Raw genomic sequence first — 72,089 nt, forward strand, 5'->3', positions numbered from 1 at the left:
CTTATCCTTGGATCGTGAATGCAGAGTTTTGCCAGAATTTCGAGGAGGAAACTGGGCGGATTGAGCCAAGTTTGGACCCCATGAACTCTCTCGTGAAAGATGAAACTGCCATGAATCTGCTCCGACTGGAATCCCGCATCGACGGTGTTGTGGACTACTTGGCTCGACTGAAGGTCACCACATCACGGATCGACACGGCACTTTGGCCAAGGGCCACGCTCCAGAATGATCTCGAGTCTCTGATGACTCGACTTAACGTGATCCCTGGTCAAGTGCAGGAGTGGAAGAAATCTTCTGCTCGGTGTGGTGCTGATGTGGCTCTGTCTTTGGTTCATGTCCACTGCAAGGAGGTGCGACAAGATAAGCTGGCAGCAATCAAGGTCGCCAACACCCAGAGGCATGACTTCCGATCTTTTATGGAGACTTTTATTGCTACAGCCACTCAGATCGCCGACATCGTCGACCTGGACGAGTTCGTCGAGCCTGCTAGTCCTCCTCCTACGGAGTGAACAAACTTTTATGTCCCACCTTAAATTTGCCTCGGAATGCTGAGTGGTTTTTGTAACCGTTAAACTCTTTCGAGCTGAATGCCCGAGCACTTCGATCTGCGGTCTGGAACCTTTAGGATTTATCTGAACTTGGTTTATCGTTGAATATCTTCATGAATTCTCCGTCGAGTGGAACTCGTTCTTCACTCGAGACAACTTTTGTATTTGTGGCGCAACTCCGAAGGAGAAGGTAGCAGTCGACCTACACCTTGTCGTCCTTGCCGGTCAGGATGGAGCGCACGTTGCATTTGTGGCGAAGCTCCAAAGGAGAAGGTGGCAGTCGACCTGCACCTCGTCGTCCTTGCGGATTGGGATGTGTTTCGTACTTAGGCGAGTACTAGACTGCAGCTAAGCCTCCTAGTGGGAGGGTCGCTCTCCACTTGGTAGGATTTTTCAAACTTAGGCGAGTACTAGACTGCAGCTAAGCCCCCGAGTGGGAGGGCCGCTCTCCACTCGGTAGGATTTTTCAAACTTAGGCGAGTACTGGACTGCGGCTAAGCCCCTGAGTGGGAGGGTCGCTCTCCACTTGGTAGGATTTTTCAAACTTAGGCGAGTACTGGACTGCAGCTAAGCCCCCGAGTGGGAGGGTCGCTCTCCACTCGGTAGGATTTTTCAAACTTAGGCGAGTATTGGACTGCGGCTAAGCCCCTGAGTGGGACGGTCGCTCTCCACTCGGTAGGATTTTTCAAGCTTAGGCGAGTACTGGGCTGCAGCTAAGCCCCTGAGTGGGAGGGTCGCTCTCCACTCGGTAGGATTTTTCATACTTAGGCGAGTACTGGACTGCAGCTAAGCCCCCGAGTGGGAGGCTGGCTCACCACTCGGTAGGATTTTCAAATACTTAGGCGAGTACTGGTTCGCAGCTAAGCCCCCCGAGTGCGAGGCTGGCTCACCACTCGGTAGGATTTTCAAACACTTAGGCGAGTACTGGACTGCAGCTAAGCCCCCGAGTGGGAGGCTGGCTCACCACTCGGTAGGATTTTCAAACACTTAGGCGAGTACTAGACTGCAGCTAAGCCTCCGAGTGGGAGGCTGGCTCACCACTCGGTATGATTTTCAAACACTTAGGCGAGTACTGGACTGCAGCTAAGCCGAGGCTGGCTCACCACTCGGTAGGATTTTCAAACACTTATGCGAAACGGGTTCGCAGCTAAGCCCCCGAGTGGGAGGCTGGCTCACCACTCGGTAGGATTTTCAAACACTTAAGCGAAATGGGTTCACAGCTAAGCCCCCGAGTGGGAGGCTGGCTCACCACTCGGTAGGATTTTCAAACACTTAGGAGAAACGGGTTCGCAGCTAAGCCTCCGAGTGAGAGGCTGGCTCACCACTCGGTAGGAAATTATTTTTACAAACTTAGGCGAAACGGATTCGCAGCTAAGCCACCCACTGGGGGATTTCTCACGCAAACAAAAACAATAACAATCACTGGGAAAATTATAACGCTCTTGTCTTTGATAAGTAAACTACAGAAGTTTTTCTTATTACATCTCATCTGAGTGAGAATTCAAGTATAAAAGGGGCGGAGCAGCTCCGCATTCCAGGCTCGTGGCTCATCAATCTGGCGATCGACATTATAGAGGTGGTACGCTCCATTGTGGAGGACTCTGGTTACTATGAAGGGACCTTCCCAAGTAGGAGCGAGTTTGTGTGGTTTCTGTTGATCCACTCGGAGGACCAAGTCTCCTTCTTGGAAGGCTCGACTCTTCACATTTCTGGCATGGAATCGACGCAAGTCTTGCTGATAGATGGTCGATCGGATCATGGCCATTTCTCTTTCTTCTTCCAGGAGGTCAACTGCATCCTGCCGGGCTTGTTCTGCTTCATCTTCAGAGTAGAGCTCGACTCGGGGTGCGTTGTGAAGCAGGTCACTCGGCAAAACTGCTTCGGCTCCATAGACTAGAAAGAATGGAGTTCTTCCAGTCGATCGGTTCGGGGTTGTCCTCAATCCCCAAAGAACTGATGGAAGCTCGTCGACCCATGCACCTGCTGCGTGCTTGAGATTGCGCATCAGTCGGGGTTTCAGTCCTTTGAAAATTAAGCCGTTTGCTCTTTCCGCTTGTCCATTCGACTGGGGGTGAGCGACTGAAGCGTAGTCGACTCGTGTGCCCTGAGAGGCGCAAAAGGCTCTGAATTTGTCAGAATCGAAGTTTGACCCATTGTCAGTGATGATGTTGTGCGGAACTCCATATCTGAATATCAACTCTCTGATGAAACTGATAGCAGTTCAAGCATCAAGATTCTTGATAGGCTTAGCTTCAATCCATTTTGTGAACTTGTCGACTACTACTAGCACATGAGTGAAGCCGCTCCTGCCCGTTCTTAGTGGTCCAACCATGTCCAGTCCCCAAACAGCGAAGGGCCGGACGAGTGGAATGGTTTTCAGGGCTGACGCGGGTTTGTGCGACATATTGGAGTAAAACTAACATCCTTCACATTTGTCGACTATCTCTTTCGCCATTTCATTCGCCCTTGGCCAGTAGAATCCCGCTCGGTATGCTTGAGCCACAATGGTCCGAGAAGACGCATGATGACCACAGGTCCCCGAGTGGATATCATCAAGGATTATCTGACCTTCTTCTGGTGTTATACACTTCTGACTGACTCTAGTCGCGCTTTCTCTATGCAATTGTCCCTTTATGACTGTAAAGGCCTTGGATCGACGGATGATCTATCGAGCCTCTTCTTCGTCCTCTGGGAGTTCTTTCCTTAGGATGTACGCGATGTACGGTACCGTCCAGTCGGGAGTGATGACCAAAACTTCCATGATCAGGTCGACCACAGCTGGAACTTCAACTTCAATCGGATCCGTGGCACTTTTTGGCTACGGGGCTTCTTCAGTGAAGGGATCCTCCTAAACTGATGGTGTGTGGATGTGTTTCAAAAACACATTGCTGGGAATGGCTTCTCTTTTGGAACCTATTTTCGCCAAATCATCAGCTGCTTGATTTTTCAGTCGGGGTATGTGATGAAGTTCTAACCCCTCGAATTTCTTCTCCAGCTTTCTCACTGCAATGCAATAACCAGTCATGGCCGGACTTCTGACATCCCACTCCTCCATCACTTGATTAACCACCAAATCTGAGTTGCCATAGACCATGAGGCGATGGACGCCGAGTGAAATGGCCATGTGCAACCCATATAAAAGTGCTTCATATTCTACTTCGTTACTGGAGGAATCAAAGTGGATTTGAAGAACATATCTGAGCTTATCTCCTCGGGGGGAGACCAATACTACCCCGGCATCAGAACCATTCAGCATTTTGGAACCGTCGAAGAACATGGTCCAATGCTTCGAGTGAACCTGAGTCGGCAGTTGTTGTTCAATCCACTCGGTGACGAAATCTGCTATTGCTTGGGACTTGATAGCTTTCTTTGCCTCAAACTTGATATCTAGAGGAAGGAGTTCAATCGCCCATTTTTCCACTCGACCAGTTGCATCTCTGTTGTGCAGGATCTCTGACAATGGAGCGTCGCTGACGACTGTAATGGAATGATCAGAGAAGTAGTGGGCAACGTTCTTTGTGGTCATATAAATACCATATACAAGCTTCTGATAATGAAGATATCTATGCTTCGACGGGGTCAAAACTTCAGAAACATAATATACTGGGTGCTGAACTTTGAAGGCTTTTCCTTCTTCTTCCCTCTCGACCGTAAGTACCGTACTGACGACTTGTCCTGTGGCTGCGATGTAAAGCAGCAAAGGCTCTTTGCTGATTGGGGAAGCAGGCACCGGCTGGGTGGAGAGCAGAGCTTTGAGCTCTGCAAACGCTGCATCAGCTTCAGGAGTCCACTAGAACTTGTCTGACTTCTTCATCAATCGGTAAAGAGGCAATGCCTTTTCACCGAGACGAGAGATGAATCGACTTAAAGCGGCCAAGCAACCAGTAAGCTTCTGGACGTCGTGCACTCGCACAGGACGTTTCATCCGGAGTATAGTACCGACTTCTTCTAGATTAGCGTTGATTCCCCGTTCGGAAACGAGAAAACCGAGTAACTTTCCGCCAGGAACTCCGAATGTGCACTTTGATGGATTAAGCTTGATATCATACCTCCTGAGGTTGGCAAAGGTTTCAGCAAGGTCAGTCAGCAGGTCGGAACCCTTCCATGACTTGACCACAATATCATCCATGTATGCTTCCACATTCCGACTGATTTGAGTGAGCAAACACTTCTGAATCATCCTCATGAATGTGGCTCCGGCATTCTTGAGGCCGAATGGCATGGTAACATAACAGAAGTACCCGAATGGAGTAATGAAAGCTGTTTTGATCTCGTCAGGTCCATACAGACGGATCTGATGGTACCCGGAATAGGCATCTAAAAAAGACAGTCCCTCACATCCCGCAGTCGAATCGACTATCTGGTCGATGCGGGGCAGAGGAAAATGATCTTTCGGGCAGGCCCGATTGATATGTTTAAAGTCAATGCACATGCGAAGTGACTTGTCCTTCTTGGGGACCATGACAACGTTGGCGAGCCACTCGGAGTGGTAAATCTCTCGGATGAACTCTGCTGCTAAGAGTCGAGCCACCTCCTCACCAATAGCCTTTCTCTTCTAGATGGCAGACCGTCGGAGATGTTCTTTGACGGGTTTCACTTTTGAGTCGACTCGTAGGCGATGCTCAGCCAGCCCCCTGGGAACACCCGGCATGTCAGAAGGCTTCCATGCGAAGATGTCCCAGTTCTCACGGAGGAACTGGATGAGCACTTCTTCCTATTTGGAGTCGAGTGTTGTTGAGATATGAGTCGGAGCAGCACTGGGATCGGTCGGGTGAATGTGAACCGGCTTCGTTTTACTAGACGACTGAAAAGCTGATTCTGTAGCGGGCTTCTTGGCTCGCAACAAATCACTCGGGCTTGCAGTCTTCTGGTACTCCTACAGCTCCACCACTGCCATCTGAGCATCGGCGATCTTTGAGCCTTTCTGAAAACACTCTTCTGCTTTCTTCCGATTGCCCGTAATAGTGATCACACCTTTGGGACCAGGCATCTTCAATTTGAGATACACATAACTTGGTCGAGCCATGAAGCATGCGTAAGCTGGCCTGCCCAAAATAGCGTGATAAGCACTCTGGAAATCCACAACTTCGAATGTCAACTTTTCTTTGCGGTAATTCTTGGAATCACCGAAAACCACATCAAGAGCTATTTGGCCGAGTGACTCAGCCTTCTTCCCAGGAATGACTCCATGGAAACTCATGTTGCTGGTACTGAGTGTGGACATCGGAATGCCCATCCCTTTCAACGTCTCAGCATACAGTATGTTCAAACCACTGCCACCATCCATCAAGACTTTGGTCAGTCGAGTGCCTTCAACAACTGGGTCGACCACCAAAGCTTGCCTCCCAGGGGTGGCAATGTGCGTTGGGTGATCGGACTGGTCAAATGTGATGGCAGTCTGAGACCACTTCAGATAACTGGGTGTCGCCGGAGCAACCATATTCACCTCACGGTTGATAACTTTCAGTCGACTTTTTCTTTCAACATCAGCAAAAATCATCAAGGTGGAATTGACCTGGGGGTATCCATCATCACTGTCTTCCTTGTCCTCAACTTTGTCCGACTCCTTTTCCTTATCTTTGGGTTGTTTGCCCTGGAACTGCTGGATCAAGAGCCGACACTGTCGAGTGGTATGTTTCGGGTAAATGAGCTTACCCTCTTCATCTTTCTTGGTGTGGATGTGACATGGCAAATCCAACACATCATTTCCGTCTTGGTCTTTAACTTTCTTGGGGTCCCAAGGCCCTTTGGGTTTCCCCTTAAACTTTCCTTGAGTTACAGCCAAGGCTTCCCCAGGAGCAGCTGGCTCGGCTTTCCGCTTCTGTTTCTGATTGGAATTTCCTCCTCCGGTTTCTTGGGCGACTGACTTGTGCTTGCCACTCCGGAGTCGATCCTCATCTTCACCATTAGCGTACTTGGTGGCAATCTCCATCATCCGATTCAGAGACATGTCTCCGGTTCGACCGAATTTCAGATTCAGTTCTCTGTACTTGATGCCTTCCTTGAAGGCACAGACTGCTTGGTGATCAGGCACATTCTCTACCGTGTGATGTAACATGATCCATCTCTAGATGTAATCCCTCAAAGTTTCATTCGGCTTCTGCATGCAAGACCGCTGTTCCGTCAGCCCTGCCGGTCGCTTGCATGTTCCTTCAAATGTGGTGACAAACACTCGGGCGAGATCTTCCCAAGTGTAAATGCTGCTGGGTGCTAACTGATTCAGTCACGCTCTGGCCGAGCCCTCCAACATGAGAGGCAGGTGCTTCATGGCCACTTCATCATTGTCACCGCCAATCTGGACAGCCACTCGGTAGTCTTCAAGCCAAGTATCGGGCTTGGACTCACCAGTGTACTTACTGACTCCAGTCGCCAACCTGAAGTTGGGAGGAATCACAGCGGCCCTGATGGCTGTACTAAAGCACTCTGGCCCCGAAACATGTACTCTGCTGCTGGTAGGTGCATCTCTATCGTGACCTTCTCGGTGAGCTATGTTCCTGTCGACCAAACCTTGAACGAGAATGGATCTCGCATAAAAGCCTGGTTCCCTGGGGCCGACTGGAATCCTTCGCCCAACACTATGAGGGCGCCTGTCATCCTGCTGTCGAGGCACTCCACGTCGATCGTCACGATAGAATCGGTGATCATACTGCTCACGGTTTCCGTACTGATCACGCCAGTCCCCATGTCCCTCACGCTTCGGGGGCGATCTTGGGCTATGAGCCAACTGGACTGTGTCTGCAGCAATGGATCTGCTATGAATCCTGTTCCGCGACTGAGAAACAGCGGAATTCTGGTCTCCTGCTGCCCGGAGTAACGCTCTGATCTGCAACAAGCCTCTGCCAGCCTCTGACTGGGAAGGCTGAATCGACTCTGCTATACGGGCTGCAGCTGCTAAATTCTGAATCGGAGTTCGATATACCTGCGGGGGCGGAAAGAGCTGACGTCGACTGGATTCTGGAACCCGTTGTCGCGCACGCTCGTCGAGTGCTCACTGTAGGTTCTCCAGTCGAGTGCGCTCAGCCAAGTTTGCCAGGCGCGCGTCCTCCAAGGCACGAGCCTTGGAGGTTTCTCCAACGATAGGAGTGTGTAGTGCATCCATGTTCCGGCGACGAAGTTCTTCTCTCTGCAGCGACGTGAGAGGCTCGGGGAGATATTCCTCATGGGGACGCGACGGGTCGCCTCCACCTGCACCTCCGTTGGTGTGGGGAATATCGAGAGGACTGCGCGGTCCATCGACCATCAGAACCTCCGCCGCCGGATCACTGCTGTCGCACTCGGATGCGGTCTCTGCGGAGCCAGTCGACAGGTCGAACAGGCCGTAGAGGGATTCGTGACTTGAGGGGTGGCCGACTGGCGTGCCACCGCGTGTCTCACCCACCGCTGAAGTCTCGACCGACCGGAGCGCTTGCGCCGGCGGGAAGCAGGGAGGGAGGACAACACGGGGGCCGAGCGATAATGGGTCAACGGTTGCCGCAAGAGGACGCCGCGAACGCACGCGCGAAAGTGCGTTGCCCCGCGGACAGGGAGTGTGTCGACGTCGAGCGGAGCCTCCTGAAGCCAAGCGGAGTCGTCGGTGATGAACGTGAGCGCGCCGAGAAGGATCTCGCGGCCCTCCACCAAAACTCCGCCAGAAACCATGATGATTTGGATCGGAAAAGATCGCAACTCCTCCAACAAATCGCTAAGACACCGGCCCCACGGTGGGCGCCAACTGTCGTGGTTCTAAGTCTGACAGTAATGTAGGGGGGTAGGTATGGAGAGGCAAGATCTTAGCTATGGAGTAGTTGTAAGCACACGAGGTTTACGAGTTCACGCCCTTCTTGGAGGAAGTAATAGCCCTACGTCTCGGAGCCCGGAGGCGGTCGACTGGATTATGTGTGTATGAATTACAGGGGTGCGAACCCTTTACACTGAGGAGGGGGTGGCTTATATAGAGTTCGCCAGACCCCTCCGGCCCTCAGTTATGCAGGGTTTTAAGTACATTAAGGTCGGGCGTTACTGGTAACGCCCCTAATAAAGTGCTATGATGACCATAAAAGCTACTTAATGACCGACCGTTAGCGTGCGGAGTGACTTTAGGTCTCCTGGCCGTCGAGTGGTTGGATCTTGGTCGAGTGATTGCTTCTTGGTCGGGTGTCTTCGAGTCTGTCGAGTGGAACACCTCCAAGTCGATTGAAAGGTGATTTCTTCTAGAGATGTCCTTGGGTAGGGCAGTTAGGACATGTCCATGACCCTATCCTAGGTACATAGCTTCATCAGCCACCGCCGTCGTCGTGCCCGCCCATCGTCGCCGCCCCCGTCGCCGCGCGCCACCCCGCGCCGTCGCCGTCCGCCTCACTGCGCCGCCCCGACGCCGTCGCCGCCCTACTCCACCACTTCCCCGACCTTGCCGCCTCGACGCCACTGCTGCCCCACGTCGCCCCGACACCATCCCTGCCCCACACGCCACCGCCTCTGCCTCAGGCCGGTCCCGACCCCTCCCCGCGCCCGTCGTCGCCGTCACTCCGGGGAAGCACCACGTCGGCTCTCGCGACCCGTTCATCCCCAAGGCCGTTCGTCCGCCGTCACACTGATTCCGGCCGGCGACCTCGACCCCTCCCCGCGCTGTGAGCCCCTGCCTCCTCCCCTTTCCTTCTCATTGCCGTCCCTGCATGCCATCCGTAAGCGCCGCCGCCAACCATCGTCGCCGTCGCCGACCACCGCGGCCTATTTTTCATTTTTTTTGTTAAGATGTATGTATGTATGTTCACTGTATATATAATGCTCTGTATATGCTGTATAATGCTCTTTATATGTTCATATGTAACATTTAAGAAAAAAAGTGTTGTGTTGGAGAAGAAAAGAGGAATAAGGAAGAAGGAAGAAGAAGGAAAAGAAGGAGTGTGTATATGTCCTTTTTTAGATTTTTTGTTTTTTGCATTTTTATAAAAATGTATATATGTATGTATGTTCTCTGTGTATATATATGTTCATGTATGCAAAAGATAGATTTTTAGAAAAGTTAGGATTTTTTTTCTGTTCATAGATTTTTTTGGTGATATTAATTATTGTAGAATATGCAAATGTTTGTATATTCATATGAAAAATGCATTAGGAAAACCTTTACTTTTTTTCTAAATTTTCTATTTGAATATTTTTTTAAACAAGCAATACTACTTCATGTATTTTGTCAGAAACTTGCTAAGTGATATTAAGAAGGAAGAAGAAGAAAAAGAATGAGAGGAAAAAGGAAAATAAGAAGAGGAAGAAAGGAGAAGAAGAGGAGAGGAAGAAGAGGAGAAATAAATAAGAAGAAGAAAAAGAAGAAAAAGAAGAGGAGAAGATTCTATTTTCTCTTCTTCTCCTTTATTCCTTTCTTCTTCTCTTTTTTTTTCTTCTTTTTTTCTTCAATCTTCTCCTCTATTAATATCTTCTTCTCCTCTTTTTATTTCTTCCTCGTCTTCTTATTTTTTATCGGATATGTCATTGTCGATATACCCCGTGTCCCGATAACATCAACACGAGGGGGGGTTCGACCTACCCCCTCCCCAATAACATTATTTTCCCATGTATGTATGCAAAAGTTACATTTTTAGAAAAGTTTTATATATCTAGCTAGGAAAGGAAGAAGAAGAAAAAGAATGAGAGAAAAAGGAAAATAAGAACAGGAAGAAAGGAGAAGAAGAGGAGAGGAAGAAGAGGAGAAATAAATAAGAAGAAGAAAAAAGAAGAAAAAGAAGAGGAGAAGAAGAAAGGAATAGAGGAGAAGAAGAGAAAATAGAATAGTTTCTTCTATTCTATTTTCTCTTCTTCTCCTCTATTCCTTTCTTCTTCTCCTCTTTTTGTTTCTTCTTTTTTTTTCTTCAATCTTCTCCTCTATTAATATCTTATTCTCCTCTTTTTATTTCTTCTTCGTCTTCTTATTTTTTATCGGATATGTCGTTGCCGATATACCCCATGTCCCGATAACTTCAACACGAGGGGGGGTTCGACCTACCCCCTCCCCGATAACATTATTTTCCTATGTATGTATATCATCGTTGTCGATATAACCCCCTCCCGGATAACTTTGACCGTGATAACTTATACCACGGGAGCACCCCCCGGCCCTCTCGCTCGACCAAAACTCTCGAGGACACCCAAACCCTAGAAAAAACGATGTCGGTTTCCTACCCCCTCCCGCCGCGCCCCTACCCTTGAAGCGTTGCCGAGGCCACCCCAAAGCCGGAATAAGCTAGGTCTACGTTGCCACTAATATATCCACATGCTGTCATGTTTGTGTAATAATTGCCATGTTGTAATATTTGCAGAAACAATGGAGTTCGGACGAGACAAGGAACAAGAACAGGTGTTGGGGGACATAATCTTAGCCGGAGGTGATGTCATGTCGTATCTTAACGACAATGATGGTCTGAAAGCAGAACAGGGTGAAGAAGAAGCAGGCTACGGTGACCGAATAATGGAGGAGGAAAGACATGATTATGATGGCTCCGGTGACCCAATGTTGGTGCAAGAAGGACCCCGTGGTGACGGCTCCGGTGACCGAACACAGTCCGACCAGGTAAATATATTAGTTAAGCCTGTGATGACTAGCTAATTGATGCATTCATTGTTTTGGTATGTACACATATTAATTAACTCTCGTCTAATTCTTCTTTTTTCTAGACCTCCGGATCGAGCACAACTTCGGTAAAGAGACGAGGCCTGAAGAAAAATTTGCGCTCGGATGAAAGGTTTGAGATCACAGCAATCGCGTGCGATGGCATGCCGATTGAACCCATCCAGACAAAGGAAGCATGTGCTACTCAGTGCGGGGTTCTTGTTAGGGACAAGATCCCGATGAGTATCCAGCAATGGTGTAAGCCTAAGAACGAAGAGCCTGAGGTGTCTTATGTCAATGATATGCAGAAAGATGATCTTTGGACTGAGCTGAAGGCAAATTTCACCCTACCGCCAGAGGAGGATCCAGAGAAGCCAGTTAAAGAGTAATTAATCAAGTCTCATGCTCTTAAGTAGATGGCAGACCTATTCAGGAGGTGGAGGAATGAGCTGAAAACGTTTGTCGACAAAGAAGAGACACCAGAATTCATCGGCAGATATGAGAAGATCAGAGATCACTGGCCCGCATTTGTGGCCTACAAGACATCGGAAAAGAGTAAGAAGATGTCGGCAACAAACAAGAAAATGCTGCAAAGAAGAAGCTTCACCATCGCACGGGGTCAGGTGGCTACCTCAAAGCCCGGCCTAAGTGGGCCAAGGCTGAGAATGATCTGCTTGATAAAGGGATCGAACCAGAGACAATGAACTGGCCAGACCATTGCCGGACTTGGTTCTTCAGGGCTGGCGGAATCTTGGACCCTGTATCAGGGAAATGCGTTTGGACGAACGAGCAAATGAGCATACCAGTCAAGAAGCTAAAGCACTATATCGATGCAGCGCAGCAAGGGACGTTCGTTCCAGACAGAGAGAACGACGAGCTCACAATGGCCCTCGGGAATCCTGAGCACCCTGGACGGACACGAGGCATGCCAGGCTCCGTTCCGTGGAAGGCTGGTTTTCTGGATGCAGGCGGTTACAAATGCCAGGAGAGGAGGAAAAAAGTGGAGCATGCCCAAATTCAGACGCTGCACGGAAGGGTTCAAGCGCTAGAGGAACGAGAAGTAGCTCGCAGCAAGCGACCTGCCGAAACTACCCCCGAAGCTACCCCGCCATCTCAGCGGAGAAGCAGCGTGCCTTCCACCGAGTTGCTTCAGCCGAAGCATGTCTTGACGGCTCCTGCTAGATACCCCGTGGATGCTATCACGGTGTCTCAACATTGCCACCTTATGACGCAATGGTAGAACTTCAAAGTCAAGGAGGCTGTCGGCTCTGTTCGACCTACTGAACCTGGTGCAACTTTTCACTGTAGTCCGATTCCAAAAGGATATGCCAGGGTGAGAGTGGACGAAATAACGGAGGGATTTGAGGACCTCCAGCTTGACTACCCTACCGGTGAAGGGGAGACTCGGCTGGGTTCTTGTCTATTGACTCCATGCCTATGGCGGAAGGAGCTCATCAAGCTTCTGAACTGGACGCCTCCGCCTCTGCCTCCTCCTCCGGCGAGTCAGGGCACTCCGCCTCCTCCTCCGGCGAGTGATCAGGGCACTCAGCCTCCTTCTCCGGCGCGTGGCGGCACTCCGCCTCCTTCTCCGCCTGTGCCGGCGCGCCCGAGCAGCCAGCCTCCTCCTTCTCCACCTCGTCAGCAAAGGCGGAAGAGACCCGCCGCCGCTCCGGCTGCTCCGGCGCATCGTAGTCCTTCTCCTCCGCCTCATAAGCAAGGAAAGAAGACAGCCCCAGCCGCTCCGTCTGCTCTGCCGGCGTCTAGCAGTACAGCCAGAGGCGGGAGGCAATACAGATTCGGTCCTTCTCTGAAGACTCCAGAGAAGTTACCACACGAGAGGACCCCGGAGGAGAACGCCAAGATCGCATGAGCCGAAGTGAGGAACTTCTTTGAAGGGGTGAAAGCAAAGAAACATCCACCTCCGGAGGAGAAGGTAGATCCGGTGAAAGCGAAGCGCACTCTGGCTTCCCTGGAAAAACCAGCAAAGTCTCCGCCAAAAGGCAACTATGACCGCATTATTGCAAAGTCATTTGTCGAAGCGGAGCGGTCGGGAAGTACTGTCAGTGATCAAAGGTTAAAAGAACGACGAGCTGGGAAAAAAAATTCCCAGCTCGGCGAACAAGCGAACCAATCGTGCCCCCAGCTCAAGGTGCCTACTAATGATCCGAGGATGGTGCCCGGTTATAGCAATCTTGGAGATTACCTGCCCGACGATGTACATTATGAGTTCTTGGAGGTGGAGGAACACAAATACGAGTACGGGAAGCCTCTCATCAAAGATGAAAGATCTCTAACAACGATGATGCGAAGATTCCATGATTGGTACATGAAAACCTGTAGAGAGTCTGGGGGGAGGAATACTTTGACGCTAAGTGTTAGAGAGGAGCATGACCTCGTTGGAATTGAACTATTGAATGTTCCATTTGAGGAGTTCTTCCAGTTTTTCAATCAAAAGGCCCTCGATAAAGCAACGGTCACTTGCTACTGTCTGTAAGTAGTACTACTTCTGTCATTAAGTCCCTCTCTATATAGGTCAGCTCTTTCATTGCATGTATTTATAATTATCATCACTATATTATGCAGATTGAAGATCGCCGAATTGAAGAAAAGACAAATCGGTGATATTGGGTTCATTAACACAAATCTCATAGATGCAACTGAGGTTAAATATCGTGCCGAAGATACCGAGGCCAACTTGCTACGATCGTTGGTAATAAATGAAAACAAAGATATAATACTCTTTCCTTACAACTTCAAGTGAGTGTTACTGTCTTGTGCATATTCAGTTTCCCTTATTAGTCCAGGTTATAGTAATGTAATTGATGAGTTATGCATGCGTGTGCAGTTTCCACTATATTCTCCTAGAGATTAAGCTTGAGCAGCGACTAGTAACCGTCTTAGACTCAAGACGAAAAGATCCCCAGGACTATGCGGACATGACTCAAATGCTCGAGAAGTAAGTTAAATCGATCATTATCCACCATATCAGCAACTTTGTTCATTTTCTGATATATCAAGTAATTGTTTTCTTTGTCTAGCAGGGTTTGGAGAAAATTCACCAAAAAAGCTCCGGGACTGCCGAAGAAGCTGCAATTTAGACACCCGAAAGTAAGTACTATAGTAACATGTTCCGCGCATCTCCTAGTGATTCAAGCGCTAGTTTCATCAATACCATTTGGCATGCTTGCTTATCAGTTTGATTGACCTCTATTTCTTGTAAAGTGGTTGTGGCAGGAACAAGGGAATGATTTCTGTGGATACTACGTTTGCGAGTCCATCCTCCACACGACTTGTGAACGAGGGTACTCTGACGAACAATATGAAGTGCGTAAGCAATAATATTCTCAATTTTATTTTATTACCATCATTTGTGTTGAGTTTCATTTATTCATATATATATATATATATATATGTGTATATATATATATGTATTGACCCCCTTGTTCAAATTAGATGTTTCGGGTGCGGGATGAACTCCTAGCACCAGATCGTATGCGAGCAATTCAAGAGGAATTGGCGGCATTCTTCCTTGACCACGTGATCGCTGAAGACGGAGAATACTACGTGGACCCTGTGTTCATATATAATTAGGAGATTATATTGTAAGAGATAATTATTGTATATATGTAGCCGGTAGTGTCGGATAGATATACGAGAACTTGTTGTTCGACCAATCTCTCAGAGAAGGAGAGGTGGTCGATATCACTTCTCTCTGTATGCATATGTTCATGACGATCTTCTGTTTCCTTTATTTGCTTACTAGCTAGCGTGTCTAGTCCTCTCTATATATACGTATATATAGCATCGTCCAAGTACGGACATAAGAGAGGACACTTCTCTCTATTAATTAGCTAGCTAACACAATATATGAAACACCTAAATTAAACCCCCAAAACCCCCAACCCCTCTCCCCCTTTCAAAAAAAACAAAAACCCCGGCTCCTGAAATGCTGACGCGTGGATGTCTATTGGTCCCGGTTGGTGCCACCAACCGGGACCAAAGGCCCTCCTGCCTGGGCTCGGCGCACCGGCCACGTGGAGGCCCATCTGTCCCGGTTCGTGTAAGAACCGGGACTAAAGGGTTAGGGCATTAGTAACGACCCTTTAGTCCCGGTTCACAAACAGGGACAAAAGGCCCTTATCAACCGGGACGAATGGGGGTTTTTCTACTAGTGATACCTGCATATATAAGCCAACCATACTACAATGGATCATAGGCAGAATATGAAAGAAAAAAATCGACATGACCTTTGCTAAAAATATGACATAGAGAGTGCCAGAAATTCGGCGAAACTGAAATGAAACAACATTTCGCAAAAACATTAGCTCTCATGCAATACCTACAAATATAAGCCAACCACACACTAGAATGGAACATAGGCAGAATATGAAGATATGAAAGAAAAAATTCGACATGACCTTTGCTAAAAAGGTGACATAACGAGTGTCAAAAATTCGGCGACACGAAAATGAGTGGACATTTCACGAAAACATTGGAATGCATGTCAATACATGCAAATATAAGACAACCACACTACAATGGATCCTAGGCAGAATATGAAAGAAAAAAATCGGCATGACTTTTCCTAAAAACATGACATAACGAGTGTCAGAAATTCGATAAAACAAAAATGAATCGACGTTTCGCGAAAACATTGGCACTCATGTCAATACCTTTAAATATAAGACAACCACACTACAATGGATCCTAGGCAGAATAAAACTAAGACACAATACTCAAATAACACCTAGACACTCTAAGCACAAATAACACTAAGTCACAATACTCACATTTAACCTACGTAAAAAATCGATTAAAGATGTACTTATATTCACCGTAAAACAATTAACACTAAGAAACATTAGCATGTATTTCTAAACTACTTGTATTTACCCTAAACATGGTTGTGAAAATACCAAGATGTGGCGCGGTTGGCGTCCGAAGGCGGTGCGAGGCCTCCGATGCTTGCGGAGAAGGGCGAGATGGCCGCAGGGCTAGCCAACGGGGAGGAGCTTGGTGCCAGCATCATCGATATGCCTCTAGTGTGGAGGACGAGGCCATGCCCACGACGACAAGGAGGGGATCGATTTGGAGGGGTGTGGGCACGCGGGGCGGGGAGGGGGGTGGCTGTAATTGAGGGGAACCCTTTTTAGGTGAAAATTGAACCCGCATACGCGTAGTGGGAAAAAGCAGTAACGGACACTAAGTAACGCCCGCCACCCGGAAGGGCTAAATCGGTGGCGGGCGATTACTAGCCCCCGCCATTGCTAAGAAATGCCTACTTCATCCTCCTCATACATTGAACATACATTTTTAAAAATAATCATTAAATGTTGCCTTCTCTATGATTAGCACACGGCATCCAGAGCCCCGTGCTCAAAATTTACCACTTTTTGAGTTGGTTTGCTATTTTTGCAACATTAATTGATTTTCGTAAAAAAACCTAGAGCTTGCAAACTAAGTCGAAAATGGATGAAACTTTGCATCATGTCTTCATTGGACTGATGTACAATGTGGTAAAAAAAATCAGATCATTATAGCAAAAACATTATGCACCTTGTGTACAAATCGAACACTCTCCCTCAAAGTGCCAGGTTTTCAAACGGAAACCGCCGCCTTACACACACAACTACATTTTTATAAATCATTTGGACTTCAAAAAAATTCCATGGTTAGCACCTCCCTCCCCCCCCCCCCCCCCCCCCCCGCCCCCCCTCAAACCTCTATGCTCGAATTTGGCCTTTTTCTAGTATGTTTGCTATTTTCCAGGCATTAACTGAGTTTTCGGCAACTAAAAAGAGCGGAACGCTCTTTGGTTGGAAAGCGCATGGAAACGAGCTTCGAATGTGATGAAACTTGGCATTGTGTCTTCATTGCGCCCATGTACGGTGTGGTAAAAATTTTAGATCGTTACAGCAAAAACTTGATGCACCTCATGTAAAAATTGAACACTCTACCTCAAAATGCCAGGGTTCGCTATTTTCCACGCATTAATGAGCTCCATTCTCGCAGTATTCTAGGTAGATAGTTTGTGTCGATGTAGGGATGTAGTTATGTAGCTGGTGATGTCGACTCAGAGTAGAACTTGTGATTTTTCTGGGTATATGAATCATGAATGCTTATGTTGCTTATGTTCCATGTGTGTTCTGAACCTGTGTTGCTTGTTACAATCTTGTTCTTCTTTCTTTGTAGATGAAGTGTTATGTGGTGAGATATAAAGGAGTCTATGATTCATGGATGACATGCCATGAACAAGTGTTTGGTTAGTAGAGAGGAGACAGAGGATGATTACTCCAAGTATGCGATCAAAGAGAAGGAATCATGAAGTAGGTAAGAGTGCATGTCAGATCGGGTTAAGTGGGCTGAAGAACTTGATAATCTTCGTCCACTTTGGCCTAACTGTGGCGTGGCTTTTATCATATGATCTTACGTAACATGAATTGGCCACATTGGGGTTAAGTGATTAGCGGTGACTTGTTAATTATAATGCTTGTGTGGACCATACATGATGCTTTTGTGATCTTGGTGGAATGTATGTGATTTTAGCCATAAAGTGGTAGTGCTTGTGATATGTGGACAATGATATAATTTCTATATACTCCCTTTATTTCTAAATATAAGTCTTTTTAGGGATTACAATATGGACTACATATGGAGAAAAATAAGTGAATCTATACTCTAAACTATGTTTATATACATCTATTTGTAGTTCATATTGAAATATCTAAAAAGACTTATATTTAGAAACGGAGGAGTATTTTTGTTGCAGGGCCTACTGAGTAGCCGATATCTATAATGGTGTCATGTGTCGCTTTCTGGTCACTCACCAGATGCTTCGCTGAGTATATAAACAAGAGCCGGGGGCACTGCAGTCGTAGACCAAGTATCAGCTCTTGGCAAACATTGGTACACAGCACTTTGTTAGCGGAGAGCCATACGCAAGAGCTCGACAAAGATGGGAGGTCACGTCGAGCCCTCGTCTGCATTGGACTTTGCTGAGTAGCAGGTTGATGGAGGTCGGCCAATCCAGGTGGCCTTCGGCAATGTGTTTGTCGAGTCCCCGACAGACAAAATTTGGTAACGGAAGAGTATCAGGTGATAACACCTTCTAAATGCTCCCATGATATCATTTGAAAAAGTTTAATTTTAAATGTTTCAAAAGAATCTAAAAATAATTATAGATGTTCACATCACATGAATGTACGGCCCATAAAAATTACAGGTCCAAATTCTAAATACACATTGAGAAACAAAAAAGACAAATCTGGATGTGAATAGTGGCGTTTTAATTTTTGTCTTTTTTGACACTATTGATGCTGGATTTGTCTTTTTTTTCTCCATGTATATTTGAAATTTGGATCTGAAATTTTTAGAGATTGTACATCCATGTGCCATGAACATTCAAATTTTTTTGAAACATTTAAAATTGTATTTTTTTGAAATGGTATCATGGTATCATCTAAGAGGTGGTATCATGTGATATTTTTCCCATTTGGTAACTGGCCTTTTTCTAAAGAGTGTAAGCCGGGTACCCTATGCCAAGAGCTAAACTCGACAAAGTGTTTGCCGAGTATTAATTACCCTTTGCCGAGTTTTCTGACCACTCGGCAAAGACGATAATTCCAATAGCGAATGAAGAGGAGAGTAGAAGCGCCTCATGAAAACACCACATCTCCATGGAGTTGTGTGGCGCCAATGAGGGACGCTATCAAATTTCTAGAAAGGGATTTTACCCAGCGATGGCTCCTTCCACCTCCACTTCGGAAAAAGCCGATCACACCACCGATGCAGCTGCACAAGAAACAACTATCTGGACCACCATGAGGTGTGTGTTGGGGGGGGGGGGGGGGGGGGGGGGGTCTAATGAACGTAACTGGTGCGATGCAGCGAGGCCTTTGTCTGGTGACATCCTTCAATGACAGTGGGGAAGGAGGAGAGAGAAGTGGAGCGCTACGGTTCAGGCTGCTCGCCAGCCGTACCATGGGCTAGCTCGAGATATTTTCACCATGCTATTAACCTAATAATACAGATGAGCTGAGTGTAGCTCAGATGGCTAGGTTCCTTGTGATGGAACCAACCCATCAGAATTCAAGTTATATAGTTGATACTCGTGCTTGTAATTTTCTAGATTTATTTCAGGCTTTTGGATGCTTGTTTAGTGGGAGGAGACGTTTTCGTCGACTAAATGGCGTCTGTGATGACTTCGTCAATCTCAAGATATGATGTCGGCTCAGTATCTCGGAGTTGCTCGTAGGGATAGGATGAATGAATGTATGTGCATGTATATGACATCTGTGATTGTACTGTATTAAAAAAATTATAAACGTACTTTTCCATCGGTAAAAGATATTTTCGGCATGCAGATTGTTTGTGCACAATAAAAAAAGTGATGATTAGAATGCAAAAAATGTGTCGAAAACAAAAATTGTAATTAGCTTGCTAGATTAATTCATCAAACAAATTATTAAAATGCTCTTATATTATGGGATGGATGAAATAAGAAACCAATAAAAAAGGCCGGCATAATCAATCAATCAATCTCGTTGAGTACCGCTAGTCGCCAACGGAACGAAACACAATCATACCGAATAATATTCCGTTCCATTTTAATAGCATAGGATTAAGTGGGAGTATGAATAAGAGGACGGAGAGGGAGCAGGCAAGCCGGATTCCTATACATAGGCCCGATCATCAGTCGATCTCCTACTCCATTCTCCCAGCCGCCGCAGGCCGCACCCATCTGTAAAGAATGAGTGGCGGCGGCGGCGACCTGTTCGGTGCGCTGCCGGACGAGCTCCTGCGCCACGTGCTCTCCTTCCTGCCCTCGCGCGATGCCGTGCATACATCCCTCCTCTCCCGCCGCTGGCGCCACCTCTGGAGATCAGCCCCCGCCATCCACGTCCACGGCGAGGGAGACGCCTTGTGCGTCTTCGTCAACAGCCTCCTAATGGGCCGAGACGCTGCCTCCGCGCCGCCGCTGCCCTCGTTCGAGATCGACGCCAACCTGAAGAAACTCCGCGACTGCAACTACTGCGAGTACAAGCCCGACTACTGCAGGTGCGAGTTAGGAGTTCTTCTACCCCTACTCGGACCGCTGGGAGGTCAACCCCCCAGGTCGACCGGTGGGTCACGCACGCACTCTCGGTGGGCCGCGCCCGCTCCCTCACGGCCCGCTTCCATGAGCAGCAAGACGTGCTCTGGAAGCCGCGGCGCCCCCTCCCCTTCGCCTCGCCGCACCTGACGACGATCCACCTCGACACCGTCCGCCTCGTCGACGGCCAACTCGACTTCTCCTGCTGCCCGGCGCTACTGCGCCTCAATCTCGAGCGTTGCGGCCTCTATGGAGACGCACTCGTATCGCCCTCGCTGGAGCGCCTCACCATCGACGACTGCCGCACCGACATCGACGATGACTGGGAAGCAGGACCAGGCGAGAAAATGCACACGAGCGTGTCGACGCTGAGACTCCGTTTTCTGGAGATATCTAATAACTACGGTAAGAAACAGTTCCTCGAGATGATGCCTTGGTTGACAAAGGAGAGCGTCCGGTATACAAATGAATGGTTATATGATGGTGATTCAGAATCAGATTCGGAGGGATAGAGATGTTTTACGCTCGTTGATGTTGTTGTCGCAACACAACGCACGGTACGCTGCGATTTGAAGTTTATCACGGCCGTTTGCTTCTTAATATTTTTTGAACGCCGATAACTGCCACACGTGTGACATAATGAACATCCGCCCACATAAATCGTTTGATCGTACTAGCCAACATAATACTATATGGGCGCACATTAAAACAGCCCACACGTGTGACAGGAGAACCCCATGGCCCGAATGATTTGTGCGGCAGGAGGGATCGCCAGAACAAATGTTACCCCCACGACCGAGCGGCCTCCAGGTCCCGTCTGTAAAATGAAAAAGCCCAGTAAGAAAACAAAAGAAAAAGGCCAGATTTTGTGGCGTTGACAAAAAGCCCAGTTTTTTGCTGTGCTACGAAAAAATGCAATCAACTTTATAAAGCGAGAAATTGCCATGTGTAAACATAAAACTTAACATAAGTACATATGATTTAGTTGCCATGTTCATATGTATGATGAACAATTGGATCACAAAAAAGTGTGGACAAATTGCCATGGCAGATTCACATCAGGTATTTGCCATGGCATTACAATTGAAAATGCCATGTTTTAATGGTGGATACAATTCTTTTGCCATGGTCCAATCCAAAACAGAATGCATTTGCTATAAGAACATGGCAACGATCATACATGTCTCTCAATATCTATAATTATGATGTAATAATGCGTAGAAGCAATGAGAAAAAGAGTTAAAGATTTTGTCATGGCAAAAAATTGAACAATTTGCCATGGCAAAAAAATAACGTACTTGCCATGAGCTAACTTAAGTGTTGGTCATGGAAACAAATAACAGATTTGCCATGACATAAGAGTTTGAACAATTTGCCATGGGAGAATTGGAAAAAGTTTGCCATGATTGTGAAATAATATAAATGAAGATCATGGGAGAATTTGAAACGGTTTCCCGTTGACAAAAATAATACAAAGAAAATGATCAAAAAATTGCCATGGCAAAATGCATATTCAAATTTGCCGTGTTATTTTTATAAAAAATTCTAACTTTTTGAGTAATTAAATTTCCATGAATGTCAAACAGCACAAAAGAAATTTAAAATGTCATGGCAAATGCATATAAAAAATTGCCGTGGAATTTTTGTCAAAATTTCCATGCTGATATATAATTTTTTTGCCATGATTGTTAACACAAAAAAAGTGATCGAAAATTGCCGTGGCAAAAGTATTTTCAAATTTTCCATGGTATTTTATCAAAACTTGACCTTTTCTGTTATTAAATCGCCATGTATGTGAAACAACACGAAAAATAAAATCAAAATTGCCATGGCAAAATGCATATCATTATTTGCCGTGGTCTTTTTTATCAAATTTTCCATACTAATATAAAAAATTGCCAAGAATGTGAAATAATAATAAAAATGAGTAATAATTGCCATGGCAAAAGCATGATCAAATTTGCCATGGTATTTTACCAAACTTGCCATATTTTGCGTGTAATTAAATTGCCATGCTTCGTAAAAAAGAAAGTGTTGCCATGCTCCAGGGGGGAAAATTGCCATGTAGTATGGCAAATCTATTCCATTTAAATGAAATTTGCAATGCTTCATAAAAAAAAAAGAATCACCATGCTCTAGGGGAAAGAATTGCCATGTAGTAGCATGGCAATTCTATTCCATTTAACTGAAATCTTGGTTTTTGAAAATGAAATTTCCATTGCCCAAGGAAAAAATTGCCAGGTAGTATGGTAAATCTATTCCATTTAACTGAAATTTGCCATGCTTCGTAAAAAAGCGAATTGCCATGCTCTAGGGGGAAGAATTGCCATGTAGCATCCAAAAAATCTATTCCGTTTAACTGAAATTTGCCATGGTTTTTGAAAACAAAACTTCCATTGTCCAAGGAAAAAAAATTGCCATGTAATATGGCAAATCTATTCCAATTAACTAAAATTTGTCATGCTTCATTAAAAAAAGAATTGCCATGCTTTAGGGGAAAGAATTGCGTTTTGGTCATGGTAAACTAGTTCAGATATTGTCATGGGGCTGTATAGTTAATTTGCCATGGAGTACAAATTAAATTTACCATGGGCTGCGAAATTAAAATGTTCATGTCAAGAAAGCTAATTAGCACACTCGAACATAATCAGCTAACTAAAAAGTTAAAATGAAATCAAAAGAGTTTTTCGACTAGTTTACCATGACCAGAACGCACTGGACTAGTTCTGAACTAGTTTGCCATGAACTATGTGTACTAATGCATCATAGTTGGGTTATCTTAGCATCATATTGAATAATTTGCAGTGAGAAAAATATAAAAAATGTATAAGTTTGGTTCCATTCAGCATCACATCACAAAAAAGTGCAGAAAAAAGGAGAAATCATGCATGGGTGAACTTGATGAGCTGCTACTGCTAGTTGCTGATGAAGCGGACACAGCAAAAGAAGGGGCACGAGATTAGCAGCCTCATAGTGCAGAAGGGGAAGGATGAAACCCCGATGAGCGTGCTCGTGCTGACACCGGGCTTGGCTGGCGAGCCTCCGTCTCTCTCCTGCACGCCACCCCTTCTCCCATCACGTTGTTGACCTTCAGCCTGATTCCGGTCAGATTCGCCACATGCACGACCGGCAACCCCCTGCTGCAACCGCCGGCTGCTGAGCTACTCTGCTCCGATATGCCTCAAAAGGGTGGAATGCTCTGCCATCCACGGCGCCGCCACCGCTACCCGCGACATCCCTAACCGAGGGTCATCATCAGTGTTGAGTAACGTGATTGTATTAGAAATATAAATTAGACTAGGAAATACAACAACTATTCTATCAATCCCTCTCTCCCTTCTAACATGGTATCAGTTTTTGGGTTTTAAATCCTAGCCACCACCGCTTATGCACCCGCGCGCTGTCCCTGGGGCGGTCGGCCTCCATGACCGCCGCCGAGGGCCGCTTCGCTTGTACCTAGGGTTCGTCCGGCGGCCGTGTTGGTTGGCTGCCCTAGAAAGTCTTTTTTTCCGATCCTTTGATCCGGGTTTTCTCTCTCGCCGCTCGCTTTGATCGGCGTCTCCTTTTTGCTTTTCCTGTCCATGTGATCCGGTTTGCGTCGCTCATCGCCGCCGTCGACCCCGTGTGCCTCTACTCCAACACCGGCGCGATCGGCCGGCTTCTTGACTGACGCGGCGGTCTCGCGCGTCGTCCGCGCGTCTGCCCATCGATCGCCCCGACCCGGCGGCATCGCGCGGCGTCCTTGCGTCAGCCCGCCGGTCGCCCCGACCCGGCGGCCTCGCATCATGCGGCGGCCCTTCACCGTCGTCGTTCGCGCGACGGCCCGCCAGTCGATCTACGCCGTCCGTCACCGCCCTGCTCCAACCGGGACTCCTGCATCATCCCAACCCGGCGGCCTCGCGCCATGTGACGACCAATCATAACTGCCCTGCCGCCCGCCGCCGCCGGTTCATCTCGGACTCCGCTGCCACCGCGCCTCCACCGAGCGGCGTCCCCAACTTCGTGCGCGATCGGATTGATCACCCGTCCGCCGCCGCGATCCGCCTCATCTACGCCATGCGACTGACCTGGCCCGTCGGTTGCGCATGCCTCCACAAGCCCCGTGAAGACCGTCCCGAGTTCAGCGCGCTCCTTTACCGGTCGAGCAATGGGCTGTCGTTGCATCTCCCCGTCGGGCCGCAGCGCCGCCGCCCCGTGGTTCTTCTCCCAGCTACACCGACCCGCGTCACCGCTACGTCACCCCTTCGGGCCGTAGTACCGCGGCCCGCGGTCCACCGCCATCCAGAGGCCGTCTGCTCCAGGTCGTCCCCGTGGCACCACCGACCCTCGTGTCGCCACTGCGTCGCCCCGTCGAGCCGTAGCGAGCGTGGCACAGGGTCCACGCCGCCGTCCAGAGGCCGTCCCCGCGGTTGCACCGACCCGCGCTCCTCCGCCATGCCACCCCTTTGGGTTGTCGCGCCGTCGCCCGCGGCCCCTGCCGCCCTGAGGTCTTCCCGCCGTCACCCCGACCTGCCCGCCGCCGCTGCGTCACCCCTTCGGGCCATAGTGCGGCGGCCCACGGTCCACTTCGTCGTCCACGCGCGCTGACTTCCCGTGGTATTCGTCGCGCCACCTCCCTTGGCGCGGGAACACCACCGTGTGCGCCGGTCTTCGTCATGTTGTCGGGTTCTTCGCCTACTTCGAGCACCTCCGTCGCGCTCCTAACCTAGCCGCCGCCGCTACCCACGTAGCTGCCGTCGCCCGTCCACCTCGTTCGTCTTCGCCCAGCACCGGCCCGTTGCCAGCGTCGCCGTCATCTACCCCGACCACTTCGTCTACTCCGACAACCACAGGCGACATCGGCTCCGCATTGATTGACGCCGCAACCGTCGTCGAGTCCTTCTCTGCTGGCCTCTCCGACTCCTCCGACATGGCGTACAACTTGTGTAGGTCCTCGTCTATGCATGCCCGGTGCTGGGAACACCGATGCGTGCCTTCGTCCACGACGTTTCCCCGGCCGGCCTGGCAAGCCTGGTGTGGCGCTTCGTCAACTTCGTCTTCGTCCATCTACGCATGCCCGGTGCTGGCAACACCGGTGCGTACTTTCGACTACGATGTGTCCCTGGGCTTGGCAAACCCGCCGCGACGCGTCGTCAACAACGTCTTCTTCCTGGCGCACCACTACTTCGACACCACTGCGCCCATGCTAACTCGGCGCCCTCTTGCTCCCGCGGCTCCACGGCGACATCCTCGACACCGGCTCCCCGACTCGACATCGACCACGGCATTCTTCGCGCGGCTACCTCGACCACGGCTACACCACCCTCGCCTCTCGGCTACATCGACAAACGGCACAGAGGGCTACCGCCTGCTTGAGCAACCTCGTTGGTTTCCACTCCAGCCACGACTCCACGATGCATCGACCGTTACGATTGTGGGGGGGGGGGGTCCGTCGGCTTGCCTTCGGATTCTTCTCCAGTCTCACCGTCTGCGTCGCTACCGTTGTGACTGCTGGGGGATGTTGAGTAACGTGATTGTATTAGGAAACATAGGTTAGACTAGGAAATATTCTGGCTTGCCTTGTACTCTAAGTAGATCATGTACTCCTATATATATGCCCACGAGGCTCAAGCAATACAACGACTATTCCACCAATCCCTCTCTCCCTTCTAACAATCAGGACCACCGCATCTTCTCCGCCGCCGCCACCACAGCTGACGATGTGGATCCGCGGCCGACGAAGTAGCAGCTGCTCCCAGCGACCACCTCCCCTGGCCGACAGTGCAGCTGCTACTCCCACCGTCCTCGGAGGCGGATATGGTCGCAGCACGTCGATTCGGACGACATCGCGTCTCCGACCTCCAGGCCCGAGCTCCTACTGGGACAGGAGCTCTCGAACGACGCCCTCATCCTCACGCCTCGCCCCGCTATCCGCTCGCCCACCCTACATGGAGCCGCCGAGGCCGCCGTTGGCGAGCTGCCGCACCTAAGCTGCTGCCCCTTCTCCCATCGCCGGGATCTCTCTCTCTCTCTCTCTCTCTCTCTCTCTCTCGTTCAATGCTCTCACTCTCTCCATCAGGTCACCAAGAAGATAAGGAAAGGGGGGAAGTGAGCCAGCAAGGAGAGGCTAACGTTCGGGCGAGGACCCAAACAACCCACACGACCGCTCCGGCTGACGTGGCAGTACGCCTTGCTCTAAGATTGATGCAGCCCATCTAACGACAGAGAGAGCGTTTGGGCGAAGTAGTCACAGCCCACACGTGTGGGCGTCCCTATTTTTTTAAGAACGACGATAACTGCCACATGTGTGGGCGTCAAGGGTTTGCCCACACGTTTTGTGTGGTGTCTAAGAGAACCAGCCCACACGCCTACGTGTGGGCAAAACAACTAGCGTCCATATGCCTTTTTTTCCTTGTGGTCCCTCTCACACGCCTACGTGTGGGCAAAATGCATGACGCCCACACGACCTCTCTTAGCCACCTACCTCACGGTCCCGCATGCCCCGCGTGACAGTCACCACGCGTCCCGCGGTTGCCATGGTCCGGACCCTCTTCAATGTCCGTTTAACTGCAGTTGCCATGGTTGCTCAACTGCAGTTGCCATCTCAGGTCAAGTGCCAGATGCCATTTTGGACAACTGCAGCTGTTGCCATGTATGGTCTGGTTTACTATAGTTTCCATGATTTAAAAACTTTAGAGGTTGCCACCTATTAACACTAAGCAGTTGCCATGTATGGTTTGGTTTACTACAGTTGCCATGATTTGAAAACCTTAGGAGTTGCCACCTACTAACACTAGGCAGTTGCTGTGTAGCGCTCCGAAGAGACATGGCAAAACAATATGTTCGGGTAAAAGAGAGAGTTGCCATCCGATTACAAGCACACTAGGGCAGTTGCCGTGTACCCTGCAAAACACATGGCAACTGACATGTTCGAATAAAAAAAAAGAGAGAGTTGTCATCTACTTACAAGCACACTAGGGCAGTTGCCATGTACACTGCAAAACGCATGGCAACTGGCAGCTTGGGTGTGGGAGAGAAGACGGGCGTGCGGGCGAGATGACAAATGCCCATACACAAGCTCTTGTGCGTGAGTGAAAGCTAGCGTGTGAGCGAACTGCTAAACGCTCACACACCGACCCCTCCGTGTAGTGAAACGGACGTGCGGGCGACCGGATGAATGCCCACACACCAGCTCAGTCCTACATGGCACCATAAACATGCCAAGATTCATGCATCCATAAACGGGGGCAGATCAACGCGTGTGGGCAAGATGCAAACGTCTACACGTGTGGACGTTAGTGTTTTCATTTTTTAATCAACACTTGTTCGAGTTCTAGTGAACGAGATCAAGTCACTTTATCTATTGCATGTAACTAATTAAGCTAGAAGAGTGAAGCAGTCTTTCCTCTCTTTTTTTGAGGGATACAGTCTTTCCTTTTGGTTTGGGTGTCTAAGTGTGGTTCGATGATCTTAGTCCGTAGGATGCATGGTACTAGATGTTTGGATCGTTCGTGGGAAAGTGAAGTTTCCGGCAGCTTTGTTTGTGAGCGTTGCACCGCACAAGTAGATGGATTATGGAGTTTGCCTCAAAAGAAAAAAAAGATGGATTATGGATTAAGAGACATATCGCAAAAGCCTGCCCTGTGGTATCGGTGTGTGTATTTCTTCCGGTTCGTAGTGTGTGATGTCCTGTTTGTGTCCGCGAATTCGAGATCAAGGTCTAAAATCCATTTTTTTCGTGAATACTTCCTTTGATTGAAGAAGAAAGAATACGCACAAAGGATGGAGACCTCCTATATGCCGCATTTTGCGGCCAATAGGTCGCGCGACGCACAGGGGTCGTGCAATTGGGCCGGCCCATTCAATGTGCGTCAAGGAATGAAAAATTCCGAAATCACTAGTTGAGAAGTACTAGTTATAAAGATCATCCCAACTCCCTAGGTTGCGACAAGTGGCACACATGTAGCATGCCACTTGTCGCAACCTAGGAGTTTTCCCTTTTTTCGTAGATCCATTTATTTAAAATATTTTATCTCTCAAACCGTGCGTCCAAATCTCAAACCGCTTTCACCGTCTCGCGTCGAGCTCTTCAAAATTGTATCCAATGTTGATAGGTTTTGACGATTTTTTTTCATGAAAAAACCGAACGAAAATACTGAATTAGGAGCACAGGTTTTTTCCCTTTTCGAAAGAGGCACCCCCGTGCCTCTCACGAAATCACAACCATGCCTCTTGCGGAAGCAAAACCGTGACTCTCACGTAAAAAAGAAAAAGAAGAGAAAATGCGCCTTTTTCATTTTCCGAGGAGGCACGGGCATGACTCTCGCGAAAGCAAACCCGTGCCTATCGCGGAAGCAAAACCGTGACTCTCGCGAAAAAAATATAAAATGTGTTTTTTTTTTCGTTTCCGAGAGGCACTGCCGTGACTCTCGGGAAAGCACAACCGTGCCTCTCGCGGAAGCAAAATCGCGACTCTCGCAAAAAGGAAAAAAAACAGAAAACGCGTTTTTTCCCGTTTCCGAGAGGCACGGCCGTGACTCTCGCGGAAGCAAAACCGTGACTCTCGTGAAAGGAATAAAACAGAAAACACATTTTTTTTTTAGTTTCCGAGAGACACGATTGTGACTCTCGCGAAAGCAAAACCATGCCTCTCGCAGAAGCCAAACCGTGACTCTCGCGAAAGGAAAAAACATTTTTTGCGAAAAAATCAATTTTTTTGTCAAAAAGCTAAGGAAGACCGGTGGAAAACCAAAACGTCAAAAAAAACAGAAAAAAGTTCAAATAGCCAAAAACGCGTGCGGAAAAATTAAAAAAAATTCAAAGGAAGCGCTCAGAACGCGACACATGATGAATGGCTGCGAGTGCGCGAAGTGGCGCTGATCGAGGCTTCCGAAGGAGCGCTCGTTAACTAGTGTCTCCCGAAGAATTCGCTAAAAATTAACATGCTGTAAACGAGGATTCGAACACACGCCCTTCCTTAGTAGCACGTTATGCTCTAGCCACTATGCCAAGCTACCTACTACGAAAGTTTAGCAGCGGGAGTTTAAATAAACTTTCGCATTATCGAAAAATAAAAATCAATTCAGCCAATTCCATAAATTAAAACCAATTCAGCCAATTGCAAATTTTCAAAACTTCAGTATTTTTTGGAACATGTGAAATTTTTTTGAAAACAAGAACAATTTTCTGAATTAGTCAAAAAAAATTAAGCATGCGGACAGTTCTTTAAATTTGTGAACAAATTTTGAAACATGAACATGTTTTGAATATGTGAAGAAATTTCATGAAAACGAACAAATTTTGAATTTCCCACAGATTTTTCGAAAACATGACCATTTTTGGAATTTGTGTAGAAATTTTTAAAGCACGAACGTTTTTTGAATCTTGAGAACAAATTTGGAAGCGCGGAATTTTTTTTGAAGCGCGGAATTTTTCTGAAGCATGAACATTTTTTGAATCTTGAGAAAAAATTTTGAATCGGAGAACAATTTTGGAAAATCCTGAACAATTTGGAAGCACGAACATTTTTCGAATCTAGAGAACAAATTTTGAAATAGGGAACAATTTTAAAAAATCCCGAACAAATTTGGAAGCGCGATTTTTTTGAATATGTGAATAAAAATTGAAATTCGGTACATTTTCTGAATTTCAAAAGTATTGAACTTTTTTGTGTAATGAGAACATTTTTTGGAAACACAAACAAAATTTAAATTTTTTATTTTTTTGAAAAAATAAAAAGAAGTAAAAAAGAAAATCCTAAACATTTTGTAAAACTATGGACATGTTCTGAAAAAGAAAAATAAACTTGAAAAAGAAAAGGAAACAAAAAACGAAAAACGAAAAAATGGAAAAGAAACAGAAAACGAAAAAAAGATAAGATAAAGGAACAGAAAAGTAAAAAAAGTGAAAAACCAATAAAAGGAAAAAAAACCGGTTCATGAAACCTTCTAGAAGATTCACCAAACCAGAGTGGGGCAGTTCGTAAGTTATGTATGTAAGTGGGCCGGCCCAAAGGACTGCTCGGTCGGTCGCCCCCTGCGCGGAGCGTCGGCAGTTTGCCGCAATGAGCGGCCAATAGGATTTTCCCAAAGGATGGTACACGGAAATCCTATAAGGCGCATTGTACGCACATTGATATTTTATAATAAAAAAAAATTGTGTTTGAAATTTTAGAAATGTTCGGATCTGCGCTGGTGTTGTTCTTAATGTTTTTTTCTGCTATATAAACACCAATGTTCGCTAGGTCTACTTTTTGATTTCTACACAAACAAATGCGTGCCCTCACATGCTGTTTAGGTGCTGGCTGTATATATTACCCGGCGCTGCAAATCGCGTGTTACATTTCTTTGGTCAGACAGATATGAACAAAAGGCAGCCTCTCCTCCACATCTCTGGCGCTTCGGATCGTTCACATGCATAAAAGCAAAGTTGAGTCGACCACCTTTTCCTACTGAATATGAATATGCATATAGGCCATCGCATTCGCATCGCAACGAAGGAAGGAAGATGTGCCTACACCAACAGAGCGCGCTTTGCATCTATGCATGGTCGCAGTTGCTTCCTTAAGAAGAAAAAGATCTCGAGCCGGGAGGACTTGACAGCACGTACCAGCATGCACTCACAGGCCGATCGAGCTAACCATCCATCGACCAGCCTCATGATCAAGACTTGGATTGACAGCCAGCTTTTGAGTTTGCTTTACTCAAGGAACAGAGAATAACCAAAGACCAGCCAAAGCTCAGCTCCGGCACGCAGGACCAACCCATGCATGCATGCATCTCGAGCAAAGAATCCAATCAAGTTTGCTTTAAACATAACCAAATCAGGGTGTCTGCCCAAACAGGGTTTCGATTAGCTGGTAAAAAGCTCAATTTTACTCGAGTACTAAAATACTAGGGGTAAAATCGTCAATAAAGGCAATTGAGAGGCACTATAAATTGCGTTCCCTGGCGCCACATTGGTGCAAGGGCAAGGCAGAGCGCGAGAGAGTACTGCTCTGCTCAACATTCGTTCCGTGTGCTCTGCTCTTGGCATCTCCATCTACCCCTCCTTTCACAGAAGCAGAGCAGAGGGTGCGTGACAGAGAGATGAAGGGCGTGAGGGGCATGGCCGTGGTGATGGCGCTGGCGCTGGCGCTGGCCGGCATGGTGGCGACCTCGTCGGCGGCGGTCTACCAGGTCGGCGGCTCCTCCGGGTGGACCATCCTCGGCAACGTCAACTACGCCGACTGGGCAGGGAAGCAGAGCTTCAAAGTGGGGGACGTCATCGGTAAGTTCCTCGTTTCAGAGTAGTTTTCAGGCTAGCTACACATCTTTGTTCCTCTGTAGTAGCTTCCTTCTTGCTGAACTTTGATACATCCTTGGAGTCATAAACTCTATGCCAAAGAATTGTGAGGTTCTCTGTTTGTCGATGCAAGTAACTGCAAATCTTCCAAGTAGTAGTAGTTTTCTTAAACAGTAAAATAATACTACCTCCGTATCAAAATATAAGACGTTTTTTAGGCTAAACTAACCTACAAAAATGTCTTACATTTTGATACAGAGATAATACTAGTTTTTTTTGCGATTAAAGAAAATAGTGGAGTAGTTAAGTAGCACATGCTGCGATTATTGAGCAGGCAGCATCTCTTCTCCCATCGCCATGATTACTGATGCAAATATAGAGTGCTAATGACTTGTCGCCGTCAGATGAGTACTTTAGAAATGCACCGTCCATCCTTTTTTGCGTCTTGCGTTCAGATGAAGAGTCTTGCTTTTAACCATGCCCTGAAAAACAAAATTTGAGAAAAAAATATAGCACTGTCTTTGATTTTACTGCACGCTGCAGTACACACCTACTCCCTCCGTTCCGAATTACTTGTCTTAAATTTGTCTAGATACGGATGTATCTAGACTCATTTTAGTGCTAGATATCTCCGTATCTAGACAAATTCAAGACAAATAATTCGGAACAGAGGGAGTACAAGTTTTGCGTGGTCGGTGGGTCTTAAAGGCGTTCACAGAGGTTTCATGCTGTCTGCGCACAGTATTTACATGACCCATAAGTTTAGCTCACCCTCTCTGCATTACTATTCTGTGTCTGAAGAAATGCAGAGTTCAGGTGGGCAGATCGTTACTTCTTCTTTTTTCAAATGAAAAGAAAATCTGCATGGACCACTTGACCTAGTGAACTCTGAATTCACGAAACTGCACATGCCATAAACCATGGCAGTTGTGCTGCCCCATTTATTGTTCTTGCTGGTTGCTAGATCTGCTAGTGCATTGCCTGAGCTTTTAGGGCATCTCCACCCATGCCCCCAGGCCACTTTTTTAGCACCGGCAGCAAAAAAACATTCCACTCACACCCTCAAGTCCTGGTTTTTCGCCGGATTGAAGCAAAAACAGCGCCGGCGACCGCAGCCCACACCCAGCCTACCGGGGGGCGCTTGGGACCGCCGGCACTCCCTTTTGCATGCCGAAACCCCACAGGCCAGCCTCTCTTCCCTTTCTCTCTCCCCGCTCGCCCACATGCAAAAGGAATCTCGCCCACTTTTCCTCGCTTCTCTCCCCGCTCGCCGCCCGCCTATTCGCCGCACTGCCTCGCGCCGCCCCGTCGCCCGCCTCCTCACCGCTCCGGCCGCCAGAATCGCCTCGCCGAGCCCCAGGAAGTGGAGGAGGAGGATGAGCAAGGAGAAGCAGACGCTGCGGGCAGCCACGTGGAGCGCGTTGGAGCCGGCGTGCTATTGGCTCCGTTGGCGAGGAGGAGCTCCGCGAGGTCGAGCAGCGTGCTCCCAGACTCGTCCACGGTGTGGGGCGTGGCGTGCCGGGCGCCCCCCCCTTCCTCCTCCTCCCTCCTCTCCGTCCTCGTCGACGCCGGCCACGGAGGGCGCGCGCGGCAAGGCGCGGGCAGGCACGGGCGCGGCCAGGCACGGGCGCGGCCAGGCGCCCCCTTCCTCCTCCTCCCTCCTCTCCGTCCTGGTCGGCGCCGGCCACGGAGGGCGCGCGCGGCCAGGCGCGCGCAGGCGCGGGCGCGGCCAGGCGCCCCCCTTCCTCCTCCCTCCTCTCCTCGCTCCTTGACCTCGCGGGCGGTGTGGCTGCTGCACATGCCGTGCCAAGGAGGGATGGTGGTACGCGGCGGCAAGGCCCGTGCCTAGGAGCGTGCGGCGGACGGTGGCAGGCGTCCTCGATGGTGCTGAAGACGGTGTCGAGCTGCGGTGCCGCCACGCGTCCTCGAAATGCGTCTTGGGTGGGGGGACGGCTGGAAAATTTTTCGTCCCAGGGTCAAAATCTTCGCCGGCAGTCCCCCAGGCGGCGAAAAAAAACGCCTCCTGGGGGGGGGGGGGGGGGGGGCAACAGCTGGAGATGCCCTTAGCACAGAAGAGTTAGAAAATGGCTTCAGTACTGCATTTTGGCCATGTGGTGTGCCTGATGCTCCAGCATGCCAGTTGCATTTCAGTACATAAGCACCTAGCAGGTCTGAAAGCCCTAGGAAATCATTTGCATATTGTCAAGCTACTGGGAAATGAGTAATAGCCTCATCTTCCAGGATAGTAGTGTGGACTCCTCATTGGTTGTAAAGTGAAGCACTTTGACACTTTCAATCATGAGTAAATCAGAAGCATGTGTGTACCAGCTTGCTAGCTATAGCTTTGGCGCGGAAAGCCAGTGTACTCATTTCCTTCTGTCGATCGACCGATCTACCTACCTTGTGATGCACGTTTTGGTTCCGTTCCCGACACTTTGCGTGATCATTTCATCCATTTGGTGTGATCCAAAAGATGATCTAAAAGTAATCAGTTTCTAATTAATTGCCTGCGCCGATCATGGGTTCATGGCGCCAATCTGATTTGCGTGTCTGCACTGCACGCAGAGTTCAAGTACCCGCAGGGCATCCACAACGTGCTGGAGGTGAACAAGGCGGACTACAGCAGCTGCACCAACTCTACGCCCATCGCCACGCACACCTCCGGCGACGACAAGGTCACCATCAAGAGCCCCGGCCACCGCTTCTTCATCTGCGGCGTGCCGGGCCACTGCACCGCCGGCCAGAAGCTGAACGTCCGCGTGCTCAAGACACAGAAGGCCCGCTCCTCGGCCCCGTCCCCGTCCCCGGCGCCCTCCGCCACCGCGCCGGCGCCGGCCGCGGCGTCCCCGCGCGCCGGAGACACCAGCGGCAGCAGCGCCTCGACCCCTCCCGCCGCGGCGACGACGTCTGACGGAGGGGCAACGACGACCGCGCCCGCGCCGAACTCCAACGGCGCCGCCGTCGTCCGCGCGGGCTATGCCGTGGCATTGGCCATGGCCGCGTCCATGGCGATGCTACAGTAGTTTGCCATCCTCCATTCCATCGGTCTGGCGTGCATCTCTCGGTGTCCGATTCTTTTTCCTGTTATGCGTGGAGTGTTAATTCTTGGTACTTGATTTCCGATGGTTTGAGGGCATGTTCGGTTTGGCAAGGATTGCCGTGGATTAAGAGTGATTGATTGGCAGGATTTTGAGCTATATTCCCTGCTAATCCCTGCCAAACCTCCTCAAACCGAACAGGGCAGGTGTTTTGCACCTTATCTCTGTTTTTACCTGTTTTTGACTCTGGTGTGTATCCATGGATATTTTGTACCTGTGTTTCGTATATCAGCGCTGTAAAAGTTACATGTTGCATATGCATTATTTCTTGGGAAGGTAACTGTGATTTTTCTACTGTTGTTGGATGATTTTTTTTTTGTGAGAATAGGGTGTGTTTGGTTCCAGTCTTGAGCAACTCTAGGAGAATCTCTAGAAGTCTGCATTGACCCTCAAAACTGCAAATACAGGTTTAAACCCAACTCTATCAGAATCGCTAAAGTGTAGAATATCCATATATTTTCAGGGTATAACCTAAAAAAATCACCTGCCTCCTAGGACCTTCCCCAAATAATCCCATCGTTGGCGGGAGGGAAGTTTCGCCCCAACCAACCTCCAACCTCTTCTTCCTTCCACGTCGCCTAAGTGACTTTGTTTGTCAACGCCATGGACACTGCCTACCACCCCGTGTGCTCTCCCCTCCTCTGCGTGACCTCATGTCGCTGCCCATGCACGCCTCCCGAGCCAGTTGTGTCGTCGCACCATCAGCATGGAAGTGCGGTGCCATCGTTTAGTGCAGCGCCATCTCCCCCTCCCCCTACCCACACACACCGTTGATGTCCAGCACCGCCTCCTCGAGGACCCGGTGCCTCCTGGCACAAGCATCCCGCGTCGATGCATCCTCCGATCGTAGCCACGAAGGTGCCTCAGAAGACTAAGGCAGCGCCGACGTGCGGTCGGGTCCTACCATCCCCATGACCCCTCCCCTCGAAGCTCTTCCATCGGCTGCCATGGGCGGCGACGACGTTGGCATGGTAGACACTACTCAGGTGTTTGGTATAATGCCAACATGGTGAGGGAATCGTCTTTTTTTTGGGTCCAATTGTGGTTGTAGCTTTGGTAGTGAATGTTCTCGTTGAATGCTAGTGATCAAGCCATAGCTGGTGTTGATTCTTTCATGAGCATGATAAACAATCTCGTGGGCCATGGACAACATTTATTTCTCAATGTCAAATGCTCATGTAGAAGGAAAAAATATGGCATGCAGGTTAGCACGTTGGTACTCTGAGTGATCGAAAGAAAGAAAAATCATTAGTCAATTATAGGATAGATGAGGATGTGGCCTTGGTGGTGGCATGGGAGACTATGAAAATTGATGCGGTAAGATGAATGATCAATCTAACATCAACTATTGGAGGTGCACTGAAGAGAACGACCATCACAATGTGAAGATACCTTCCAACCGAACACTCAGTCACTCGCACATCATTGAAGCCCGATTCAAGAGTTTTGCAACCGGTGGGCGGGACTTCCTCCAAGTGGTGTGCCATTGTCGGATCATGTGAGTACTATGATCATATCGTCAACTCTCCAGTGTACTTGATATCTTGAAACCGTATTTTTCTTATGAATTGTTCAATAGAATGGGTGACCTACATCCAAGAGAAATACAAGACAATACCTAGTTAAAACGAAAGCCATTTATCTTCTACCACAGTTGGACATTGCTCAAGAATAATGCTAAAGAGTGGCATACAAGATGACGAGGCACCATCAAATAGACCGACATGAAGCTACTCCTCCTATTTAGAGGACGAAGGGAGATGGCGAGGGGGAAGCGGTGGAGATGAGGAGGGGAGATCAAGATAACTCTGGGGTTGTGGCGCCCCCATCCAACCCTCACGCATCCCTCTAAAATAACTTGGGAGATGTTTTTTACTATGTGTTTTGTGTCTCAATACTACAAACGTGACATACACACTTTTGCTTTGGGAATCCATTTCTAGAAAGGAATTGTCAATTGGGAATTATCGCTCTTGGTGGGCTTAGGGTTCTTTTCCCCCTCCATAGAGGGATCAACCATCATGGGCCCCATGTGCCTTTTCCCGTACTCAAGGGATTTCTCAGGTGAAAATTCTATATCTGGTTAAGTGGGAGTCGTGGTGGCTACTTAATTCCTAGAGAAATTGCTTTGGTGATCTTGAAAAGCGATAGAGGCTACTTTTGGTCGGCGGTGGCAATGCCAGTGGTTAAGAGAGTGTAGTTGGGAGTTTAGTCGATGAATGGATTGACATATTTAGTTTGTTTCTCTATCACCCTCTTTTGTATTGAGATTTCTAAATCCGCGTACCTGGATCATATGTGATGAGGTGGAGAAAGTGGCAGGTCTAGGATTTTAAGCTAGGCTGGGGAAATTTCACTTCTTCAATTGCGTAGAATAATTTATTTGTGTTCATCACTAATGAATCAACGATGTAATTCTACAATGCAAAAAGGTATAGAAAATTATGAAGATTGAAGAGAGGATGAGTCAAGGATCTAGGACATGTTCCGAAGAGAGGAATCACCCATGATTAGTTTATTTCGTCAAAGTAGAGCCATAAGCCTATATAGTTTCTAGTAGCTACTGCAATGCATGGTGCCACCCTATGTTGTGCATTTGCATCCTAGCCCCTGCTAGCTACTGTCATATTCTCCCTTGTCGCTAGGGCTAGTACTAGTACTCCCTTTGCCAAATTGTAGTGCATATGATTTTTTAAGGTCAAACTTGTTAAGTTTGACCAAGTATTTATTGATAGTGCAAAGAAGAAAGTACTAATGGGGTTGGGATTCCTGCTGCAAGTCCCTATGTTCCGCTTGGCGGTGCGCTCACTTCCTGTTGCAAATAGTGATCGACCAAGATCCCTTGGCCTCAACGCAAATCGAGAGATGCAACTGGGATTGATTCGGCTCTTCACTTCACTACTTGGCCTAGGCCAAAATCCCTTTTCTCCTTTCCTAAGATATACATATGGCATTGCACTAGTGGCCACACCCTACACCCCTATTGGACCCCCCTTGGCAGAGATGGTGTACTGCATTTGCTATGTATCACTTATTGCTATACAAAAATGCGCTATCACCTACACTAATCAGAGGTTTCCTAGTTCTATTACCGACTTGGTACTGAGAAACGTGGATACCCAGCAGTAACCAAATTTATTGTTGGGTAACCAAAATTATGTTCCAGAGGACAAAGATGTCGAGTTGTTCATGACACCTTCTGTCTTTCTTTCGCGTTAATGCTTGAGGCGGATTGGTACTTCGCCCTAATCTACATTATACAACATGGCACAATTAGATTATAGTAGATGTTCTAGAATAACTAAAAGCGTGAATGTTCCAACTTTACTTTAGCGAAATGTGCAGCTTCCACTTTTTCACCAAGTAGGCAACTTGGTTGTAGGGAAAATAATTTATGTCAAGAACATGTATTCGGGGATGTGGATGCCATATGAAAACTCTAGGCAGAGAGAGAGAGAGGGCTTTTAACCAAACTAGATGAAACCCCGCGCGTTGCTGCGGGACATATTCAATCGACACCAAAGCCAACATTGGGTTGTCGCTGCAATAAAATAGCCAACATGATCCTATATTAGTAAAGGAAGCATGGGAGAATTAAGAACTCAAACAACATATGTATGAAATATCACACATGAACTATTTTCGTGTGGAAACTATTATATCCAACAAACGAATGGCAAAGAAACACCAATGAGGTTGTCGGTCTCACCCATATCTCCAAAGGAACTACTCAAGGATCATTTGCCTTACCTCAAGATAACTCAACAGTTCCATTTTGTATGTGGAATTGCACATTGTGTATACTTGCGAACTTTATTTCCTACAATAGATAAGTAATTTTCTGCAATACAATGTTGATTGAATGATGCAAGGAGTGAATACCTTGTATTGCAACTTAGGTTATCCTCCATGTCACAAGTATGATTCAATCTAAGAGAGCAGGAACAAATTTAATTGCTTAAGTGAAACATCATTGGATATTATTGAACACTGGAAATAAAACTTACAATATAATAAAAGATGATCTCTCAAAACAATTTAAATAACATAATCCCGGACATCTCAGTTCTCACATGAAATTCTGGTGCAGCACTGCCACCATAATACTTTCTCTCACTTAAAATGTTGATCTCTCCAAATGGCGATGCTTTGTGGCACAAAGTGATAATTTTTTTTCAAGGGGTGGAAATTCCATACCAGACTAACAATCGACTTAGAAACCCAATTTATTGTCTTTAGTTAACTGAATATTTTCAAATGGTGTGGAGCATGAGAACTTCCATCTTCACTTATAATCTTGAATAAAGAATGAAAAAAGGTTGTTTTGATGCTTACATAATATCTATGGAGATGCATTTTCCTCTTTGACCTTCCATCTCACCAGGCATGAAAGAATAACAACTCGAAACAGTAACAGAACACAGAAAGAAATTACGATGCAAAAACCGAACAAACATGCAGATTCCAGAGTGGACACACATCAGGACGCATAGTCTGGTGTAACGCAGCATACCACACATTCGGTAGACGTCGGCAACATCAGGGCACAACCGGCAACAGCAGCGCACGACCACCACGGCCAGCCACGGGATTGAAGCTGTACTGAGGCGTGCAGGCCACATGATACTGTGAGGCAGATGTACATGCACTCGTGAGTCACAAATTCAACAAAGACAAAAGGACATGTACCACCGCTGAGTTTGGAGAAACAGACGGCAATATTTTTCTTGCGGGTGTACACAAAAGGAAGCACAAAAACAAACAGAGTTTAACTACCACGCGCCGCATTTAAAACTTTCCCAGCAGACAAATCTGTCGAGCTATTGGTGGCACACGAGAGCCTTCTCCATTTGTTCAGACAGCCCTGCGTTTCTTTCTCGGTTTTTTCCTTACGTAAGATCGCTATTATGCCCTCCTTCATCTTCCTCGATAGTCTCAGGCCCTAGCCCTTGATAACCATTGGCATGGAGAATGAGAGTCCAGACGCTGGCTACCAGCCTACCCTGCCGACGCAGCCACCCAAGCACCTTATGGAGCACCTTCTCCGCAACGTCTTCCGCCGTGTCGGCGCATCCCGCCAGATCCCAGAGCCCTCACCTTCGTATTCTCGTCCTACAAAATGCAGCGGGGCATATTGTCGGTGTCAAAACTAGCAGATCTCGGGTAGGGGGTCCCGAACTGTGCGTCTGAGGATCGAAGGTAACAGGAGATAGGAGACACGATGTTTACCCAGGTTCGGGCCCTCTTGATGGAGGTAATACCCTACGTCCTGCTTGATTGACTTTGATGAGTATAGTGGTTACAAGAGTTGATCTACCACGAGATTGTAATGGCTAAACCCTAGATGTCTAGCTTGTATGATTATGATTTTCTCTATGGACTAAACCCTCTGGTTTATATAGACACCGGAGGGGGCTAGGACTGTACAAAGTTGGTTTATAGAGAAAGGAATCTTCATATCCGAATGCCAAGCTTGCCATCCATGCAAAGGAGAGTCCCATACGGACACGGAGAAAGTCTTTTATCTTGTATCTTCGCAGCCCATTAGTCCGGCCCATGTTACATTGCCCAGACGCCTGAGGATCCCTAATCCAGGACTCCCTTAGTAGCCCCTGAACCAGGCTTCAATGGTGATGTATCCGGCACGCAGATGGTCTTTGGCATTGCAAGGCGGGTTCCTCCTCCGAATACTTTAAAGTAGTTGATCAACAAGAACTATGTCCGGATCTGTTTAACAGGTTAATCCTCCATCAACAATTTTTTCAAGCGGAATGTCACGCTTAGCTCTGCTAACATTTTGAACCGTTTTGGGCCTCCCGCCTCGCGTTTTAACACGTAAATCCTTATCGACACGTCTTTTCAAAGTAGAGATCGTGTCCCCTTATTGCGGGAACCTTATCAATACGAGTTTTGGTAATCCAACCGTGTTGTTCGCATGATCCCTTGGGAACAGGTGAGTTTTAAGGCTCAAGGAAGGGGGACGCTTGATATTCACAGTCCATATAAGTGGATAGAATCTAACTCTTCTGTCCCATGCCTCATTCTCTCTCTGCCTCCCCATCCTCGAGCTCCAGCGCCCTAGTTCCAAGCTTTTCTCCCCTCCACAACTCCTCCGACCATGGCCGGCTCTCAGGGCAAGTGGATGGCTTCCTCCGTCACGGAGGAGAACATCAAGGAGCTGTGGGAGGCGCGTTATCTAACCGCGGAAATCAAGCATAGGCTTCCTGATCCGGTGCAGGTCATCCCCACTCCGGAGCCCAGCGAGAGGGTGGTGTTCATCCCCCACTTCCTCCGCGGACTCGGATTCGCCCTCCACCCCTTTGTGAGGGGTCTCATGTTCTACTACGGGCTAGATTTTCACGATCTGGTCCCAAATTCGTTCCTCCACATCTCGGCGTTCATCATCGTGTGTGAGGCCTTCCTCCGCGTCCCTCCATACTTCGACTTATGGCTCAAGATTTTCAACGTGAAGCCGAAGGTGGTCGATGGGAAACACGCGGATTGCGGTGGCGCCATGGTGAGCAAGCTCCCCAAAGTCAACTGGACAAAGGGAGTCTTTGTGGACACCGTCAGGATATGGCAACAGGAATGGTTCTATATCACAGAACCCCGCGGCCCTAAGTGGGAAGTCGCTCCAGCCTTCAGATTCGGACCCCAGGTAAGGCTCACATCCTGGACCGACAAGGGTCCGGACTAGGGGTCGGTCAATGAGGTGTTGCTGCTGCAGAAACGCGTCCAAGGCATGATAGCGAAGGACATTACCCTCGCTGATGTGATCCAAGTGATGATGATCCGCCGAGCACTTCCCTGCCAGCGGCAGCCCCTCAAGATGTGGGAGTTCAATCCGGAAGGGCCGTGGCCCCTGCAACGGTTCTTCGCTACAATGCATAAGGGGATCTGGAAGCTGCTTTTTAAGAAGCAGAAGTCGTGGCCAAAGTCATCGGACGACACGAGCCTCGACTGCCATCATCCAGCCTCCAAGGTAAATTCTAAAACCTCCGAACACCAATTGGTGCGTCCATTCGAAGGAGAAGTATTGAGTAGTCCATCTCCAAACAGGTTTGGACCAAGAAGGCGGAGCAGATCTGGTGTCCGGCTCTGCTCCCCGAAAACCCAGCTGATCCTCTGCTAATGAGGATGCTGGTCCTGGCGCCATACCAGGCGCCGGTAAAGAAGGACAAGAAGAAGAAGAAGAAGAAAGAGGAGGGCGCTTCAGACGCAATGTCCGGAGAAGCTGATGCCCAGTCCTCTCACGAGGGCGACGACGACGAGGAGGAGGAGGAGGAGGAAGAAGAAGATTCTCCCCGCAAGGGAAAGAAGAGGGCGGCCTCCGAAGACCTGGAGGCCGAAGCATCCAAAAGGGACAAGATTACCCTCTCCGATGACTCAGAATCAGACGCCGAGGTCATGCCGAAGCACCTCGCCGGACCAAGCCCCAAGCCGACTCGTAAGTACCCTGGGATTTTTTCACATACATCCAATCTCTATGGAGTGTGGTGATAACTCTAAGTTCTATTTTTTAGTCCGGCCCTTAGTCTCCCCCAGCAATCCTCGTCCTCGGGGGATCTGTCGCCGGAGATGATGGAGAGCGAATCGCCTCCTCTAGCTTCCCCGCCACAAGGCGGATGACACCAATGTGTCATCGCATAGGCCCTCCCCGGGCCTCGAAGAGACGCGAGGGGGGGGGGGCGTGCGATTTACCAACGCCGGAGGGCAACACCTTGGCTGCCGAAGGACTGGGGGGTACGCCCCCACGGAGACCGGTGACGGGGCCCCGGTCAATTCGACCCACAGCCGCATACTACTCTGGAGACCCATATGGCTCCGGAGTCTAGTGAGCGACCCCCTGCAGGGGAAGGGGGAGCGGTGTCCTCTGTTAATCCGGAGGCGCCGAATACCACGGCGGACGCACTGCAAAGTGCATCCGTCCTGGATGAGCACCGCATCCTAATGGGTATGGTGGCTGAGAAGATTCAGTCTCCCAAGAGCGGGCTGAATGAAGCCTTCTCCAGCCTGCTAGCAGGCTTCGAGGTATGCAACGTAATATTTTTCATCATTTTTACGAGAAATATGCTTGTATATAGACAGTAGCCCCTGAGACTTTGTTTGGTACTTTGAACGAAAAGCGAGCAAAGATCAATAGTCAGTTGTCAGGTGGTAACATGCTATTTTATTTGGATTAAAACAGGCTTCCCTGTTAGCGGAGACTGCCCAGTCAGCGGAAATTTCCGAACTCAGACGGAAACTAGAGTGAGCTGATGAGGACCTAGTCCTTGTTAACAAGCGGCTCGACCAGGCGCAAGGTATGGGATACTCTTATTTTATGCCTGTTTATGCCCGTGTTCTGTGGAATTTCCAGAGCTGCAATGTGTGTGTTTGTGCAGATGGTGCTGCCGCGGTTGAAACCCTCAGGGGTGAGCTTACCCTAGCCAAGGAGCAAGCTAGGGTAAGCAAGGCGGTCGCTGATAAAGCGGTTGCGGACTTAATGGCCGAATAGGCCGCTTGGCGCCGTTTTGAGGAACGGGTGACCGAGGCAGAGCAGAAGCTGAAGGACACCGCCCGTAAGTGTGAGTCCTTAGAAGAGGAAAATAAGGCGGAGGGGACCGAACTCGCCAAGGCTCTTCAAGACGCCAAGCAGGCACGGTACGAGTCCTGCGCGGTGCGTGAGGAAATCCATCAAGCCGGACAGATAGCAGCTGGTAAGCCCTTTCCATTAGAGGATAAATTTGGGTATCGGGGGTATGCCTTGCTTAATCGACTATGGAGTTCTCCAGGCGCATATGCGGATCTGCCGAAGAGTGCTGCGGATGCCGCCCATTTCTTTCGGGCCCAAGAGGGGTACGCAACGGAGAAGCTTTTCTGGTCGCATTTTGCGGGGAGGAGTGTCCCGCACTGCTAAATGACTAGATGGCACAATGGGCGAAGCTGCATAAGATGTCCAGCGCGGCCACGAAGGACATCATAGTCCAGTCATGGCCGACCGAAGCTATTCTAGACAGCTACTTCGGCCTTGTGCGGCGTCTCTTCAATGCGCTGCCCTGAATCGACACCGTCAAGAGGTGGTCCTGCATAGAAGGAGCGCGAATGGCCTTCGCCCGTGTTAAGATGCACTGGGAGAAGATGAAGGCCGAAAAGGTGGCAGTTGAAGGCCCGCCCAAAAGCAAGGACCATCGCACACCGGAGCGCTATTTTGAGGACATACTAAAAGGTGCCCGCCTTGTAGAAGGCCAATGCTCGAAGGATGTAGTGTTCGAGTGAACGAGTCCGAACTATTCGGGAGTTTGTATATGAACTAAGGCTTTTGTAATATATTCATGCATTTATGAAGGGTTTTATCCTCCTGTGCGGCCGTTTTTATATCTAAGAGTTCCTAGCCGTCGGCTTCAACCACCATGTAGATACTACTAGGGTGTTCGGAATTGCGCATGACAACACTTATCCCAACGTCTTTGTCCATGAAGGAGATGTTAGCGCGGTGAACCAGGCAATCAGACTATGCCATTTTCATGCTCTCACTTAGCCATAGGAGTTTGACGACGGGTCTACAAAGTAGCCCCTGGTGTATACGCGGCTATCCCAATGCGGATGCTTTGCATATGTGACCGGAGAACAGTCCTTCGTGTAATATGGAAAATATCGCTAAAGATTTTAGTAAGTCATCGAGCGGCTGACAGCTCTCGTCGCATCATGACAGTCAGTTTTCGGCTTTCTCTACTGAGGTGCTTAACCGGATGAACCGGAAACACAATCGCAGTAGTTCTCCCTTTACTACCCTAGCCGATCAGATGGAACGTAAGGTAGCAAACGCAGGAGCCGGGTAACCCAACTATTGACCAAAGACATGATTCAGAGCCGATGCATATAGTGCCGAGCTCAGGATGCTGAATTGTGCTATAAAGCTGTTTGGACTTTTTGTTTGGCAACACATGTGTTGCCATATAGAGCCCCTGGCAATTTATGCGGAGGTGTGTGCGTGAGACAACTAAAGAGACGGAATAAAGTCTATAAGTAAAGACGATACCGAAGAAGAATTTTGTTTACTGGAGTCTGGTTGATACGGGAAAACGTACTCTCATAGAGGGTACCATAATCACCAAGGTCATTTTACATGCCGAGGGTCTAAGGCTAAGGAAAAAAGGCTTTATACAGGTTCTTGAGTGAGGTTGTGGTCTACGAAGTCCTTTGCACCTTCCTGCCGCACGTCTGCGCCGCTTTCGCCTGAGTAAGAAAAGATTCCTTGAGAGGAATGGTTTTCGACTATTTGTACGGAACTGGGCTCGGAGAGAGTCCTTGTGAGTCCATAGGATGAGCAGGTTTTGACGCACCTGTGGTAAAAGATAAAAAATTAAAGAAAAGGGGAAGGTCGTATAGGGTCAAGCCGTACTATAGGCATGTTCATATTGTGCCTCCGCAGATGCCCAAGGTACTTTGAGTGCGTAATTATGCACGCGTGGTACAGTTTTCGCGGATATACATGGCGATCGATGGAGGCAAAGCTGCTAATCTAGCTCTGGAATTGCCGAGCTGTTAGCATGTAGAATTGGCCGGCCTTCTGTAATAGAGTCGCGCGGCTTAATAGCCGATGAGGTGTGCGGCTTGACAGGGCCGCTTTGTACTTCGGCCACAATGGCTGCGGTATGCTCCTCAGTACGGAGGGAGCGTTCCCTATTTCCGTTGATTGTAATGACGCCGCATGGACCGGGCATCTTAAGATTTAGATAGGCATAGTGCGGTACCGCATTAAAGCGGGCGAAAGCAGTTCGTCCGAGCAGTGCGTGATAGCCGCTGTGGAACGGGACGATATCAAAGGTCAAGTCTTCTCTTCGGAAGTTGTCCGGCGAGCCGAAGACGACTTCCAGCGTGATTGAGCCCGTGCAGCAGGTCTCTACACCAGGTATTCCTCCTTTAAAGGTAGTTTTAATGGGCTTGATTCTTGACGGATCGATGCCCATTTTTTGGACAGTGTCTTGCTAAAGTAGATTGAGACTGCCGCCGCCGTCCATGAGGACTCGCGTGAGATGGAATCCATTGATGATTGGATCGAGGACCAGAGCTGCTGAACCTCCATGAACGGATACTGGTTGGGTGGTTCTTTCAATCGAAGGTGATCGGGCAAGCCGACCATGGGTTGAATTTTGGGGCGACCGGCTGTATGGCGTAGACGTCCCATAATGCGCGCTTGCGCTCCCTCTTAGGGATATGTGTGACATATATCATATTCACTGTTTTTACCTCGGGGGAAATTGCTTCTGTCCCCTAGTGTTCGGTTGACGAGGCTCTTGGTCATCGTCGTCGCTGGGCAACCCTTTCCCCTTCTGTTCGGCGTTGAGTTTGTCGTCCTATTTAAAGACCCAACAATTTCTGTTGGTGTGATTGGCGGGCTTATCGGGGGTGCCATGAATCTGGCAGGGCCGATCAAGTATTCGGTCTAAACTGGATGGGCCATCTCTATTTTCCTTGAATGCCTTTTTCCGTTAACCGGGTTTGGAGCCACTGAATCCGGCGTTGACCGCCGTGTCTTGGGTTCCTTCGTTATTGTTTTGGCGCTTGTGTTTGTTGCATCGTGGCTTGCCATTGCCGTCCCTGGGTTCAGAGGTGCTATTACTTCTACAAGCAAGCCAGCTATCCTCTCCCGTGCAAAAGCGGGTCATAAGTGCGGTAAGGGCTACCATGGACTTCGGCTTTTCTTGGCCGAGGTGTCGGGCGAGCCACTCATCTCGGATGCTATATTTGAAGGCCGCGAGGGCTTCGGCATCCGGATGCTACCTCTTGAGCACCGCGTTGGTTTTCCCTTGAAGAGGAAAGTTTGATGCAGTAAAGCAGCGTAAGCATTTCCCTCAGTTTTTGAGAACCAAGGTATCAATCCAGTAGGAGGCCATGCACGAGTCTCTCGCACCTACACAAACAAATAAAATCCTCGCAACCAACGCAATAAAGGGGTTGTCAATCCCTTCACGGTCACTTACGAAAGTGAGATCTGATAGATATGATAAGATAATATTTTTGGTATTTTTATGATAAAGATGCAAAATAAATAGAGCAAAATAAAAACGGCGCAAGAAATAGCTTGTTAACGGGAGATTAATATGATGGAAAATAGACCTGGGGGCCATAGGTTTCACTAGTGGCTTCTCTCGAGAGCATAAGTATTACGGTGGGTAAACAAATTACTGTTGAGCAATTGACAGAATTGAGCATAGTTATGAGAATATCAAGGTATGATCATGTATATAGGCATCACGTCCGAGACAAGTAGACCGACTCCTGCCTGCATCTACTACTATTACTCCACACATCGACCGCTATCCAGCATGCATCTAGAGTATTAAGTTCAAAAGAACAGAGTAACGCTTTAAGTAAGATGACATGATGTAGAGGGATAAACTCATGCAATATGATATAAAACCCATCTTGTTATTCTCAATGGAAACAATACAATACGTGCCTTGCTGCCCCTACTGTCACTGGGAAAGGAAACCGCAAGATTGAACCCAAAGCTAAGCACTTCTCCCATTGCAAGAAAGATCAATCTAGTAGGCCAAACCAAACTGATAATTTGAAGAGACTTGCAAAGATAACCAATCATACATAAAAGAATTCAGAGAAGATTCAAATATTGTTCATAGATAAACTTGATCATAAACCCACAATTCATCGGTCTCAACAAACACACCGCAAAAGAAGATTACATCGAATAGATCTCCACAAGAGAGGGGGAGATCATTGTATTGAGATCCAAAAAGAGAGAAGAAGCCATCTAGCTAATAACTATGGACCCGAAGGTCTGAAGTAAACTACTCACACATCATCAGAGAGGCTATGGTGTTGTTGTAGAAGCCCTCCGTGATCGATGCCCCCTCCGGCGGAGCTCCGGAAAAGGCCCCAAGATGGGATCTCACGGGTACAGAAGGTTGCGGCGGTGGAATTAGGGTTTTGGCTCCGTATCTAGTAGTTTGGGGGTACGTAGATATATATAGGAAGAAGAAGTATGTCGGTGGAGCAACATAGGCCCCACGAGGGTGGAGGGTGCGCCTGGGGAAGGGGGGGGGGTAGGCGTGCCCCCTACCTCGTGCCTTCCTGGTTGCTTTCTTGAAGTAGGGTCCAAGTCCTCTGGATCACGTTCGTTCCAAAAATCACGTTCCCGAAGGTTTCATTCCGTTTGGACTCCGTTTGATATTCTTTTTCTACGAAACTCTGAAATAGGCAAAAACAGCAATTCTGGGCTGGGCCTCCGGTTAATAGGTTAGTCCCAAAAATAATATAGAAGTGTATAATAAAGCCCAATAATGTCCAAAACAAAATATAATATAGCATGGAACAATAAAAAATTATAGATACGTTGGAGACGTATCAAGCATCCCCAAGCTTAAGTCATGCTCTTGCTCGAGTAGGTAAATGATAAAAACAGAATTTTTGATGTGGAATGCTACTTGGCATAATTTCAATGTAATTCTCTTAATTGTGGTATGAATATTCAGATCCGAAAGATTCAAGACAAAATTTTAATATTGACATAAAAATAATGATACTTCAAGCATACTAACTAAGCAATTATGTCTTCTCAAAATAACATGGCCAAAGAAAGTTATCCCTACAAAATCATATAGTCTAGCTATGCTCTATATTCATCACACAAAGTATTTAAATCATGCACAACCCTAATGACAAGCCAAGCAATCGTTTCATACTTTTGGTGTTCTCAAACTTTTTCAATCTTCATGCAATACATGAGCGTGAGCCATGGACATAGCACTATATGTGGAATAGAAGGGTGGTTGTGGAGAAGACAAAAATGACGATCATCACACTTTTATTTACTTACAACTCAAAAATTACAACTCAATACTTAGAACAAAATATGACTCTATGTGAATGCCTCCGGCGGTGTACCGGGATGTGCAATGATGCATGAGTGACATGTATGAAAGAATTATGAACGGTGGCTTCGCCACAAATACGATGGCAACTACATGATCATGCAAACAATATGACAATGATGAAGCGTGTCATAATAACGGAACGGTGGAAAGTTGCATGGCAATATATCTCGGAATGGCTATGGAAATGCCATAATAGGTAGGTATGGTGGCTGTTTTGAGGAAGGTATTTGGTGGGTTTATGGTACCGGCGAAAGTTGCGTGATACTTGAGAGGCTAGCAATGGTGGAAGGGTGAGAGTGCGTATAATCCATGGACTCAACATTAGTCATGAAGAACTCACATACTTATTGCAAAAATCTACAAGTTATCAAAACAAAGTATTACGCGCATGCTCCTAGGGGGATAGATTGGTAGGAAAAGACCATCGCTCGTCCCCGACCGCCACTCATAAGGAAGACAATCAATAAATAAATCATGCTCCGACTTCATCACATAACGGTTCACCATACGTGCATGCTACGGGAATCACAAACTTCAACACAAGTATTTCTCAAATTCACAAATACTCAACTAGCATGACTCTCAGATCACCATCTCCATATCTCAAAACAATTATCAAGTATCGAACTTCTCATAGTATTCAACAAACTCATAAGAATTTTTTTACTAATCTTGAATGCCTATCATAATTAAAGAAAATTACCACGCTGTTTTGTAGGACTCTCAAAATAATATAAGTGAAGCATGATAGAAAAATTGTTTCTATAAAACAAATCCACCACCGTGCTCTAAAAGATATAAGTGAAGCACTAGAGCAAAAACTATATAGCTCAAAAGATATAAGTGAAGCACATAGAGTATTCTAATAATTTTCAAATCATGTGAGTCTCTCTCAAAAGGTGTGTACAGCAAGGATGATTGTGGTAAACTAAAACGCAAAGACTCAAATAATACAAGACGCTCCAAGCAAAACACATATCATGTGGTGAATAAAAATATAGCTCCAAGTAAATTTACCGATAGGCAAAGACGAAAGAGGGGATGCCTTCCGGGGCATCCCCAAGCTTAGGCTTTTGGGTGTCCTTGAATTTTACCTTGGGGTGCCATGGGTATCCCCAAGCTTAGGCTCTTGCCACTCCTTGTTCCATAATCCATCAAAACTTAACCCAAAACTTGAAAACTTCACAACACAAAACTCACAATAGAAAATCTCGTGAGCTCCGTTAGCGAAACAAAACAAAACACCACTTCAAGGTACTGTAATGAACTCATTCTTTATTTATATTGGTGTTAAACCTACTGTATTCCAACTTCTCTATGGTTTATAAACTATTTTACTAGCCATAGATTCATCAAAATAAGCAAACAACACACGAAAAACAGAATCTGTCAAAAACAGAACAGTCTATAGTAATCTGTAGCAAACCAAACTTCTGGAACCCCAAAAATTCTAAAATAAATTTCTGGACGTGAGGAATTTATCTATTAATCATATGCAAAACGAATTAACTAAATATCACTCTCCAAATAAAAATAGCAGCAATTCTCCTGAGCGCTAAAGTTTCTGTTTTTTACAGCAAGATCAAAAAGACTTTCCCCAAGTCTTCCCGACAGTTCTACTTGGCACAGACACTAATTAAACACAAAAAACACAACCAAAACAGAGTCTAGATAAATTATATATTACTAAACAGGAGCAAAAAGCAAGGAATAAAAATAAAATTGGGTTGCCTCCCAACAAGCGCTATCATTTAACGCCCCTAGCTAGGCATAAAACCAAGGATAGATCTAGGTATTGCCATAATAATAGGATAGATCATGAAAAATCATTTCATATTCTCTACGTTCAGCAGCAAGTTTTCTTTGAGGCAAGCAAAAGTAACCAAAAGGGCTAAATTTAATGGACAGAAGTCCCCAAGATCAATTTTGGGAGGTATAGGTTCCTCCTTTGGCCCTTCATATTGCACAACCAATTTATCATTATAAGCATTCTTTTGACAAAACTTCGTGAGCCTATACTCAAGAGAATATCCTAGCTCATTATTTCAAATAGCAAAATCATTATTAAGTTCGGAAATTCTATCAACTAGAACATTGGTAGGAACCTTTTTTCTAAGGTTCTCATTAAAAGCAACATAGTCTAAAGATTGAAAACGCATTATTTCCTCTTGATCAAAGAGGATTGCCTCTATGGGAGGACGGACAACGTCCACCCTATAGTGCGCAAAGTTTTCTTTGGCCTCTTCTATTATAAATTGGAACTCATGATCCAAAAAGATAGTAGCGGCACGCTTAACAGAAGAATGCTCAATATTAGAAAAATTCTAGGAAAATCCTTTTTATGCAAGGATGCATGTGCATAAATTGCCTTTCAAGTTCAACTAAAAGCATGGCATAGCGTCCGCAAGACTACTAGTTCTATGAAGAATAGAACTACCCATAGAAGGCAAAGCACCAGCACAAGTAAAGAAATCTTGGACAACTCATTTTCCAATAATATTACCACTACCGATTCAGAATTTTTTTGTATGTAAGATAGGGGGTTCTTCAGCGGGAGCATCAGAATTTTTGCATGTTATTATTATTGTCCATATCGACCATAATATCCCAAATTTTAGACATAACGGCAGAAAGTGCGAGGAGCAAAAGAAATAGGGAGGCGAACAGAAAAGAGAGGACGAATAAAATGGCAATGATGAAGTGGGGCAGAGGAAAACGAGAGGCAAATGGCAAATAATGTAATGCGAGGGATAAGAGTTTATGATGGGTACTTGGTATGTCTTGACTTGTGCGTAGACTCCCCGGCAACAGCACCAGAAATGGCTCGTTGTCTGGAGTCAAATCTTGACTTGACTTGGCGCGAATCTCCCCGGCAACGGCGCCAGAAATCCTTCTTGCTACCTCTAGTGGAATCCTGATTTATTCTTTCATTAACTATGGGTTCCTTCTCCTTAATATTTTTCAAAGTGACTCCTACTTTAGATCCATATTGAGTAATTGGGTTGTGGATCTTTTTATCCAAATTTTTAATTAACTCTACGGTAGCAACTTTATTTTCAATAATTTCAAGTCTTTGAATTACATTCTCCAAAGTTAACATAGTTCCATTAACCAAAAGAGGGGGTGAGCCAAACAAATCTATCATAGGATTATAAGAATCAAAAGTATGGCTACCCAAGAAATTCCCTTCGGTAATGGTATCAAGGATATATCTGTGCCAAGGAGTAGCGCCTACATAAAAATTGCAGAGAAGAACGGAAGTAGATTGCTTCTTGGTAGATCTATTTTGAGCATTGCAAATTCTATACCAAGCGTCTTTTAGATTTTCTCCTTCCCTTTGCTTAAAATTAAGAACTTCATTTTCGAGAGACAACGGAGAAGATAGGGGACTAGCCATAACGACAAGCAAGCGTTCCAACACACAAGCAAACAAGAAACGGGCAAAAAGAGGCAAATAGGGAAAGAGAAGGAGGACGGAGAGAGAGGGCAAACAAAACGGCAAGGGTGAAGTGGGGGAGAGGAAAACGAGAGGCAAATGGCAAATAATGTAATGCGGGAGATAAGGGTTTGTGATGGGTACTTGGTATGTTGACTTTTGCGTAGACTCCCCGGCAACGGCGCCAGAAATCCTTCTTGCTACCTCTTGAGCACTGCGTTGGTTTTCCCTTGAAGAGGAAAGGGTGATGCAGTAAAGCAGCGTAAGTATTTCCCTCAGTTTTTGAGAACCAAGGTATCAATCTAGTAGGAGGCCACGCACGAGTCCCTCGCACCTACATAAAATCCTCGCAACCAACACAATAAAGGGGTTGTCAATCCCTTCACGGTCACTTATGAAAGTGAGATCTGATAGATATGATAAGATAATATTTTTGGTATTTTTATGATAAAGATGCAAAGTAATTAAAGAAAAATAAAAATGGCGCAAGAAATAGCTTGTTAACAGGAGATTAATATGATGGAAATTATACCCGGGGGCCATAGGTTTCACTAGTGGCTTCTCTCGAGAGCATAAATATTATGGTGGGTAAACAAATTACTATCGAGCAATTGACAGAATTGAGCATAGTTATGAGAATATCTAGGTATGATCATGTATATAGGCATCATGTCCGAGACAAGTAGACCGACTCCTGCCTGCATCTACTACTATTACTCCACACATCGACCACTATCCAGCATGCATCCAGAGTATTAAGTTCAAAAGAACAGAGTAACGCTTTAAGTAAGATGACATGATGTAGAGGGATAAACTCATGCAATATGATATAAAACCCATCTTGTTATTCTCGATGGCAACAATACAATACGTGCCTTGCTGCCCCTACTGTCACTGGGAAAGGACACCGCAAGATTAAACCCAAAGGTAAGCACTTCTCCCATTGCAAGAAAGATCAATCGAGTAGGCCAAACCAAACTGATAATTCGAAGAGACTTGCAAAGATAACCAATCATACATAAAAGAATTAAGAGAAGATTCAAATATTGTTCATAGATAAACTTGATCATAAACCCACAATTCATCAGTCTCAACAAACACACCGCAAAAGAAGATTACATCGAATAGATCTCCACAAGAGAGGGGGAGATCATTGTATTGAGATCCAAAAAGAGAGAAGAAGCCATCTACTCCCTCCGTCCTGGTTTATTAGACCAAAAGACAACTTCTCGTAGACCAAGACACATAGTAATTTGCTCATATTAATTCTTTCATTTCACTCCCAATGCACTCACTCACATGCACGCAGCCAATGAAAAAGCACGCATGAAGTGTATTAATTTTTCATCCATGACACCAACAACAATGGCTTGCAATGCAAGCAATGAAATGGTTGCATGCATGCACCTTTCCAAAGCGGGGCCTTACAAAAGGGGTCATGCTTGTGATGCTGAGATGCCTAAAAAACCCAGACAGAGGGAGTAGCTAATAACTATGGACCCGAAGGTCTGAAGTAAAGTACTCACACATCATCGGAGAGGCTATGGTGTTGATGTAGAAGCCCTCCGTGATTGATGCCCCCTCCGGTGGAGCTCCGGAAAAGGCACCAAGATGGGATCTCAAGGGTACAGAAGGTTGCGGCGGTGGAATTAGGGTTTTGGCTCCGTATCTGGTAGTTTGGGGGTACGTAGGTATATATAGGAGGAAGAAGTTCGTCGGTGGAGCAACATGGGCCCCACGAGGGTGGAGGGTGCGCCTGGGGGGGGGGGGGGGGGTAGGCGCGCCCCCTACCTCGTGCCTTCCTGGTTGCTTTCTTGATGTAGGGTCCAAGTCCTCTGGATCACGTTCGTTCCAAAAATCACGTTCCCGAAGGTTTCATTTCGTTTGGACTCCGTTTGATATTCTTTTTCTGCGAAACTCTGAAATAGGCAAAAACAACAATTCTGGGCTGGGCCTCCGGTCAATAGGTTAGTCTCAAAACTAATATAAAAGTGCATAATAAAGCCCAATAATGTCCAAAACAGAATATAATATAGCTTGGAACAATAAAAAATTATAGATACGTTGGAGACGTATCACCGGACAATCCACAATCTGGTTCTTTTTGATTAAGAACCTGGTCCAGAGCTGTCGGGCTGATTCTCCGGGTTGCTGGATTATGTTACTAAGATCATCGGCGTATGGGGGCCGAACATAGGTACCTTGGAAGTTGTCTCTGAATGCGTCCTCCAAGTCTTCCCAGCTACCAATAGAGTTTTCTAGTGGGCTGTTCAGCCAGTGCCGTGCTGGCCCCTTGAGTTTTAGGGGGAGATACTTGATGGCATGTAGATCATCACCGCGTGCCATGTGAATGTGGAGAAGAAAATCTTCAATCCATACCACAGGATCTGTTATGCCATCGTATGATTCGATGTTGACGGGTTTAAACCCTTCTGGGAACTGGTGCTCCATTACCTCATCGGTGAAGCATAGGGGGTGTGCAGCGCCTCTGTATCAGGCAACGTCACGGTGTAGTTCGGATGAAGTCCGTATGCGGTTTTCGGCCCTGGTGGGGTTGTGTTTGTCGTGCCAGGCCTGATGGCCGTCTTGTCGCTCTTGGGCACGCCCCCTTGATCCATAGATTGACCTGGTCTGGCCGTCTCTATTGTCCAGGTCCTGACGTAGGTCATAAGTGTATCCTCGAGCTGTTGTTTCTCTACTTTTATGGCATGGTGGTGCAGGCTGGTGTTCGGCTTGAGTTGTCATTCTGTCCCGGCCACGTGGTGGTCGGTCAGGTCCGTCAGCCGCGTTACGCGTGGGTGGTATGGGCTCCAGCGCCTCATCATCGAATTGGGGTAGCAGTTTACGCTTCGGGTAACTCTTTGTTGGACGTTCGAGGCCGTATTCTTCGGCTGCCAGGATATTAGTCCATCTGTCATTGAGCAGATCTTGGTCAGCTTGAAGCTGTTGCTGCTTTTCTTTATGCTTCTTGAAGTGGATATTAGCCGGCGCTTAAAGTTCTCTTGTTCGAGGGGTTCCTCTGGCACGATGAAATCTTCATCGCCGAGGCTCACGTCGTCCTCGGAGAGTGGTACATAGTTGCTATCCTCTGAGTCTTCGTTCCTTGCTTGATCGTCAGGGTCAATTTGCCCGTCCTCCTGATCATCTTGTTCGGATGTTGGTTTGATGGGGTCTTCTTGGTCTTCGGCGTTCTCTGGAGTGTCATCGTCTCCGGTGCCGATATTGCTGTCTTTTTCGCGACGCGATTTAGAGCGGCGCTGCTGACGTTGACGCTTTGGTGGTATCTCAAGAGGTTCGTCCTTGACTGGATCCTTCTCATCATCATCGTCGCCTTCTTTAGGTGTGCCCACCATGTACACGTCGTATGATGAAGTGGCCATCCAGCGTCCTGTGAACAGCGGGTTTTGGGCTTGCTCCTCTCTGGCATCATCGTCCATACCGTTGATGTCTTCGGAGGCATAGTCGAGCATGTCGGTTAGATCCTCGACAGTGGCTATAAAGTGGGTGGCAGGTGGGAAGTAAAATTCCCTATTTTCAGCCCCTAGTCCGGGCTGGGCGCAGTTCGGAAGCGGTTCGTCTTTGATGGCGAGGGATCGCATTAAGTCTAGAGCCTCGTTTAAGAGCGATGTTTGGATGGGGACCAAAGTTCCCTGTCCGAGCTTGCATGACGCGGACTTCGAGGGTTTGGAGCTAGTGTCCGGAGAAGAGCCCGGCTTTGTGATGACTGCCGGTGGCGCTATCCTCTCTGGTTCTCCAGTGTTGGGCTCTATAGCCACAGAGAGTCCATCGGGCTCTAGACTCCCATCTTCAAACCTGGTGACGCGCTCTAGATCTAAGGCCGGAGCGGTGGTTGGAGCCGCGAACCCTTGGAATATCAAGTCTCCTCGGATATCAGTGACATAGTTCAGATTTCCAAAACTGATCTGGTGACCAGGGGCGTAGCTGTCGATCTGCTCCAGGTGGCCAACCGAGTTGGCGCGCAGTGCGAAGCTGTCGAATACAAAGATATAGGCGGGGAGAAAAATCTCCTTCCCGATAGCATTGTTGTAGATGATCGATGGAGCCATCGAGCCTTTCGACGGCAGCACAATGGAACTCTCAATGAAAGCACCAATGTCGGTGTCAAAACTGGCAGATCTCGGGTAGGCGGTCCTGAACTGTGCGTCTAAGGATCAAAGGTAACAGGAGACAAGGGACACGATGTTTACTCAGGTTCAGGCCCTCTTGATGGAGGTAATACCCTACGTCTTGCTTGATTTACTTTGATGAGTATAGTGGTTACAAGATTTGATCTAGCATGAGATTGTAATGGCTAAACCCTAGATGTCTAGCTTGTATGATTATGATTGCCTCTATGGACTAAACCCTCCGGTTTATATAGACATCGGAGGGGGCTAGGGTCGTACAAAGTCGGTTTATAGAGAAAGGAATCTTCATATCCGAACGCCAAGCTTGCCATCCACACAAAGGAGAGTCCCATCCGGACATGGGGGAAAGTCTTCTATCTTGTATTTTCACATCCCATTAGTCCGGCCCATGTTACATAGCCCGGACGCTCGAGGACCCCCTAATCCAGGACCCCCTCACATATCACCCACGATGAGGAGAACTTCGTCCGCGCCTTGCGCAAGGCCCACCACAACATCCCACCACTCCTCGGTCTCTACCCCGACGACATGCACCGTTGGCTCAACTTCATTCCCACCACATCAGGCGCGATGAATATTCAGGCCCCACCGTTGGCCTCTTATGGTCGCCCACCACCCGGTTACCACGGCTAAGTCTACACCCACGATCACATGCTCCTTCAAGCCACGAGCGACGACGACAACTAAGGCAAGCTCCTTTGTGTTGGATCCACTAACCGGCGAGCATAACCTCATTCTGTCGTGCCTAGTTTCCTTCAGGGACAGGGCTGCGGTGTTGCACTGGTCTGCGAATCCAATCATTGCCACTCGTCAGCAACCCATGCCGTCTTCGCGTAGAGCGAGTGCATGGCTACATGCCTGTTGGCTGCTGGCACCGCCCATGGATGGCGCCCATCCACACCTTTGTGTGCATCTATAGCTCTGTGACTGGAAGCTAGGGCGGCCGCCCAATAGCCACCATGAGCGCGAGGTGCTTGTTCAATTCAAAGCCGAGCGTGTGGCCCGGAATGGAGCCACTGTGTTTTGGATGACCGGGAAGTGCAGCAACTTGCTAGAATGTCACCTGGAGACAAAGAGACTTCTATTGATGGAGACACCGGATGTTATTGAGGGCAATGACTTTGGAGGGAGAATTTTCTAGCCAAGCCGGTTTCTACCAATGTCTTGCTAGCTAATTAAAATGTGCGATGTGTTCATGTACACATATCAGATACAAAGTATTTCATTCATTTTCTTTATCATATGTTATTTATCCTTTCTTGCTGCAGAACCACCCACTGTTTTGGTGCAAAACTTTGTTGTACTCAATATATTTTATTCTTTCGCCCCACGGTCCATCCACAGATACTTTTAGATTGATCCTAAAATTTAGAACACTTTAATATTCGAATCAATGATCCGATTTACAATCTGTTTGCAGATTTGTGTTCGTGACATTTAAATCTTTAAAACAAGATTGATCTTGGACATGTTTTGAAGAAGTTTAAACTACAATTTGATATCATAATGAAACTTATGTGACATACATGATGATACATTATGGAAACTGAAGTGAAAAAATAATGGAAACATGCAAAAGGGAATGTAGTAAACCATAATGAAACTTATATCAAATCTGAGATGAAATATAATGCATTGTGGAATGAAACAATAGCAAACACCAGCAATGTATGACAATATGTAAAACTTGCAATGACATGGAAATCAAATTATATAGAAATATGTGGAAAGAACACTTTTACAGTGTAGCCCAACCATGAAAGATAATTTAATAAAATGATATGAAAACTTATTTGAATACTCTAAAAAATAGAAATGAAATAGTTCTGAAACCCGAAATGAAAAGGCAATGAAAACCTGTAATTAAAAAATAATTAGTAATGTAAAAATACAATGAAACACAAATGAACTAGTTTCATATAAGCTCAATATTGTTTCAAAATTTTAATTTGATTTTTTTGGTAAGTGTTCAAAATTGGTCTCGTTTTAAAGATTTAAATATCATGCATTCTTCTATCCTGACATTTTGTCAATCGGATATTTGGTGGAAAAGATATAGCTGATACAAACTATATAATCAAACTGAAAAGCATGGATGGGTCAATGTAATACTACCTTTTGGCTTCAAACACACCACTAGTCACTTTGCTATGGGGCCTTCTCTCTATATGTCCCTGAAAGAAATATGCCCTAGAGGCAATAATAAAGTTTTTATTTATATTTCCTTATATCATGATAAATGTTTATTATTCATGCTAGAATTGTATTAACCGGAAACTTAGTACATGTGTGAATACATAGACAAACAAAGTGTCACTAGTTTGCCTCCACTTGACTAGCTCGTTGAATCAATGATGGTTATGTTTCCTAACCATAGACATGAGTTGTCATTTGATTAACGGGATCACATCATTAGAGAATGATGTGATTGACTTGACCCATCCGTTAGCTTAGCACGATGATCGTTTAGTTTGTTGCTATTGCTTTCTCCATAACTATAAATTTTCCTATGACTATGAGATCATGCAACTCCCGAATACTGGAGGAACACTTTGTGTGCTACCAAACGTCACAACGTAACTGAGTGATTATAAAGGTGCTCTACAGGTGTCTCCGATGGTGTTTTTTGAGTTGGCATGGATCAAGATTAGGATTTGTCACTCCGATTGTCGGAGAGGTATCTCTGGGCCCTCTCGGTAATGTACATCACTATAAGCCTTGCAAGCAATGTAGCTAATGAGTTAGTTACGGGATGTAGCATTACGGAACAAGTAAAGAGACTTGCCAGTAACGAGATTGAACTAGGTATTGAGATATCGACGATCAAATCTCGGGCAAGTAACATAACGATGACAAAGGGAACAACGTATACCGTTATGCGGTTTGACCGACAAATATCTCCGTAGAATATGTAGGAGCCAATATGAGCATCCATGTTCCGCTATTGGTTATTGACCGGAGACATGTCTCGGTCATGGCTACATAGTTCTCGAACCCGTAGGGTCCGCACGCTTAACGTTCGGTGATGATTGGTATTATGAGTTTATGTGATTTGATGTACCGAAGGTTGTTCGGAGTCCCGGATGAGATCACGGACATGACGAGGAGTCTTGAAATGATCGAACCGTAAAGATCGATATATTGGAAGGCTATATTCAGACATCGGAAAGGTTCCGAGTGATCCGGGTATTTTTCAGAGTACCGGGGGAGTTACAGGAATACGGGAGTACATATGGGCCTTAGTGGGCTTTAAGGGAAAAAGAGGAGAAGCCACGAGGGCTGGCCACGCGCGCCCCATGGACCTAGTCCGAATTGGACTAGGGGAGGGGTTGCGCCCCCTCTTTCCTTCTCCTCCCCTTCTCCTTCCTCCCCCCTCCTAGTAGGACTAGGAAAGGTAGAATCCTACTCCTACTAGGAGGAGGATTCCTCCACCCCTGGCGCGCCTAGAGAGGCCAGCCGGCCTCCCCTCCGTCCTTTATATACGCGGGGAGGGGGCACCCTAGAACACACAAGTTGATTAGTTTATGTTTTAGCCGTGTGCGGTGGCCCCTCCACCATAATCCACCTCGGTCATATCGTAGCGGTGCTTAGGCGAAGCCCGGCGTCGGTAGCATCGTCATCACCGTCATCACGTCGTCGTGCTGACGAAACTCTCCCTCGAAGCTCTGCTGGATCGGAGTTCGTGGGACGTCACCGTGCTGAACGTGTGCTGAACTCGGAGATGCCGTACGTTCGGTACTTGGATCGGTCGGATCATGAAGATGTACGACTACATCAACCGCGTTCTCATAGCGCTTCCGCTTACACTCTACGAGGGTATGTGGACGACACTCTCCCCTCTCGTTGCTATGCGTCACCTAGATGGATCTTGCATGTGCGTAGGATTTTTTTTAAATTACTGCGTTCGCCAATAGTGGCGTCCGAGCCAGGTCTATGCGTAGATGTTATATGCACAAGTAGAACACAAAGGAGTTGTGGGCGTGGGTATAATCATATTGCTTGCCGTCACTAGTTGATTCTTGATTCAACAGTATTGTTGGATGAAGCGGCTCAGACCGACATTACGCATACGCCTACTTGAGACTGGTTCTACCGACGTGTTTCGCACACAGGTGGCTAGTGGGTGTCTGTTTCTCCAGCTTTAATTGAATCGGATTCAATGAACAGGGTTCTTTCTGAATATCAAAAAGCAATCACTTTACCACGTTGTGGTTTTTGATGCGTAGGTAAGAACGGTTCTTGCTCAGCCCGTAGCAGCCACGTAAAACTTGCAACAACAAAGTAAAGGACGTCTAACTTGTTTTTGCAGGGCATGTTGTGATGTGATATGGTCAAGACATGATGCTAAATTTTATTGTATGAGATGATCATGTTTTGTAACACAGTTATCGGCAACTGGCAGGAGCCATATGGTTGTCGCTTTATTGTATGAAATGCAATCGCCATGTAATTGCTTTACTTTATCACTAAGCGGTAGCGATAGTCGTGGAGGCAATAGTTGGCATGACAACAACGATGCTTCGATGGAGATCAAGGTGTCAAGCCAGTGATGATGGTGATCATGACGGTGCTTTGGAGATAGAGATCAAGGGCACAAGATGATGATGGTCATATCATATCACTTATATTGATTGCATGTGATGTTTACCTTTTATGCATCTTATTTTGCTTAGATCGACAGTAGCATTATTAGATGATCTCTCACTAAAATTTCAAGGTATAAGTGTTCTCCCTGAGTATGCACCATTGCGACAGTTCGTCGTGCCGAGACACCACGTGATGATCGGGTGTGATAAGCTCTACGTTCACATAAAATGGGTGCAAGCCAGTTTTGCACACGCAGAATACTCGGGTTAAACTTGACGAGCCTAGCATATGCAGATATGGCCTCGGAACATAGGAGACCCAAAGGTCGAGCGTGAATCATATAGTGATGTTCACCATTGAAAACTACTCCATCTCACGTGATGCTCAGACATGGTTTAGTTGATTTGGATCACATGATCATTTAGATGACTAGAGGGATGTCTATCTAAGTGGGAGTTCTTAATTAATATGATTAAATTGAACTTTAATTTATCATGAAATTAGTCCTGATAGTATTTGCATAACTATGGTGTAGATTAATTGCTCGCGATGTAGCTCCCCGTTTATTTTTTGATATGTTCCTAGAGAAAAACTAACTTGAGAAATGTTAGTAGCAATGATGCGGATTGGATCCGTGATCTCAGGATTATCCTCATTGCTGCACAGAAGAATTATGTCCTTGATGCACCGCTAGGTTATAGACCGATTGCAGGAGGAGATGCAGATGTTATGAATGTTTGGCAAGATCGATATGATGGCTACTTGAGAGTTTAGTGCACCATGCTTTACGGCTTAGAACCGGGACTTCAAAAATGTTTTGAACGCCACGGAGCACATAAGATGTTCCAAGAGTTGAAATTGGTATCTCATACTCATGCCCGTGTCAAGAGGTATGATACCTCTGACAGAACTTTTCCTACAAGATGGAGGAGAATAGCTCAATGAGTGAGCATGTGCTCAGAATGTCTGAGTACTACAATCACTTGAATCAAGTGGGAGTTAATCTTCCTGATAAGATAGTGATTGACAAAGTTCTCTAGTCACTATCACCAAGTTACTGGAACTTTGTGATGAACTATAATATGCAAAGGATGACGAAAGTAATTCCTAAGCTCTTCGCGATGCTGAAATCAGCGAAGGTAGAAATCAAGAAAAGCATCAAGTGTTATGGTTGACAAGACCACTAGTTTCAAGTAAAAGGGCAAGGGAAAGAAAGGGAACTTCAAGAAGAATGGCAAGAAAGTTGCCACTCCCATGAAGAAGCCCAAAGCTAGACCCAAGCCCGAAATTGAGTGCTTCTACTGCAAAGGAAATGGTCACTGGAAGTGGAACTGCCCTATATACATGTTATTGATGTGTACTTTACTAGTGTTTATAGAAACACCTTAGTATTTCATACTAGTTCAGTTGCTAAGATTAGTAACTCAAAATGGGAGTTGCAGAATGAATAGATACTAGTTAAGGGTGAAGTGATGATGTGTGTTGGAAGTGGTTCCAAGATTGATATGATCATCATCACACACTCCCTATACTTTCGGGATTAGTGTTGAACCTAAATAAATGTTATTTGGAGTTTGCGTTAAGCATGAATATGATTTGATCATTTTTATTACAATATGGTTATTCATTTAAAGTCAGAGAATAATTGTTGTTCTGTTTACATGAATAAAACCTTCAATGGTCATACACCCAACTTGAATGGTTTATTGAATCTTGATCGTAGTGATACACATATTCATAATATTGGAGCCAAAAGATGCAAAGTTAATAATGATAGTGCAACTTATTTGTGGCACTGCCGTTTAGGTCATATTGGTGTAAAGCGCATGAAGAAAATCCATGCCGATGGGCTTTTGGAATCACTTGATTATGAATCAGTTGATGCTTGCAAACAATGCCTCATGGGCAAGATGACTAAGACTCTATTCTCCGGAACAATGGAGCGAGCAACAAACTTGTTGGAAATAATACATACTGATGTATGCAGTCCGATGAGTGTTGAGGCTCGCGGCAGGTATCGCTATTTTCTGACCTTCACAGATGATTTGAGCAGATATGGGTATATCTTCTTGATGAAACATAAATCTGAAGCATTTGAAAAGGTTCAAATAATTTCAGAGTGAAGTGGAAAATCATCGTAACAAGAAAATAAAGTTTCTACGATCTAATCATGGAGGAGAATATTTGAGTTATGAGTTTGGTCTTCATTTGAAACAATAGTTTCGCAACTCACGCCACCTGGAACACCGAAATGTAATGGTGTGTCCGAATGTCATAACCGTACTTTATTAGATATGGTGCAATCTATGATGCCTCTTACCAAATTACCACTATCGTTTTGGGGTTATGCATTAGAGACAGCTGCATTCACGTTAAATAGGGCACCGTCTAAAAATCCGTTGAGATGACACCGTATGAACTGTGGTTTAGCAAGAAACCTAAGCTGTTGTTTCTTAAAGTTTGGGGTTGCGATGCTTATGTGAAAAACTTTCAGCCTGATAAGCTCAAACCCAAATCGGAGAAATGTGTCTTCATAGGACACCCAAAGGAGACTGTTGGGTACACCTTCTTTCACAGATCTGAAGGCAAGATATTTTTTTGCTAAAAGTGGATCCTTTCTAGAGAAGAAGTTTCTCTCGAAAGAAGTGAGTGGGAGGAATTTAGAACTTGATGAGGTAATTGTACCTTCTCCCGATTTGGAAAGTAGTTCATCACAGAAATCAGTTCTGGTGATGATCTCTACACCAATTAGTGAGGATGATAATGATGATGATCATGAAACTTCAGATCAAGTTACTACCAAACCTCGTAGGTCAACTAGAGTACGGTCCGCACCAAAGTGGTACGGTAATCCTATTCTGGAAGTCATGTTACTAGACCATGACGAACCTACGAACTATGAGGAAGCGATGATGAGCCCAGATTCCGCAAAATGGCTTGAAGCCATGAAATCTGAGATGGGATCCATGTATGAGAACAAAGTATGGACTTTGATTGACTTGCCCGATGATCGGTGAGTCATTGAGAATAAATGGATCTTCAAGAGGAAGATGGACGCTGATAATAGTGTTACTATCTACAAAGCTCGAATTGTCGCAAAAAATGTTTTCGACAAGTTCAAGGTGTTGACTACGATGAGAGTTTCTCACTCATATCGATGCTTAAAAGTCTGTCTGAATCATGTTAGCAGTTGCCGCATTTTATGAAATCTGGCAAATGGATGTCAAAACTGCATTCCTTAATGGATTTCTTAAAGAAGAACTGTATATGATACAACAAGAAAGTTTTGTCAATCCTAAAGGTGCTAACAAAGTGTGCAAGCTCCAGCGATCCATCTATGGACTGGTGCAAGCATCTTGGAGTTGGAATATATGCTTTGATAAAGTGATCAGATCATATGGTTTTATACAGAATTGCGGTGAAGCCTGTATTTACAAGAAAGTGAGTGGGAGCTCTATAGCATTTCTAATATTATATGTGGATGACATATTGTTGATTGGAAATGAGATATAATTTCTTGATAGCATAAAAGGATACTTGAATAAGAGTTTTTCAATGAAAGACCTCGGTGAAGCTGCTTACATATTGAGCATCAAGATCTATAGAGATAGATCAAGACGCTTGATATATTTTCAATGAGTACATACCTTGACAAGATTTTGAAGTAGTTCAAAATGGAACAGCCAAAGAAGGAGTTCTTGCCTGTGTTGCAAGGTGTGAAGTTGAGTAAAGACTCAAAACCCGACCACGGCAGAAAATAGAAAGAGAAAGAAAAGTCATTCCCTATGCCTCAGTCATAGGTTCTACAAAGTATGCTATGATGTGTACCAGACCTATTGTGTACGTCACCATAAGTTTGGCAAGAGGGTACAATAGTGATCCAGGAGTGGATCACTGGACAGCGATCAAAAATATCCTTAGTGGAATAAGAAAATGTTTCTCGGTTATGGAGGTGACAAAGAGTTCGTCGTAAAGAGTTACGTCGATGCAAGCTTTGACACCGATCTGGATGACTCTATGTCTCGATCTAGATACATATTGAAAGTGGGAGCAATTAGCTAGAGTAGCTCCGTGCAAAGCATTGTAGACATAGAAAATTTGCAAAATACATACGGCTCTAAATGTGGCAGACCCGTTGACTAAATTTCTCTCACAAGCAAACCATGATCACTCTTTGGGTGTTAATCACATAGCGATGTGAACTAGATTATTGACTCTAGTAAACCTTTTGGGTGTTAGTCACATGGAGATGTGAACTAATCACATAAAGATGTGAACTATTGGTGTTAAATCACATGACGATGTGAACTAGACTATTGACTCTAGTGCAAGTGGGAGACTGAAGGAAATATGCCCTAGAGGCAATAATAAAGTTGTTATTTATATTTCCTTATATCATGAAAAATGTTTGTTATTCATGCTAGAATTGTATTAACCGGAAACTTAGTACATGTGTGAATACATAGACAAACATAGTGTCACTAGTTTGCCTCTACTTGACTAGATCGTTGAATCAATGATGGTTATGTTTCCTAACCATAGACATGAATTATCATTTGATTAACGGGATCACATCATTAGAGAATGATGTGATTGACTTGACCCATCCATTAGCTTAGCACGATGATCGTTTAGTTTGTCGCTATTGCTTTCTCCATAACTATACATGTTCCTATGACTATAAGATCATGCAACTCCTGAATACCGGAGGAAAACTTTGTGTGCTACCAAACATCACAACGTAACTGGGTGATTATAAAGGTGCTCTACAGGTGTCTCCGATGGTGTTTGTTGAGTAGGCATGGATCAAGATTAGGATTTGTCACTCCGATTGTCGGAGAGGTATCTCTGGGCCCTCTTGGTAATGTGCATCACTATAAGCCTTGCAAGAAATGTAGCTAATGAGTTAGTTACGGGATGTAGCATTACGGAACGAGTAAAGAGGCTTGCCAGTAACGAGATTGAACTAGGTATTGAGATACTGACGATCGAATCTCGGGCAAGTAACATACCGATGACAAAGGGAACAACGTATACCGTTATGTGGTTTGACCGACAAAGATCTTCATAGAATATGTAGGAGCCAATATGAGCATTCAGGTTCCGCTATTGGTTATTGACCGGAGACATGTCTCGGTCATGTCTACATAGTTCTCGAACCCGTAGGGTCCGCACGCTTAACGTTCCGTGACGATTGGTATTATGAGTTTATGTGATTTGATGTACCGAAGGTTGTTCATAGTCCCGGATGAGATCACGGACATGACGAAGAGTCTCTAAATGATCTAGCCGTAAATATCGATATATTGGAAGGCTATATTCGGACACCGGAAAGGTTCCGAGTGATCCGGGTATTTTTCGGAGTACCGGGGGAGTTACGGGAATACAGGAGTACATATGGGCCTTAGTGGGCTTTAAGGGAAAACGACGAGGGCTGGACGCGCGCCCCCCAGGTCCTAGTTCGAATTAGACTAGGGGAGGGGTTGCGCCCCCTCTTTCCTTCTCCTCCCCTTCTCCTTCCTTCCCCCTCCTAGTAGGACTAGGAAAGGAGGAATCCTACTCCCACTAGGAGGAGGATTCCTCCCCCCTTGGCGCGCCTAGAGAGGCCGGCCGGCCTCCCCTCCCTCCTTTATATACATGGGGAGGGGGGCACACTAGAACACACAAGTAGATCAGTTGATCTTTTAGCCGTGTGCGGTGGCCCCCTCCACCGTAATCCACCTCCACTAGTAGAAAACAGGGCTTTGGTCCAGGCCGGGTCAGCCCATTAGTCCCGGTTCAGTCCAGAACCGGGACCAATGGGGGCATTGGACCCGGTTCGTGAGCCCAGGGGGCCAGCCGGGCCACGTGGGCCATTGGTCCCGGTTCATCTAGACCTTTTGGTCCCGGTTGGTGGGACGAACCGGGACCAATGGGCCTCGCTCCTGGCCCACCACCATTGGTCCCGGTTGGTGGCTTGAACCGGGACCAAAGGCTCTCCTTTGGTCCCGGTTCAAGCCACCAACCGGGACCAATGAGGTGCCTATATATACCCCCTCGCGTAAGAGCAGAGCACACTGCTCTACTTTTTTCTGGCCGAGGGGAAGAGGGCTTGGTGGTGCTCTAGCTCACCTCCTATGCACACAAGGTGTTCGATGGAATGCCCGAGCCACACTACTTAAGATTTCTCCTCCCCAAGCTTGACCTCCAAGCTCCATTTTCCACAATATTTGTCTAGGTTTAGCGGCCCGTCACGCCCCGTCCCCATCTTCACCGCCATCGATCACCCGCGCCGAGCTCATCGCCGGCACCACCGTGGTGAGCCTCTTGTTTTTATCTTCTTTCTGAACGGAAAAATATTCTTACTTGTATGTTTACATAGATACTTGTATTATTTTCTTACTTTTATTATTGCATCTTATATAGTGCGATGGTTTTGGTATCCGCCCCCGTCGGCCCTCGTCCTATCTATGATTCAGATGTGGTATATATATTATCTTTATAAGTATTGGTTCATTTATTGTTTATGAAAATTTGCCGACCAACGTGACATAGATTTTATTTATGTAGGATGTATGTGAATAGGAAATGCCAACCGACCCTATTGTCGAGAGGTTAAATTTAGTTGAAGAAGAAAACAATTTGTTGAAGGAAAAAATAAAAAAAATTGAGGAGGAGAAGATGATATTGGAGTTGCATGTTGCGGATGTCGTCGATGATCACAAGATCAAGATGGATGCAATGCGCTTGAAGATTAGAAAGATTAGAAAATATGCCATTCATACCGAGGCTTGGTATCATTATGCCGTTGGATCAATTGTTACCTTGGTTGCGATTATGATCGCATTTGTTTTTGCATTGAAATGTTTTACATAGTTTCAATGTATGGTTTAATTAATTAGATGCTCTGGAGAGCTATATGTTGTTAGATGAGAACTATGTATGCACTTTGGTTTTAATGTGATGATGAACTTCTATTAATTTGGACACTTAATTATATATAGTGCACGCAGATGAACCGGCAATGGATGTACGGTGACAGACACACCTGCAAGTACATTAAGGGCGTGCATGAGTTTCTCGATGCGGCTGAGGCAAACAAGCAGAATGGTTTTATGTGTTGTCCATGCACTGAATGTGGGAATACGAGGTCTTACTCTAACCGTAAAATCCTTCACTCCCACCTGCTTTATAAGGGTTTCATGCCACACTATAATGTTTGGACGAGGCACGGAGAAATAGGGGTTATGATGGAAGACGGCGAAGAAGAAGAGTACGATGACAACTATGTGCCCCCTGAATACGGTGATGCTGCAACGGGGGGAGCTGGTGAAGATCAAGAGGAACCAGACGATGTGCCCAATTATGCTGCAACGGGTGAAGCTGCTGAAGATCAAGAGGAACCAGACGATGTGCCCGATGATGATGATCTCCGCCGGGTCATTGTCGATGCAAGGACGTAATGCAAAGTCAAAAGGAGAAGCTGAAGTTCGATCGCCTGTTAGAGGATCACAAAAAAGGGTTGTACCCCAATTGCGAAGATGGAAACACAAAGCTCAGTACCGTACTGGAATTGCTGCAGTGGAAGGTAGAGAATGATGTGGCTGACAAAGGATTTGAGAAGCTACTAAAAATATTGAAGACGAAGCTTCCAAAGGATAACGAATTACCCGGCAGTACATACGCAGCAAAGAAGGTCGTATGCCCTCTAGGATTGGAGGTGGAGCAGATACATGCATGCCCTAATGAGTGCATCCTCTACCGCGGTGCATACAAGGATCTGAACGCATGCTCGGTATGCGGTGCATTGCGGTATAAGATCAAACGAGATGACCCTGGTGATGTCGACGGTGAGCCCCCCAGGAAGAGGGTTCCTGCGAAGGTGATGTGGTATGCTCCTATAATACCACGGTTGAAACGTCTGTTCAGAAACGAAGAGCATGCCAAGTTGATGCGATGGCACAGTGAGAACCGAAAGAAAGATGGGAAGTTGAGAGCACCAGCTGACGGGTCGAAGTGGAGAAAAATCGAGAGAAAGTACTGGGATGAGTTTGCAAAGGACCCAAGGAATGTATGGTTTTCTTTAAGCGCGGATGGCATTAATCCTTTCGGGGAGCAGAGCAGCAATCACAGCACCTGGCCCGTGACTCTATGTATGTATAACCTTCCTCCTTGGATGTGCATGAAGCGGAAGTTCATTATGATGTCAGTTCTCATCCAAGGCCCTAAGCAACCCGGCAACGAAATTGATGTGTACCTAAGGCCATTAGTTGAAGAACTTTTACAGCTGTGGAATGGAAACGGTGTACGTACGTGGGATGAGCACAGGCAGGAGGAATTTAACCTAAAGGCGTTGCTGTTTGTGACCACCAACGATTGGCCCGCTCTCAGTAACCTTTCAGGACAGACAAACAAAGGATACCACGCATGCACGCACTGTTTAGATGACACTGAAAGTATATACCTGGACAAATGCAGGAAGAATGTGTACCTGGGCCATCGTCGATTTCTTCTGACCAACCATCAATGTCGAAAGAAAGGCAAGCATTTCAAAGGTGAGGCAGATCACCGGAAGAAGCCCGCCATGCGTACTGGTGATCATGTACTTGCTATGGTCAATGATTTACACGTAATCTTTGGAAAGGGTCCAGGCGGACTAGCTATTCCGAATGACGCTGAGGGACACGCACCCATGTGGAAGAAGAAATCTATATTTTGGGACCTACCCTACTGGAAAGACCTAGAGGTCTGCTCTTCAATCGACGTGATGCATGTGACGAAGAACCTTTGCATGAACCTGCTAGGCTTCTTGGGCGTGTATGGGAAGACAAAAGATACACCTGAGGCACGGGAGGACCTGCAACGTTTGCACGAAAAAGACGGCATGCCTCTGAAGCAGTATAAAGGTCCTGCTAGCTACGCTCTTACGAAAGAAGAGAAAGAAATCTTCTTTGAATGCCTGCTCAGTATGAAGGTCACGACTGGCTTCTCGTCGAATATAAAGGGAATAATAAATATGCCAGAGAAAAAGTTTCAGAACCTAAAGTCTCATGACTGCCACGTGATTATGACGCAACTGCTTCCGGTTGCATTGAGGGGGCTTCTACCGGAAAACGTCCGATTAGCCATTGTGAAGCTATGTTAATTCCTCAATGCAATCTCTCAGAAGGTGATCGATCCAGAAACGTACCAAGGCTAAGGAGTGATGTGGCGCAATGTCTTGTCAGTTTCGAGCTGGTGTTCCCACCATCCTTCTTCAATATCATGACGCACGTCCTAGTTCATCTAATCGACGAGATTGTCATCCTGGGGCCTGCATTTCTACACAATATGTTCCCCTTTGAGAGGTTCATGGGAGTCCTAAAGAAATATGTCCGTAACCGCGCTAGGCCAGAAGGAAGCATCTCCATGGGCCATCAAACAGAGGATGTTATCGGGTTTTGTGTTGACTTCATTCCTGGCCTTAATAAGATAGGTCTCCCTAAATCGCGGTATGAGGGGAGACTGACTGGAAAAGGCACTCTTGGAAGTGACTCAATAATATGCAGGGACGGATATTCTTGGTCTCAAGCACACTACACAGTTCTACAGAACTCTACCTTGGTGACCCCGTATGTCGATGAACACAAGAACAATCTGCGCTCCAAACACCCGGAGCAGTGCGATGACTGGATTACATGTTAACACATCAGGACTTTCAGCAGTTGGTTGGAAACACGTCTCAGAGGTGATAACACTGTTTGTGATGAGCTGTACTTGTTGTCCAGGGGACCATCTTTGACTGTATTGACTTACAAAGGATACGAGATAAATGGGAATACATTTTACACGATCGCCCAAGATCAAAAGAGCACCAACGAAAACAGCGGTGTCCGCTTTGATGCAGCAACCGAGAGGGGAAAGGACACATATTATGGTTACATAGTGGACATATGGGAACTTGACTACGGACATGATTTTAAGGTCCCTTTGTTTAAGTGCAAATGGGTCAATCTGTCAGGAGGCGGGGTACAGGTAGACCCACAGTACGGAATGACAACAGTGGATCTGAAAAATCTTGGGTACACTGACGAACCGTTCGTCCTAGCCAATGATGTGGCACAGGTTATCTATGTGAAGGACATGTCTACCAAACTGGGAAAAAGAAAAGATAAGGAAGCGAATACATCATACGATGAGCCAAAGCGCCACATAGTTCTTTCGGGAAAAAGGGACATCCAGGGAGTGGAGGGCAAGACAGACATGTCTGAAGATTATGAAAAGTTTCGTGAAATTCCTCCCTTCAATGTCAAGACTGACCCAAGCATCCTGATAAACGATGAAGATTATCCATGGTTACGGCGCAATAAGCAAATGACACAAGCGAAGAAAAAGTGAAGACTTTCTCCCGCAACTATTATGATGATACCATGCCAACTTTGTAACACACGAGTATGCTATGCCAACTTTTTCAGAGTTCATTTGAAAACTATGAATTTAGGTCGAATTTTCTCTATAGGTGCATCTATGTTCATTTTTTAGTAAAGTTAATCACAAACTTGTGATTCACACAAATTTCAAAGAATTCAAATTTTAACTATTCAAATTTGAAAACTAATGGCACTAACAAAAAGTTTATAATTTTTCTAAAACTAATGGCACTAACAGAAAGTTTATAATTTTGCTGACCTAAAAGCAAAAAGAAATAAAAAATAAAGCAAAAAACAAAAGAAAATAAATAATGTAGAAAACAAAACAAAAAATCTGGAAAACAAAAAAATAGCAACAATAAGTATTTTTTTTGTAAATAGAAACAAAATAAAATAAATAAAGCAAAAAGAAAACAAAAAAACTAAAAAAGTGTTTTTAAATTTGAAAACTAATGGCATTAACAGAAAGTTTATAATTTTTCTAAAACTAAAAGCAAAAATATTAAAAAATAAAGCAAAAAACAAAAGAAAATAAATAATGCAGAAAACAAAACAAAAAAACTGGAAAAAATAGCAACAATAAGTATTTTGTTGTAAGTAGAAACAAAATAAAATAAATAAAGCAACAAAGAAACAAAAAGACTAAAAAAGTGTTTTCAAATTTGAAAACTAATGGCACTAACAGAAAGTTTATAATTTTTCTAAAACTAAAAGCAAAAAGAATTAAAAAATAAAGCAAAAAACAAAAGAAAATAAATAATGTAGAAAACAAAACAAAAAACTGGAAAAATAAGCACTAAAAGCAAAAAAAACTAAAAAAGTGTTTTCAAATTTGAAAACTAATGGCTTTAACAGAAAGTTTATAATTTTTCTAAAACTAAAAGCAAAAAGAATTAAAAAATAAAGAAAAAAGCAAAAGAAAATAATAATGCAGAAAACAAAACAAAAAAACTGGAAAAAAATTAAAAATAGCAACAATAAGTAAAGAAAACAAAAAAACAAAAAAAGTGTTTTCAAATTTGAAAACTAATGGCACTAACAGAAAGTTATAATTTTTCTAAAACTAAAAGCA

General features: G+C 46.2%; 2 protein-coding genes across 2 annotated transcripts; both read left to right on the forward strand.

Annotated features, from left to right (window-relative positions):
- Positions 1 to 19,876: 19,876 nt before the first annotated feature.
- Positions 19,877 to 20,730, forward strand: LOC147973358 (F-box protein At5g03100-like). The gene is made up of 2 exons (XM_087524654.1): positions 19,877 to 20,184; positions 20,229 to 20,730. Exons 1-2 carry the CDS (start codon positions 19,877 to 19,879, stop codon positions 20,728 to 20,730), a joined length of 810 nt encoding a protein of 269 aa, XP_087380780.1.
- A 10,416-nt stretch (positions 20,731 to 31,146) lies between these two features.
- Positions 31,147 to 34,872, forward strand: LOC147973359 (blue copper protein-like). The gene is made up of 2 exons (XM_087522057.1): positions 31,147 to 31,465; positions 34,046 to 34,872. Exons 1-2 carry the CDS (start codon positions 31,285 to 31,287, stop codon positions 34,501 to 34,503), a joined length of 639 nt encoding a protein of 212 aa, XP_087378183.1. The 5' UTR covers positions 31,147 to 31,284; the 3' UTR covers positions 34,504 to 34,872.
- The last annotated feature ends 37,217 nt before the right edge of the window (positions 34,873 to 72,089 follow it).

This window comes from Triticum urartu, chromosome 5A, assembly GCF_056163025.1.
Source record: "Triticum urartu cultivar PI428250 chromosome 5A, HENAU_Tu73, whole genome shotgun sequence".
NCBI classification, from domain to species: domain Eukaryota; kingdom Viridiplantae; phylum Streptophyta; class Magnoliopsida; order Poales; family Poaceae; genus Triticum; species Triticum urartu.

Coding starts and splice junctions, on each gene's coding strand:
- LOC147973358 (XM_087524654.1), top strand. CDS start 19,877: ATGAGTGGCGGCGGCGGCGACCTGTTCGGTGCGCTGCCGGACGAGCTC. Junction 20,185..20,228: donor TACAAGCCCGACTACTGCAG/GTGCGAGTTAGG, acceptor GACCGCTGGGAG/GTCAACCCCCCAGGTCGACC.
- LOC147973359 (XM_087522057.1), top strand. CDS start 31,285: ATGAAGGGCGTGAGGGGCATGGCCGTGGTGATGGCGCTGGCGCTGGCG. Junction 31,466..34,045: donor CAAAGTGGGGGACGTCATCG/GTAAGTTCCTCG, acceptor CACTGCACGCAG/AGTTCAAGTACCCGCAGGGC.